This window comes from Narcine bancroftii, chromosome 1 (assembly GCF_036971445.1).
Source record: "Narcine bancroftii isolate sNarBan1 chromosome 1, sNarBan1.hap1, whole genome shotgun sequence".
Lineage (NCBI taxonomy): Eukaryota > Metazoa > Chordata > Chondrichthyes > Torpediniformes > Narcinidae > Narcine > Narcine bancroftii.
Window position 1 is genome coordinate 476,132,389 of NC_091469.1, and position 72,089 is coordinate 476,204,477.

The 72,089-nt window shown below is 43.2% G+C and overlaps 1 pseudogene; it reads left to right on the forward strand.

The window, feature by feature from the left end:
- The first annotated feature begins 39,087 nt into the window (after positions 1–39,087).
- Positions 39,088–39,230, forward strand: LOC138752053 (U1 spliceosomal RNA; annotated as a pseudogene).
- The last annotated feature ends 32,859 nt before the right edge of the window (positions 39,231–72,089 follow it).

The following is a 72,089-nucleotide window of genomic DNA, read 5'->3' on the forward strand; positions in this document are numbered from 1 at the left end:
GAAGACTGCGGGGAATTCTTGCTTCATATCCTCGTATGACTGAATTGAATTGACACAAGCTCCAATATGAAGTATTGCCAGGTCTTGCGCTGTGCTTCTACTCAGCAATGGTTCTCCCCACTCTTCTATGACCATAAACTCTGCTTCGATGTACTTATCTCCAGCTTCAACAGTTGCAGTAAAACATCCAATGGTCTGCAATGGCTTGGTTGCTGTGTATGGATACAGTTTCTTGGAACACTTCTTTGAGGTACAGATGATCTTTTTCCTTTTCAACTTCTCCCATAAATGTCGATCAATCACATTACTGTCACTGCCTGAGTCTACAATGACCTGCACTGTCACTCCACCAATGATCACTGGGACCTTCTCATGATGTACTTCATTCAACGTAAATTGGTAACAACTCTGTTCCTCCTGGGTATCATCATTGTCACCGTCTATCTGGCGAATGGTATCTTTCTTTCCAGGATACTTTCCTTTCCCCCAAGCTTTGCCTTTGGAAGTTGTACTCTTCCTCTTCTGGTCTGCATTGGACTTGCTTTTGCACTTCTTTGCAAAGTGGTCCTTACCTCCACACTTTCTGCAAACTTTGCCTTTGGCCGGACAATATGGGTCTTTTCCAAAGTGACCTCGGTTTCCACATCGATAACACTCCACGTCCTGTGTCGACGTATATCTTGGCTGGTTATGGCGATGTGAGAGCCTCTTAATTTGCTGGCTTGAGTTGTCTTTCAGGGTCATGGTATGAAATTGCCCTTCAACAGCCTCTAATGCAGCAGAAATGGTTAAAGCATCGGTGAGTTCCAACTCACTCCCTCTTTCCAGTAGACGTCTTCTGAGTTTATCTGATCTGCAGTGCTGTACGACTTGATCCAATAATTGGTTGTCCAAATCAGCTGGCATGTAATTGCATCCAACAGCTAGCTGGCGTAGTCTCGTCACGTACTGAGCAATTGTCTGGCCATCTTCTTGTCTCGTTCTCTGAAACAAATGACGTTGAAATCTAGCATTCGGTGTCACTACATAGTGTGCATTTAATGCATCTACCGCTGTCCGGTACTCATCCTTTCTTCCAGTATTCAAAAGTGTTTTAAATGTTTCCCGAACTGAGGGTCCTGCAGTGAAAAGAAGTAACGCCCTTCTCTGCGCTTTTTGTTCAACTGTACCGGTATCTAGAAATAGGCCACGACTGTCGGCGTAGGATTCAAATTCTTCCAGCCATGCCTTCCACTTCACACTTACAGTGCTTGCATCACCCGTTGGGTCAAAATGAGCAATTCCACTATGTGTTAGAAAGTCACCGTTTGCACCAGCCATGAGGAAATATTCCAGCCCCAAAAGTACTGAGTGAAAGAGAAAATTCTTATCACCTTGAAGTTGTCTGTAATCTTCTGTAATCTTGTTTAGTCTTTAATTTTCTTCAAGCTTCTTTCATCCTCGTCGCCAATGTCACATTTGTGGCCCGAAATGTGAAGTTAATAAAACATTAAACACAAGTTTATCAGGTAAACTTCTTCGAGTCTTTATTCTCCCGTTTGCTTTGTTCTCCTGCTTGTGTTCTTATCTCTCTCTCATACCACGTGACTTCCGGTACATCTCATACATATTTATTATCATGACACCAGCGTCCACTGCCAACCCTGACAAAGCAAAGCAGGCACCCGCCACTCTGAGTAAAATATGTACCACTGACATCTCCCCTAAAACTTTTTCCATTCACTTTAAACAGATGTCCTCTGGTCTTTGTTATTATCACCCCAGTAAAAATGTGCTGGCTGTCCACCCTATCTAAATTCCTAATAATATTATGTAACGCTATTAAGTCACTATGAAGGTAAAAGCCCTAGCTCTATCAATGTTGCTTCATATGACTTGTGATGCACCATCAATAACTCCAAAAGAATGAAGTTATCTAAAGCTGATAGACATTTATTCACAATAGAATGGAGTAACGTCCATGATGGTCGACTGTCCTGAAATGGGCAGGGGGCTGTGGAATAGTCTCCTTCATTCAGGAGTCTGTGGGAGGGGCCACAGGTACAATCAGCCAATGGGCGTGCCCAGACAGATAAATATACAAACACTGGGTTTACCATAACTTGTTTTCCAATCCAGGCAACATCCTGGTAAATCTCTGCTCTCTCTCCAAAGGATTCTTCTGGTAATGAGGTGACCAGAGTTGAGCGTAATATTCCAAGTGTTCTCTAAGCTGCAACGTTCCGGCTCTTGAACTCCGTTCCCCTGACTAATGAAGGTCAGCATATTATATGCCTTCTTCGTCACCCAGTCAATTTGGGCAACCTTGAGAGATATATGGACCAGTTCCTTCACACTTGAATAAGTAACTCGCTGTTACTCACACATACAAAACCTAACACAATCCTTTAGACTTGTTGCCTTATTTCATATCACTTATCAAACAGCTTTTAATCTTCCCAACAAAAGGGAAGGGTTAGCACTGCTCTTCACTGCATCTTCAAGGTAATCCGAAGGGCAGCCTGACCAATTATTGACTGTCCTTGTTTGCAATGGTGAGCAGAAATGAACCATTGAGACAGTTTTGAAATAGAAAAGATAAATGCAGTCATTGGTTTGCACACACCAAAGGCTGATGAAATAATAAATAAATTGCACCAGAGTGCTTTTGCAAATGCTTTCTTTCAGAAGTGATATTAATCCCAACTTCAGCTGTCCAGAGAAGTCGTGGCTCTTTTTGAAGGACAATTCTCTTACTTTCCGAGCCAATGTTTATCTCTCAGCCAGTAACTAAAGCAGTTGTTCAAGTTCCATATAGCCATTTACAGCACAGAAACAGGCCAGTTTGGCCATACTAGTCTGTGCTGAACATCTTCTCCCACCTCGACCCACTAGCCTACGTTTGGCCCATAACCCTCCACACCTCTCCCGTTCATATACCTATTCAACCTATCCTTGAATATTAACATCAATCTCGCTTCTAATACCACTGCCAGAAGTTCATTCCACATCCCCACCACCCTCTGCGTGAAGAAATTCCCCCTTATGTTTCCCTTAAACTTTTCCCCTTTTACTCTCAATCCATGCCCTCTTGTTTGAATCTTCCCCAACTCTCAGTGGAAAAAGCCTATCCACATTGACTCTATCCGTCCCCCTTATAATTTTGAATACCTCTATCAAATCACCCCTCAACCTTCTACACTCCAGGGAATAAAGCTGCAGTCTGCTCAACCTTTTCCTGTAACTCAAACCCTGAAATCCTGGCAACATTCTTGTAAACCTCCTCTGCACTCACTCTATACTGTTTTTATCCTTCCTGTAATTCGGCCACCAAAACTGCACACAGTATTCCAAATTTGGCCTCACCAATGCCTTATATAATTTCAACTTAACATCCAAACTCCTGTGTTCTATGCTCTGATTTATGAAAGCCAACATACTAAAAGCCTTCTTCACCACCCTATCCACATGTGATTCAACTTTCAGGGAAAAATGCACCGTGACTCCTAAATCCTTTGTTCCACTGCACTCAACTGTCTACCATTTAACGTGTATGACCTGTTTTGATTAGTCCTACCAAAATGTAGCACCTCACATTTATCAGTATTAAACTCCATCTGCCATCTTTCAGCCCACTCTTCTAACTGTCCAATATCACCCTGTAAGCTTCGATAATCTTTCTCACGGTCCACAACACCACCAACCTTTGTATCATCTGTAAATTTACTAATCCATTTCCTTCATTATGATCTGACAGTGTTTCTCTGGATCACAGTGCAAACACATACACACTCAATGCACAGCACATGATAATCACATACACTGTATAAATAAAGAAGCGACCCAATAGCATTTTCCTCCTCAAACTCCTTAGCAAATGCAGACTTTTGCTGCGCCATCCTGACTAATGAGGAGGTATGAATCCAGGATAGGTCATCCTTTATATGCATCCCAATTTCTACCCCTTTCACTGATTACTATCAGTGAGAACTTGTTATGTAGAAATTGGCTTCCTCATGTACACGACAACACTTCAAAAATCAGTGCTGTGGTTCCCACTTGTGTTACCTGGGATATTTGAGCTCACACAAATTGTGGTATCAATGCAAGTCCATAAGACATAAGAGATTAAAATAGCCTATTCACCCATCAAATCAACCTAACCATTTATTCATGAGCTGATCCATTTTCCCTCTCAGCCCTACTGCCTGGCATTCTCCCCATAACCTTTGATGCCCTGGCTAATCAAGAACCTTTCACTCTCTACCTTAAATACACCCAATGATCTGTGGCGACAAATTCCACAGATTTACCACAGTCTGGTTGAAGAAATTCCTCCACATCTCTGTTCTAAGTGGATGCTCTTCATCATGAGGTTGTGCCTTCTTGTCCTTGACTCTCCCACCATGGGAAACAACCTTAATACCTCGACTCTGTCCATGTCTTTCAACATTTGAAATGTTTCAATGAGAAATCTTTCAGAAATTTGTGTCTTTAATATAATCATTGGAAATAAAAGCCATCCATTTAAGATTGGCTCTAGGTACAGTTTATGGCTGGGCTTTCGGGTCACTGGCTCACAGGATGAGAGCCCTGGGTTCGCTCCTTATCTCCACTGCTGTCTGTGTGGCGTTTGCAAATTGGTTCATCACAACTTTATGCTCCATGTTTATTTGCCACATTTTCCCTTGTACTGTGTGAAGGTTTGCAATACAGAAAAGTGCTGGAGAAACTCAGCAGGTCATACTACATCCATAGGAACTAAAGAGAAACCAAAGTTTCAGGCCTGGGCCCTTCATCAAGTATAAGAGAAAACAGACAGGCAACTGAATAACAAGGTGAGAGAGGAAGAGAGAAGAGGAGGAGGAAGAGGTAAGGGGAGGAGCACAGGTTAACAGATATGAGTGGGATGGTAGAAGAGGAAACTGCTGGGAAGTGATGGGAGAGTGGGCTGAGGGTAGCCTTCTGAAAGAAGGAAGGGAAGGGGTGGGGAGCTGGAGGAATGGAAATAGAGGGATAAGGAAAGAGAGAGACTGGGGAAGAGTTTAATGGAAATTGGAGGTCAATGTTAATGCAGTCTGGTTGGAGAGTGCCAAGAAGGAACATAAGGTGTTGTTCCTCCATTTTGAGGGTGGCCTTGTGTTGGCAGTTCAATGCCATTGAGAGGTAAATCAGCGTGGCAATGGTGTGTGGAACCACTGCAAGGTTCCTCCACTCTGCAGAATGAAGGACTCTTTTGTAAGCAGGCTATTAGGTTAGCTCTAACGTTAAATTAACCATGTAAAGAGCACAATTAACAGAGTTTAGCATTGTAATAAAAAAAGATCAATTAGCACCAGGAATGGGGAACATGACAACACTGTTGTGTAGTGCAGTGAATGAAAATAACATTGCAGAAGGAAAAGTGAAATGCCGTTTCAACCTAATGGAACCAGTGTGTGGGCACAGCGGCACGATTAGCATAGCGGTTAGCGCAACACTGTTACAGCGCCAGCAACTGGGGTTCAAATCCTACACTGTCTGTAAGGAGTCGGTACATTCTCCCCATATCTGCGTGGGTTTCCACCAGGTGCTCCAGTTTTCTGCCACCCTTCAAAAATGAATGGACTCTGTAGGGCAAGTGGATGTAATTGGGCGACATGGGCTCGTGGGTTGGAAGGGCCTGTTACTGTGTTGCATGTCTACATTTTTTTTAAACTACTGCAGCAGTCGCTAGGGTTTGCAGTTTAAGGGAATCAAACAATGAGTTTCTATCCAGACTGAACACATTCAAAACTGATGCTGAAAGAAATCTTTAAATTTCAATCCATATATCAACCCAAATGAGTTTTGAAATCTTAATCTGGAAGCTGGCTCCAGATACAGATCATTCTCTGAGTGAAATTATTGCTCCTCAGGACCTGTTAAATCTCTCCCCCTCTCGCCTTAAATCCTGCATGAGAAAAAAGATTGTGAACGTCGATGACCTTATAAATCTCTGTAAGGTGACCACTCAGGGCAGAAAGACCCTGCCTTATTTTATTTAGAGATACAGTACAGTTATAGTCTCTTCCAGCCCACGAGCACTTGCTGTCCAAATATCCCAATTAACCTAAAACCCCCGTATGTGAGAGGAAACTAGAACACCTGAATGAAACCCACAAAGATATGGGGAAAATGTACAAATTCCTTACCGACAGCACCGGATCCAGATTCTCCTTTTAACATAAGTCCTTCAGACCAGGCAACATGCTAGTGAATCTCCTCTGCATTCCTTCCAATCTGTTGATATTCTTCCTGTAGCTGGGCAACCATTTCTGAGTTTAATCTCCTGAGTGGTAGAAGATTTCGGGAGAGCTGAGTGTCGGGAGCCTTGGTATAAATTTATAGAGTGCAGGAGCTAGGACTCAGCGCGTGATGGGAGATTTCTGGAGAGGTGAGTTGACCCAGTAGCTAATAGAAAGAAGGGTTACTGCAGTCAGGAAGGATGAGCTGGTCTTTGGCCACCAGCTGATGTCAACAGACAGAGGGAATGTACTGAGGGCAGGGATGAAATCCAAAGAGTCAGCCTGGTAACTATCCAAAATTATCCTCAGTTAGAGGAAACAAAAAGGAGAAAAAGAGAGGGGTGGGGAGAGAGAGAGAGAGAGAGAGAGAGAGAGAGAGAGAGAGAGAGAGAGAGAGAGAGAGAGAGAGAGAGAGAGAGAGAGAGAGGAGAGAGAGAGAGGGAGAGAGAGAGGCCCCGAATCTGTACTTGGGTCACCTTGATTCCAAGCTGCACATTCCATTGCTTTTCTATCTTGCTTGTCAAGCCATACCCTAAATAATGCAATAATATGTATGTGGGTGAACTAAAGATTGTGTAGATTCAATATCGTCTTACAGATAGTGGGAGACATGATTGAGATATGCAAAATTATGATGGGCATAGACAGTGTAAATGCAAGTAGGCTTTTTTCCACAGAGGCTAGGTGAAATACAAACCAGAGGACGTGGGTTAAGGGTGAAAGGGGAGAAGTTTAGTGGGGACAAGAGGGGGAACTTCTTCACACAGAGAGTGGTGGAACGAGCTGCCAGTTGAAGTGGTGAATGCGGGCTCAATTTTAACATTTAAGGAAAATGTTGACAGGTATCTGGAGGGATATGGAGTGGGTGAAGGTCAGTTAGGCTCGGCAGAATAAGAGTTTGGCACAGACTAGATGGGCTGAAGGGCCTGTTTTCTATGCTGTAAGCTCTATGGATCTCTGGTTCAAATGCTTCTAGCATTAAACATATTTGTCTTAAAATGGCATTTTTAATTGTATTGAATAAATTAATTCAGATGGATGGAAAAATGTCTCGTTCATCAATTTAAAAACTAACAACTTAACGTGGCCATGCATTCATGCTCACTCAATGGCTACAGCATTAAAGAGAGTTTATAACTTCTTCTCTAGTCTATCTGTTAGACCCTTGGCAAAAGTACTTAATGAACAAGCACTTTGATTAAAGAACTATTAATCCGCCTCAGTATTAACTTTGGTGCTTCTATATCCTTCCAGCAGAACTTTTCAGCATTTGCTGCAGTGTCTGACCAATGCTTTGGATGAGTTGAAACATCTAAACCTTTCTACTTTTCAAAGTATTTCCTCAAGAACTGGTGCCCATTTGTCTTTTTGCAGTTTTGGCTGAGTCTATTTGCAGTGCTGACATTAAGAGATATTACATGAATCAATCCACTCCCCCGCAGATCCAGAACTGATTCATGAAGTAGGTGCTTGATGGTCACCATGCACAAAGTGGGCCGACGGGTCTGTTTCTGTCCTGGTTGACTCTACAATGGATTTCATTTTAATTTAGAGATTCAGCACTCTTACAGGCCCTTCTGTCCCACGTGTTTGTGCCGACCAAATACACCCATGTGACCAATTAACTTAACAGCCCTTGTATGTCTTTGGTATATGAGAGGAAACCGGAGCACCCAGAGGAAACCCACATAGGTCACGGGAAGAACACACTAACTCATTACAGACAGCAGAGAATTCGAGCCCAGGTTGCTGGGGCAATAACAGCATTGCGCCAACCTCCTTGTTGATGTAAGGTTCTGATGAAGGTTCATGCAATAACATGTTTCTGAGCAACCTTGAACTCTGAAAAGTACAAGACTTGGCGAGGCTCCAACTTTCAGGAAGCTCTGCACCATCCACTGGATGGTGCCTCATCCACCTCATACGTGCATTCCCTCTGCCACCAGCACATGGTGCCTGAAGCATGTCCCACCTGCAATGCAGTGCAGTAACTCACCTTGCACCTGAAAGCATCCATCAAACCCATGACTTCTCCATTCAAGAAAGACAAAGGCAGCAGAAAATTGAGAACACCACCATCCCTCACATTCCTCCCCGCACCGGACATCATCCTATCTTGCAAACCAAGTTCCTCTGCAGAAGGAAACGACCAATCACCCATCTTGGGAAACTAACTGAGAACAGTAAGGACAGCAAGCAACCTTGTATGCCAGGGGATATCAAAACGTGGATGATGATAACAAATCATGGGGCAAGTCTCGAGCGCTGAAAGCTGAGCAAGTCCTTCAGGAGTGTAGATAGCATAAGGTGGAGAAGTCCCCAGGGTCTAATGAGGTATATCCTGGACTGCTGTGGGTGACAACCAAGGAGGCATTTAACAAGGACCCCCATGATAGACTCAATTAGAAAGTCCTGTGGCATGGGATCCTTGGAAACTTGGCTGTGTGGATAGAATATTGGCTTGCATGTGAAAAGCAAAGAGTATGAATGTATTCTACCTGGAGGTCAGTGACTAGTGGATTTTTAGAAAGATCTGTTCTGGGACCCCTGCTCTTGGTGATTTTTTATAAATTACCTAGATGAAGAGGTGGAAGGATGGGTCAATAATTTTGCAGATAATATGAATGTTGGAAGAGTTGTGGATGGTGCTGAAGGTTGTCGTAGGCTACAAAAGGATAAAGACAGGATGCAGAGTTGGGTGGAAAAGTGGCAGATGGAGTTCAATTTGGATAAGTGTAAGTTGATGCATTTTGGAAGGACAGACCAGAAGGCTGAGTACAGGGTTAATGGTCAGGTACTTAAAAGTGTGGATGAATAAGGGGTCCTTGGGGTTCAAATCCATCCATCTCTCAAGGTTATCGCACAGCTTGATAGGATGGTTAAAAAGGCCTATGCAATGTTGGGGTTCATTGATGTGGGATTGAATTCAAGAGTCAAGAGGTCATGTTGCAAACCTACAAATCTCTGTTGAGGCCACACTTAAAAGAGTATAGTGTTCAGTAATGGTCACCCCATTACAGGGAAGATGTTGAAGCTAATGGACAGAGTGCAGAGGAGATTTATCAGGATGTCACCTGGATTGGAAAATAAGTCTTAAGAGGCAAGGTTAGCAGAGCTGGGACTTTTTTCTTTGGAGCATGGAAGGATGAGAGGAGACTTAATAGAGATCTTCAAGACTATGAGAGGCAAGGATAGGATGAAAAGCTGGCATCTTTTACCCAGGGCAGGAATAGCAAACACCAGAGGAAATCTGTTCAAGTGAAGGGAGGGAAGTTTAGGGGAGACATCAGGGATAAATATTTGCAAAGAGAGTTTTGTGTGTGCCTAGAATGCCTTGCCAGGGACAGTGGTCGAGGCTAAAACATGGGCATTTAAGAGACTCTTCGGCACATAAGTGGAAGAAAAATAGAGTATTATAAGGTGTGGAGGGTTTAGTATTTTTTTAAGGAATATATAGGTGAGGACAACAGACCATCCCCCCTGCCCCGCCCCCCCCCCCCAACCACCATCCTGTTGAGAATGGCTATTCTAGACATTATCAATTTGAATATAAATGTAGGATACCTGAATAGTAAGTTTGCAAATGACACAAAATTGATGGTACGTTGACAGTGTTCATAATTGTAGGTGACAGAATGATTTGATAAGTTGTAAGGTAGATGGATGCCATCTGAAATGGATGAGGTGATGGATTTTGGGGGAGAAGAGTCCAATAGGCATAGGAGATAGACCAACTCGAAAGATGGAGAGCTTTAAGTTCTTGGAAGCAAAGATCTTTCCCTGCCATCAAAAAATAGAACATTACAGCAAAAAAAGCAGACACCTTGGCCCTTCTAGTCTGGGCCGAACTACTATTCCCACTGACCTGAACCAGGACCATATCTATCCCTTTATGCCCCTCCCATCAATGTTCTTCTTCAATCTGTTTATTGAGGTATATTGACCATATGTACAAGGAGAATTACATTACGTTCATGTATTTACAAGTGCATAAGAAAAAAAAAAATTATATATATGAACCATATATTTCTTCTCATAAAACTGAAAGATAAAAGAGAGAGAGAAAATTAGCTAGAGGGAAATTTGCAATAAAAATAAATCTAAAAAAAACGAGGGACTGGGCCATCCATTCTGAGAGTAAAGTAGGTAAACAAAGCATTTCCTGGTTAAAACCAAATTTACCGGGAGGAACTAGGAGAGAATCCAGTATGAAATTATGATTCTTAAACTATATGGAAATATTGAATAAACGGTTGCCAAACTTCTACAAATTTAATGCATCAAATGTCCAACTCCTAATTTTCTCCAAACTTAAACATGACATGACAGCAGAGAGGCAGTTAGGATCCTTCCATTTCAGTAATATGGCTTTTCTAGCCAATAACATTGAAAAGGCAATTATTCACTGTGCGGAGGCAGGCCCAGTCTCTGCTGGTGTGATTCCAAAAATAGCTGTTAATAGACTTGGTTATAATTCTAATCCTAGAACTTCCATCAATTGTCTTAAATGTCAAAATTGAGTCCACATTCACCAATTCACACTCCCACCACTCTCTTTTGAGGAAGTTCCCCTAATGTTGCCTTTAAACTTATCCCCTTTCACCCTTAACCCATGTCCTCTAGTTCTTGTCTCAACTAATCTCAGTGGAAAAAGCTTATTATGAATGAATATCTCCAAAGACCTGACCTGATGTGGAATTAAAGAAGGGGCATAGGCGTCTCCACTTTCTGAGAAGACTAAGGAAGTCCCTCATCAACTTCACCATTAAAAGTATGCTTGCCGGATGCATTCAAGTGTGCTACAGGAGTTGTCTGCTCAACAAAGGAAGATTGGAAAAGGTAGTGAAAGTACCTCAGAACAGTACACAAACTTCCTTCCCTTCTGTGGATTCCATCTACATCTCCCACCGCCTTGGACAACAGGTTCTCAGTCAATCTCATTCCTGCAGCCTCAGACTCCTGAATGAACCCCAAAACAGGGCTCTCATGCTGCTCTTGCTTGGTACAAAGTGGACCATTGGCTCATGCCTTGATGAAGGCTCAAGCCCAAAATGTTGGTTATGTATCTTTATCTTTGCTCTATAAAGTGCGCTGTTTGACCTGCTGAGTTTCCCTGGCATTGTGTTTTTTACTTCATTCACGGTCTGCAAACTTTTGTGTTTTATTCCTGTCTACTGCAAAACTGTGAAATCTCTTCAAGGGATGCCAACCCTGAAGAAGTTTCCAAGGGGAGTTCTGTGAGACTCTCTCTCACATTGAACCATAGAACATTACATTGTTTTGTTGAGAAAGTGTCAGGTTTGGTGTGTTCAAAGAGAGACGAGTCTGGACACAAGGGAACATACACGCATAATTTATATGGGAACATGGGAAATAATTGTAACAGGAAACAAACAGAGGAGAACATTGAACAGTATACAATTATTAATTCATACAGGCAATCCAGACATCCGAATTCCATAAGCAGGGGTTATAAAGACCCTTCCAGACTCCTAAATAAGAGGAGATGGACCTGGTACCATCATACCCTCTGGAGTATATTCATGATCTCGGACCCCGATTAGTTGAGAGCAGTTGCTCTACTGCCAGTATTGATCTATAATAATTTGAGCTATAGCAATGCCATGGCTCAGCTTCAATTTAGTGTGCACCTTACCTGCGACCCTTCCAAGTGCTGTCTACAGTAGCGACCTGGCATGAAACAGTGTCCAGGGCTATCATCACCTCTGTGCTGGGGCTAAATACAGGACTCTGAGCAATAAGAATGCTAGATTATTTGAACCAGCAAGGTGTGCATTGATCAGTGGCTGGAGCCCAATTTTAACCGACACTCCATCTACAAACTGTAACTTTGTTTGCAACCCGTAACTTTAGGTGAAACAAAACATACACTTCATAGTGATAGGTGATGTGACCTCCGAATGAGTTCCAGACAGGGAGGCCACATGACCACCAGCAATAGGCAGGGAGGTCACGCCTCCTCCTCCACACACAACAGTTGGTAATGTATCTTTATCTTTGCTATATGATGTATCATCAATAATCTCAAAAGGCTGATATTGTGAAACTATAAGGCTTTTATTAGCTAAAGACAAGCTAAAGACCAATCAAAGCAAAAAGAAACAGGAACTTGCAAGGGGTCAAGAGTAGGATCAGTTTTTGGAGGTGTATCCAGCAGGTAGCAGTCAATCGTGGCACAACAGTGTTTACCATATTCACCCCTCCTTTAGAAGAAGAGCCCTGCGGGGTGAGAAAAAAAAGTGAAGCAACTATACATATTATACATTTTACAGGTTAAGTCTATATGGGGGTTTTCTCTGCTACAGAGAGCAATGTAGCAATAGTTGGGGTATCACCAAAGCATCTAGAGCAGCTTATGAGTTTGGCCTGTTGACAGTTTGTCAAGGGGTAGGGACAGGTGGGGTGGTGGGGGAGTGTGGAGCTGGTACATTGTTGGCGACAACAGTGGCCAGGGGTAGGGAGTGGTCAACCACAGGTTCCGGGATCCCAAAGGTTGAAGTAGGAGGGGATGTCTGTTGAAAGTTCATGGTGGTCGAGGAGGCCCCCTGAAGGATCAAGGTCCCAGATTGAGACTGTGCCTTTGCGCCCATCAGGGAAAGCAACATTCGCAAACTGGGGGTTTGCATGGAGAAGCCAGTCCACCTTGACCAGTGGGACAGTCTTAGATTGTCTGACGTGCTTCCATACCAGGATGGATACAGATTTCCTAGGGAAAACAAACACCTGTTCATGAGGAGTGCTGTTGGTGGCCATCCATAAAAGTGACCGGATGGAGTGGAGTGCATCTGGGAGGACCCTGTGATCTCAGTGCCAGGAGGACAGTCTTCTATACTATGGTTTCCCCTTTTCCATTTTCCTGTTACCCCTAGCATTGTAGCTGGTGGTCCTACTCGTGGAGATGCCTCTGGCCAGAAGATACTGTGACACAGTATATAGAGTATACAGTATTTTTTTGTTATGTTTTTGGGAGATAAATTGGGAAGGGCTTGTTTGAGTAGGTCATATACAAACACTTTAAAGCAGATCTTATTTGAAATACTGGAGCTCTGCTAATGCTAGTCATATTGAGGCCTCAGACCTTTTGCAAGAGCTTTGAAGAGTGCTCAGGAGACTTCACCAATCGATTGTTGTTTACAAAAGGCAACAGATGAAAGAGCATGTCAGAGCCACTGCTGTCTGGAAGAGAGCATCTGAATGAAAATCAGATGGTCATGAGGTTTTGCGAGCAGAGAGGGTCAAACAGGCTTTTTCTTTGTTACAGCCAGCAGACAGCAGCTGGGACTAGAGCAGGACAAACTGGCAAGCTTATGGAAAGCCCACTTGTAAGATGGCCTGGTCAAAGCCCTAGTAGTTCATGCAAGAGAAGAGGGCAGGCTAATGTTTCACTTGGAATAAGAGAAACAAAAATGAACTCTGTGGTGACCTGAAAGAAAGAGGTTATCATCTGGAGAACCCTGAAGGGGCAAATTTCATCAGCAAGACACTGAAGTGGCTGATTAAAAAGGAAGAATAAATCTCTCTCTGAAAACCGACAAGAAACTTCCTGAGCAGTAACCATTTATCTTTCAAGCACCAAAGCCTGGTGAACTTTATAAATGTTAAATTCTGTGCACAGTATAAGAGTTGCCTGCAACCGGTGAACTTGGAGGAATGAGAAGTGAGATTGGACTGTGAACCAAAGAACTTTTCTGAACTTACACACACATTACAGACACGTGCACTTAGAATTAGAAGGGAGTTCAGTTAGGTTAAGTAAGTTAATGATAAGTTAAAGTTTGATTCCGTTTTCATGTTTAAAGATAATTAAAAGCAACTTCTGTTTAAGTCACCATTTATCTTGGTGACTATCTATTGCTGCTGGGTTTTAGGGTCCTCTGGGCTCATAACGGTACTGCCACAACTCATTAATCATAAATAATATCTCTTGGTCACTGTGGATGAAGCCAGGGCACCCAAAGAGCATAAGGATATCTGGAGGGCCTTGATAACTGTGGCCAAGGTCAAGTCTGGGCAAGGTATGGTGAAGGGGAAATGGGAGTATTCATCAATAATGGTAAGGAAGTAGACATTCCCGTTGGAGGAGGGGAGGGAACCCTTGAAATCAATGCTGAGGTGCTTGAAAGGGTGGGTAGCCATAATCAGATGCACTTTGTCTGGCTGTTAGAATCAGGATTTTCGTTCGGCACATACCTGACAGTTTTTAGTCATTGTCCAGACTATGGTAAATTCCGATATTTGATAAAATGGAAAAGCCGAGTAAATCCTGGGTGTCAAAGGTCATTGTGGAGAGCTTGCAGTCTGTCCATTTGAACAGTAGCACAAGTTCCTTGGGAAAGAGCATCTGGGGCTTGTTAACTTTGCAGTGCCTGTAGAGAATGTACAGTTGTAAGTGGACAGATCGATTGTCCACCTGAGGATCTTATCATTGTTGATGTTGCCCCTTTGCTTATTATTAAATATGAATGCTATCGCTCACTGATCTATTGGGAGGGTGAACTGTTTCCTGGTGAGATAGTGCCTCCAATGGCATAGCACGTCCTTCTCGATGGAGAGGTGGCAAATTTCAGGGCCTTGGAGGGTTCATGAGAAGGCCAAGGATCTGCCCGCTTGATTGAGCAGCCAAGGCAAAGTCAGATGCATTGCTCTCCACTTAGAAAGGTGTGGACTCGACAATGGCATGCATGGTTGCCTTAGTAATGTCATCTTTGACACTCTTCAAGGATGCTTGGATTTCTGTGGACAGGGGAAACGTGGTAGCTTTGACGAATGGGAGAATCATGTCTGCATATTTGGGGACCCATTAAGCATAGTATGAGAAGAACCCAAGGCATCTCTTCAGAGCTTTGAGGATTTGTTGGAGGGGCAGCTTCATCAGCGGGTGTATGTGGTTCAGGTCGGGTCCAATGATGCGTTCTCAACCATGCAGCCAAGTAAAGCTTGCCATGCCATCCAGAACACACATTTATCCTCATTATAAGTGAGGTTCATGCATTTTGCTGCCTGGGGGAACTTGCAGAGGTTTACATCATAATCCTGCAGGTTGTGGGTACAGATTGTAACATTATCTAGATATGGGAAGGTGGCCTGTAGACCATAGCAGTCCACTATGTGGTTCATCTCCTGCTGGAAGATGGAGACTCCATTTGTGATGTGGAAAGGGACCCAAAGGAAGTGGTAGAGGTGGCCATGTCAGTCCTAAGGGTGGATCAGGGGCTGGTGATACGCCAACTTCAAGTCAATCATGGAGAATACCCAATATTGTGAAATCTGGTTGATCATATCAGATATGCAGGGAAGGGGGCAAGCATTGAGCAGCATATACCAGGTGATAGTCTGGCTGTAGTCTATGACTATCCTATTCATATCCCCACCATGACCACCTGGGCCCTTCAAGGGCTATAACTGTCCTCAATAATTCCCTTACCCACTGCCAAAAAATTTTCAAGGTAACGTAGCCAAATTTTGAACGTGTTCGGGGCATCCGGCAGCTGGGGATTGATGTCGAGATTCTCAGGTTTCAGGTACTGTTCCATGCTTTTTTTGAAAAATGTATTTAATAAAATTGATGTACATCAATAACCACAAAAGGCTAATATTGTGAAACTATCAGGCTTTTATTAATTAAGGACAGGAACTACCTTCAACTTCATTGAAGCAAAGAGAAAGGGAACGTGCAAAAAGCTATCGATAGGATCAGTCTCAGGAGGCGTGTCCAGCCGGCAGCAGCCAATCATGGCACAACAGTGGTTTACCACTCTATATTAAGCACACTGTTCGACTTGCTGAGTTTCCCCAACATTGTGTTTTTTCACTTCATTCAAGATCTGTAGACTTTCGTGTCTTACTCCTGTCTACTGCAAAACTGAAATCTCTTCAAGGGATGTCTACCCTAAAGAAATTCTCCTTTGCTTTCCAAAGGGAGGTCTGTGGGAATCTCTCTCACATCGAACCATAGAACATTACAGCACAGAAACAGGCCCCTTTGGCCCTTCTAATCTGTACTGAACCATTTTTTTGCCTAGTCCGACTCACCAGCATCCAGTCCATAGCCGTCCATACCCTTCCCATTTATATACCTGTCCAAATTCTTCTTAACTGTTAAAATTGAGCCAGCTGGCAGCTCATTGCACATTCCCACAACTCACCGCATTAAGACGTTCCCCCTCATGTTTCCCCCTAAACTTTTTCCATTTCACCCTTAACCCATGTCCTCTGGTTTGTATCTCACCTACCCTCAGTGGAAAAAGCCTATCTACATTTACTCTGTCTATCCCCCCCCCCCATAATTTTAAATTAAATCTCCCCTCATTCTTCTACGCTCCAGGGAATAAAGTCCTAACCTATTTAACCTTTCACAGTAACTCAGCTCCTGAATTTGGGCCAATATCCCAGTAAATTGATATCCTTCCTGTAGTTTAAACTATATTTATTTTATAAAAATGTTTTAGTAAATTATAGAATTAAAATATTCTATCTGTATTCTTAGTAAGTTAACTGTGGGTTGGCACAGGTCACAGCACATTTATAGAGAATCATTGTTTTCTGCGAAGAGTGCTCATTCTCGGAGTGACAGACAAAGATAATGGATTTCAAGTTGGTCTTAATTATTCAAGAGCTGCTGAAAGAAGCCATCTACTTTTAATCAAAACCACTTAAGCCTCTTGAACAGAGATTAGGTCAGAGGTCGTTATGTATATGGAATGGATTTGAAAAAGGAACCAAATTTTGGTAGAAATAAAACTGATGGTCATGTGGTTTCCAAGAATAGGGATTTGCCTTGGTGATGATGTAATGGTCACATGACTTGAAAGAATTCATTACCAAATTCAGACATTTTGAGTTGTTTTTAGGAAGAGTTCAGTTTGGAGAGTATAGAAGTCAAAACCCCTATGACATATGGGTTGAAACGTTATAAAAAAACAAGATTGATTTACAGTAACTAGAATTGGTGTTTTGTTGTGTGTTACTCCTGGGGGGAAGGAACACAGAATCAGTGGCTTTTGACATAAGGAAGACCATTTCGCTGTCTCTTTGGAAAAGAGGACAGATTTCTACTGGGTCTATTTTTGTATGGCCACCTTGTTTAACTTTGACTGGTTTGTGACTTCATCATGGAAGAAAATAATCACATTTATTTAACCCTTGTCTGGGTTTGTGAATTCATTGTGGAAGAAAATAATCATATTGTGAGTAATGAAGCCTGAAGATATAATGTTTAAAAGCGCTTTATAATTATATTTGAATTGAGAATTTAAGATCTTCATGCAAGACTTAAATGATGCTGAAATTTTAAAGATTGACTTTTCAATGTGGGACTTTAATTATTCACACACACACACACACACACACACACACACACACACACACACACACACACACACACACACACACACACACACAGTGGGGTTAAGTTTAGAGTTAAGTAAGTTTAGAGAAAAGTAAGAAATGTTATGTATTTAATAATTTAATTTTAAAAAATATTATTTTGAATTTGCCATTGTCTGGTGGATTTTCCATTGCTGTTCATGTGTTCATGCTAAAAAAAAGTGCCTTTAGTCCCAAAAATAACTGAAAAGGTTGTTAGTTTGTAACATAATAAATACTTTGATTTATGAAGGCCAATATGCCAAAAGCTCTCTTGACAACCCTATCCACCTGTGACGCCACTTTCAGGGAATTCTGTATCTGTATTCTCTGATCCCTCTGTTCTGCCGCACTCCTCAGTGCCCTACCATTTACTGTGTGTGCCTTTTCTTGGCTAGTCCTTCCAAAATGCAACACCCCATACTTGTCTGCATTAGATTCTATCTGCCATTTTTCAGCCTATTTTTCCAGCTGTCCAGATCCCTCAGCAAGTTTTGAAAAAGTTCGTCGCTGTCTACAATCCCTTAGTGTCATCTCCAAACTTACTGATCCAATTTACACATTATCATCCAGATCATTGATATAGGTGACAAACAACAATGGTCCCAACGTTGATCCCTGAGGCACATCACTATTCACAGGCCTCCAGTCTGAGAAGCAACCATCCACCACGACTCTCTGGCTTCTCCTGTCCAGTCATTGTCAAATCCAATTCACTACTTCACCATGAATACTGAACCTTCACTGGTGCCCATCTGTAATCCCTGATACTCTCAAGCTTTCTGACCATGTACTCACCCAGGCCCACTTCCACAGCCACATTTACTTCTTTGCTACTTGCCTCTGCCACCATCTTGTGCCTTGTGGCTTCCAGCTCCAGTACCATGACTCCCAGTATACCCTCCACAAGGATCTCATGCATTTGGCTCATACCTTGATGAAGGGCTCAAGCCTGAAATGCTGGTTATATATCTTTATCTTTGCTACATAAAGTCTGCTGTTTGACCTGCTGAGTTTCTCCAGCATTGTGGTATCTACAGTCTTTTGCATTTTACTCTTGGTGTAAATTGATTTTCGTTTTTATTCTGTAAATTGTGCTCTATGCAAGGCTGGATGACTGTTAGAGATAACCTGTTAGTCTGTTCACAGAAGAACCTTTCTCACTCTACCATTTACTTTATGACAAATAAATGTATCATGAATATACTTTGGCAAATGTAGTTATTACCACTTCTCTTTAAATTGCCTTTATGTGAGAGAATTCTCGCTGATAGGGCCTTAAACCCATAGATATTACAACACAGAAAACAGGTCTTCTAGTTTGTGCTGAACTATTATTCTGCCCAGTCCCACTGACCTACACCTAGTCCATAGTCCTCCATACCCCTCCCATCCATGCACCTGTCCAAGTTCTTAGATGATAAAATTGAGCCCACATTCAACACTTCAGATGGCCACTTGTTCCACACCCCCCACCACTCACTGTCTGAAGAAGTGCCTTCTACACTCTTTCCCTTTCACTCTTTCCCTTTCACTCTTACCCCATGCCCTCTGGTTTGTATCTCACCTACCCTCAGTGGAAAAAGCCTACTTGCATTTACTCTATACCCCTTATAATTTGTAAACCTCTACCAAACCTCCCCTCATTCTTCTACACGCCTGGGTTTACTAATAGATGGCGGCACCGACGGAGCTGCTTAATGGCAGCACTGCTACTGGTGCAGACCCACAGACAGAGCAGAGAGTGGAGGCACAGTGCTCCTGCGGGGTCCAACCGCACATTCCGATTGCCGCCATTTCCAATCTGAAAAGGAGAAGCAGAGGAGATGACCAATGGGACGGTGACAATGGCAGCAGACCCATGAGGGGCTCTGAGGCTGAAAGCCCACACCTATGGAGGGTTACTGGTGACTTGAGGCGAGGAGCCCACACAGGCTGTAGGCCACTGGAGACTCGCACCAGGCTGCAGAATGCTGGCTCAAAACTGGCTGAAGGGGTATCGGGTATAGGGATCAGGATGCGAGAGGGTGCCAAGGACATTGAAGGGTTCCTGATTGTGTTGGACGTTCAGATCTGGAGCTCAGGTTGCTGATGGTTTGGGCTAGACTGTGTCTGCGGGGTCTGTGGAAGTACTGGAGGTGAATCCACAGACAGTCAATGACTCTGGCGGGGACTCTTTTTTTTGCCTCTCTTTCTCTGACTGCAAGAGGCATTTCAGGCAATTTCTGCCAAATGGCGACTCTGTCTGCCTTACAGCAATTTTGTGTAATATGACATTGTTTTTATTACATGACAGTAAATTGAATCTCGAATCCAAAGTCCTAGCCTGTTTAACCTTTACCTGTAGTCCAAGCAACATGCTAGTAAATCTTTTCTGCAGTCTTTCAATCTTATTGATATATTTCCTGTAGTTAGGTGACCAAAACTAGACACAACGCCCCATATGTGACTTCATTAATGTCTTATACATTGCATTCAGAATCTTTCCATGTTTTGGAACCAGCCACAAAATAAAGAAGAAAGTTAAAATTTAAAAAAAAAATTAAATATATATATATATAAGGGGGAGACGGCGGCCCCGGCCTCGGTCGAGTGGGGCAGGCGGAGGCCCCGATCCGGGCAGAGAGTGGGAGGCGGCGGCCCCAGTCCAGGCACAGGGTGAGCTGCGGCGGCCTCGGCCCCGGTCCGGGCAGTATGGACCGACCTAGGAGGGGAGGCAGGCCCCTCCAGCCCAGGTAAGAAACCTGCATAGGAGAAGGCCACTCCGACATAAAACCTACGACCCAAGGACCTCGCTGCCACGTCCCAGCTTGCTCGGCCACGGCACACGAACCATGGGTGTAAAGGGTGGGGCCAGTACTGCGCGCACTGCACTCCACCTAAAAGCTCCTTTGCGCAGGCCCGAGGACAAGTCCATGTCCTCCCCCTCCACGTCCTCCCCCTCCACGTCCTCCCCCTCCACGTCCTCCCCCTCAAAAGATGCTCACAAACTCAAGCTAGCATGCTGGAACATCAGAACCATGCTAGACAAGGCTGACAGCCACCGACCTGAATGTCGGTCTGCCCTCATTGCACATGAACTCCTCCACATTGATCACTGCCAGTGGGCTGATAACGCCTCAAACCGTGCATCTTGGCGCCTCACAGTTTGGCGGGCAGCAACCTCCTTTGAAGAAGACCGCAGAGCCCACCTCACTGACAAAAGGCAAAGGAGGAAAAACCCAACACCCAACCCCAACCAACCAATTTTCCCCTGCAACCGCTGCAACCGTGTCTGCCTGTCCCGCATCGGACTTGTCAGCCACAAACGAGCCTGCAGCTGACGTGGACTTTTTACCCCCTCCATAAATCTTCGTCCACGAAGCCAAGCCAAAGAAAGAAGATATATATATTTATGTGTGTGTAACAGATTCAATGAAGTCAAAAGGCAAGTTAGCATCTCGAGTGCACCTTTGACATGGAAAGGATTGAAGAGGTGTAATTTGAAGAGAATTCAAGTGAGTGGCATCAGACTAATAAAGTGGCAGCCTGCTCCTTACAAACAGATGGCTGTATGTACTCTATGAGTATTAACTTGTCACTCAGTCCTGCCGGCTGGAAGGATGCAGTCAGAAGTGTGAATACATTATTTACACAGAAGCTGTTTACACAAGACAGTCGGTTTCCTGTTAATTGCGAGGAGGTTGTTTCTGGTTTTGTAGCCAAACCCTGTTAAGCTTCTGATGTCAGTGTGCAATGATATATTGTTAACCCCAACCAAGTCACATTTTAACCATATAACCATTTACAGCACAGAAACAGGCCAGTTCGGCCCCCTACTAGTCTGTACCGAACAATTTCTCCCACCTCGTCCCAATGACCCGCATTCGGCCCGTAACCCTCCACGCCTCTCCCGTCCATATACCTATCCAACCTCTCCTTGAGAATTAACATCGATCTTGCTTCTACCACCACTGTCAGGAGTTCATTCCACACCACCACCACCCTCTGCATGAAGAAATTCTCCCTCACGTTTCTCCTAAACATTTCCCCTTTTACTCTCAATCCATGCCCTCTTGTTTGAATCTCCCCCACTCTCAATAGAAAAAGCTTGTCCACATTGACTCTATCTGTCCCCCTTATAACTTTGAATACCTCTATCAAATCATCTACACTCCAGGGAATAAAGTCCCAGCCTGCTCAACGTTTCCCTCTAACTCAAACCCTGAAACCCCGGCAACATTCTTGTAAACCTCCTCTGCACTCTCTCTATTCTCTTTAAAAGCAACTGTGATCAGCATATAGGGAAGTAGAGATGGAACAGCACAGGAACAGACCCTTTGGCCCACAATTTCTGCACTGAACATGATGCCCCAATTGAATTAAAAGCCCTGTTGCTTCACCATGATATGCAACACTCTATTCCCTGCATATTCATATCTTTCTCAAAGCCTGTTAAACACTACCATAAAATGCATTGCTGGAGGTGGTGGTGGAGGCTGGAACATTAAGGGCACTTAAGAGTCTATTAGACAGGCACATGCTAGAAAGAAAAATAGAGGGTAACGAGGTAGGAAGTGTCTTGTTGGAGGAATGTAAGTCAGCATAACACTGGCAGCCAAAAGACCTTTTTACAAACAAATACAACCTTTATTAACAAAGGAGCAGCAATGGAAAATTCACCAGATAATGGTAAATTCAAAATAATAGTTTTATTAAATCATTAATAGCATAACATTTCTTACTTATCTTTAAACTTAACTCTAAATTTAACCCCGCTATCTGCAAATGTAAATCTGTCTGTGTATTAAAGTCTCAAACCATTATAGTTTAAAAATGATTCAGAAAAAGTCACTTTTAAAAGTCCAGTTTCAAATATCTTGAGGGCTCTGATAGCTCAGGGTTAGACCACTGGCGTTGTTAACAAGGTGAGTTTGTTCCTCGCTGGAGCCTCATTTCTGTGAGGGGTGCTGGACCAAGTGGCACTCTCTGTCTTCCATATGGTAGACAAAGTTAAAAAATTTCATGCGTGTCCGTCCCATTCTAAATGTAGTATGCGTCACAATAATGGAACCTTCACCTTTAAAGATGCAGTTCAGAAGTAATTATGAAGCACTTTTAAACATTATATTTTCAGATCTCTTTCAACTCTCTTGATGAGCTTTCTTTCAAACAGGAGTGACCATTTTCTAAGCACAAATGCTTTTACTTATTTAAAAGCCTCTTACGTTGTATCTCCTGTGAATGGGATAATACAAGTCTTGTCTTTCCAGGGAGTCAAGTTTTCTTCTTCTTCAGAGTCTCGGAGTTTAGTTCTACGATGAGGCTGCACGCTTTATTTTCAAAAGAGCAGTCAGAAAGTGGTTTCCTTTTGATATCTACTTTTTTTCTGTATTCCCCTTTTATTAGGAGTAACACATAACAGCTCCTATTCTAGTTACTGTCATTCAACCCTGTCTTTCACAAGGTTCCTACTCCTGTGTGTGTCACACAGAATCTTGATTTCTGTAAACTGATCCAAATACGTCTGAATTTGATAATATATTTCTCCAAACCATGTGATATTTACATAATCAATGAGGTCAATCTCAATTTTTGGAAATTATATAACCATGTACTGGAATCCTTAACAGCTTTAGTTTCATTTCTCCAAAACTTCTTGCCTTTTCCAAAACCACTTCATATCCATAACAACCTCTGACCTCATCTTTTTTCAAGAGGCTTAATTCCTTTTAAGAAACACACCAGGTACTTGAGTTTCAATTAAGAACATTTCTGTTCCATTATAGCTCTTCCTTCCAGATGCATCGACTCTGAGAATGAACTCCCTTTTTCTGATTACAATAGTTTCTGTAAATGATCTGTGTGTGACCCTGTACTATTCCACAATTCCATCACTAGAATTAAATTTAACTCTATAACTTACTTTACTAAGACTTTTTATATGAAATATAGCTTAACATTAACCTAACTATTAATATTACAACAGATCCATTGCACCCTGTATTATTCTATATATCTGTTTCCACACTACCTCTGACAGGCCGTTCCAGTGACCCACTATTTTCTGTGTAATAATACTTGTCCTACACATCTTCTTTAAACCCCTCCCACCCCCTTTGCTTTAAATGCATGCCCTCTCATCTCACATGTGATACTTTTTACTGTAAGAATAAGATTCTGACTGTCTATGCCTTTTATAATTTTATAAACCTTTATCAGGTCATCCTTCAGCCTCTGATGCTCCAGAGAATACAATCAACATCTTTCTACCCTCTCCCCATAACTCATACCCTCTAATCCAGGCAGCATCCTGGTAAATCTCTTTCCAAAGCCTCCACATCCTTCCGGGTAATATGGTGACCAGAATTGCACGCAGCGTTCCAAGGGCAGCATATCCAGATTTATAAAACTACCTCAAGACTTCCTTACTCTTAGGCTTGAAATCCCGCCCAATGAATACAAGCATACCATATGCTTTCTTTACCACCCGATCGATTGTGTGGCTGGATTCAATGAGCAATGGACCCCCAGATCCATCAATGCTTTTTCAAATGGAGTCCAGACATTTACTGCTTGGTTTTCCCTTACATTTGACCTCCAAAACACCTCACACTTGTTTGGATTAAAGTCCATCTGCCAGTTATTTATGATACCTGCAACTGAAGTTCCTTATTTTTCAGGTAAAACACTGCACACAATCATTAGATGAGGCCGGGTCTGTGGAAGGTTTAGTCTGTGGAAGGTTATCTTCCAAGTTTGCAGCCCTCTAATAGAACAGAAAACCTATGAGATGAAACAGATTTGAAAACACATTCAGAAAGAGGCAAAATGAGAGTGGTGAAAACCTATGATAGGATATAAGTCTCAAGGGTTGAATAAGGAACAAAATCAGAAATTGATGGGAATATTCAGCAGGTCCAGTGTAGCTAAGAGCTGCAGTTTTCAGTCTGAGAGTAGCTACTTTACAAAAAAAGAGCTTCTTAGTAAATACTCCAGTGCTGTATATTTAGTTCTGACATATTTCAAAAAACATTTTAAAACTGAACATTTCTTTTTGCAAGAAATTTAATTCTCTTACTTTAATTAAACTGTGGTGTTTGCTTGTAGAGAGAGAGATTTAGAACGACTGTGTGTGTGTGTGTGTGTGTGTGTGTGTGTGTGTGTGTGTGTGTGTGTGTGTGTGTGTGTGTGTGTGTGTAAGAGAGAGAAAACGAGAGAGACACACAGAAAGACTATGCATGTGTGTGAGAGAGAGAGAGAGAGACACTCACACACAGTAAGTCTGTGAGAGACAGAGGGAGAGAGAGAGACACTTTGCTAAAGACTGTGAGAGACAGAGGGAGAGAGAGACACTTTGCTAATAACTGACATTCAGCATACCATTTTGAGTTTGCTTACATTTCTGAGCCAAAATATTCACTTTGCATCCTGATTATTGCTAAGTGGTTTGAATTCAGTGTAAAGATCACATGGGACATTGCATAATAATACATCTGTGGCACAAGTTTAGTTTGGCAGTGTTTTTTGCTAACAATATTCTATTAATATTAGGTACATGACAAAAAGAGATACTAATATATTCCCTGAAATCAAAACTTCAGGTCTCTAGAATTATACAACATGTCTCAAAAATGCCCACTATGCAGTTTTCTTTTTCAAATAGCCATGGAGTCAAAAATCTATCTTCTGTATATTGTTCTAGGTTCTGTTTTACATTGAATATGCAATGTTTATCCCATCATTTCATGATGGCAAACCAAAATCAGAAAAGTCCAAAATAAAAACAAATAGTGCTGGATGAACTCCAGCAATGGGTCAGGCAGCCTCTGTGGAAGGCCAATGGGTAGGGCCAGAACCCTTCATGAGGAATAGCTTGAAAAGGCCAGAAGCCTAAATAAAGGGGGCAGAGGGGAGGGCTAGGGAGGAGCATGGGATTCAAGAGGGAGGGGGGGAAGAAATGACAAAAAACGTATGAAGTTCGGATATGATAGGAGGAAGAGGCGGAGGGCTGAGAAAGATGCACTCTGATAGGAGGACAGAAGGTCACAGAATGAAGGGAAGGGGTGGGAAGCAAGAGGAAGGAAGGAGAGAGCAATGGACAGATTGAGAAGGAAAAGAGAAGAAACAATGGATCCAGAGAGATGAATGAAAGAAGGGGTGGGGCATTAAGAAAACAAGAGGGATGTTACTGGAATCCAAGGTTGACGTGTCTGCTTGGAGACTGACAGGTTGCAATATAAAATATTGATCCTCCAATCTACATTTTGCCTCATCCTAGCAGCACATGAGGCCATGGATAGACAGGTCAGTATGGGAATGGGAAGTGGAATTAAAGTGGTTGGTATCTAGGGTGATCTTGGCTGCCCCAGATGATGGAGCGAAGGTGCTTGATGAAACGACCTACCGATCTGCGTCCTGTCTCCCCGACGTCGTGGTGGCCGCACCTGATCACTGTGCTATTCTTGCCATGAGGGCTCTACCACTGGTGCGTTTTCTGTTTACTTTATTTTAGTTAATGTTGACATTTTGCTACATTCAAGCCTTCTGTCCTCTCTCTTCCATATTCATCAGTGTACACATCAATCCCATCTTCCCTCATATTAACATAAGAATTAGGAGTAAAAGGGGACCATTTTAGCCATTAAAATTCATTCTGTCATTTTCAAGTTCCTGCTGGCTTCCTCTTCGAAGCAAGCAGAGAACATGTTTAACTCATCAGCGAGTGTTGAACTGCTGCATTCTGTCCTACTGGGTTGCCTTCTACTCTATGATATCATGCATTCCTTCCCCTAGTCTTCTCTTGGGACCTGAGTTTGGCATGGTGCTATACATTGGGTTTCTTGGTGGCATTAGAGAGATCATACTTGGATTTCTTGTGGACGCCAGATCACCTGACTTGAATCCCACTGACTTGGGCTTCAGCAGCAAGTCGACTTCCCGGTTCATCAGTGGATTCCGATTTGGGAATACCTTGATCTTCTTCTTGGTCAGGCAGTCAGAAGACTGAAGGAGGTTGTTCACTGAATCCTTGAAGAATCTACAGCTCAAAGCATTGATGTAGGATGCCAAATCTGTCCTCAGACCATCAATGACCCCAATGGTGCCACCCTCCTCAGCGTCTGTTTGTATGTGATTAGCAACAGCACAGCTGCTTGATCTGACTTGCCAAAATGCAGGAGTAGGATGGAAGGCTAGGCCTCACTTATGGTCATCTATATCAAACATCTGGATGATAATGAAGGTTACATTTGCTGCCCCCTTTTCCCCCAATCCACAGGGACCATGACTGAATCTGTAGAATGCCAGAAGGTGGTAACCTGAGTAATCACTGACCCTTTCGCCACTGGTCCAGCCTGCCCACCAATAGAACACAGCCCACCTCCATCACTCTCTATGCTGGTGAGTTCCACATTATCATCACTCATCTCAGTCCCTTCACCAGACTTCTTGGTGACAAGATGTTATCTTTTGATCTTTTCCCCTTCTATCAAAGTCTATCAGGTCCTGTCTATCAAGGTCTTGGTGAATGACAGGGCTGTTTCAGAAAAGCATATGGACACGATCCTGATCCTAGCAACAGATGACAGGCTCTCCAGTGTCAAACTTGCTCCACCATTCAATACGATCCTGGCAGATCAGACCATTGCTCTCAACTTCACCCAATTGCCCAATGCCCGTAACCCTATCACTCTTTGCCTTTGCAAACAATTGCACCATGCCTGCTCCAGCACCGTGCCAATAGGCTATAAAATGGCAATTCAATCCAATGACTTGTAAAGCTGAAGCTCATTTCGATTACTACTTGAATGCATGACCAAAATAACGGTCATGCCAATTTAATTCATCTCAGAGCTTTCAAAGCAGTGAAAGCCAAGCATGTCATTCAATTCCACTGACTATTACACCAGCCTGATCGCCTTTGAACGAGGTTCATTGTTAATCAGTGACTTTTGGAAATACGAAGTCCTGATCTGTTACTAGAGACTTCTGGTTGGAAAGGAAACCAGGTATTTCATAACAGACTCACTCCATCTGTGCTCAGAATTCTGCTGCACAATCCATTACTGTATAAAAATTCCCTTAAACAATCATCTCAAATTGCACCTCTCGCAATACAGGAACATTAGAACAAATTATTTGACCCCTTGGGCATACTGAGTCATTGAACCAGAAGGTGATTGCTCTGCCTTCCAACTCCGCTGTATGTTCTTTACTCCCAGTCCCCTGATACTAACTGAACAAAACTGTCACCTTATCCTTGAAAGCTCTAAGTGATCAACGACCTTTAGAAGGAGAGTTATAGAGTTGCACAGCATGGAAACAGGCCCTTCGGCCCAACTTACCCACACCATCCAAAATGTCTCACCCACCTCCCCTGTTCCCGTGCAAGTATGATGTTGCTCTTGGTGACAAACGGGAGACAGCAGACGCCAGAATCTGGACCAAAAAGTAAACAATCTGTTGAAGGAACTCAGTAGGAGAGAAGAAAAAAAAACATAGAAACATAGAAGATAGGAGCAGGAGTAGGTCATTCGACCCTTCGAGCCTGCTCCGCCATTCAACGAGATCTGGCTGATCTTAAGGTTCAGTACCCCATCCCCGCCTTCTCTCCGTAACCTTTAATACCCTTATACTGAAGAAATAGATCTAATTCCCTCTTAAATAGATTTAATGAACCTGCCTCTACTGCCCTCTGTGGCAATGAATTCCACAGATTCACCACCCTCTGGGTCAAGAAATTCCTCCTCATCTCAGTCCTAAATGGTTTGCCTATTATCCTCAAACCATGGCCCCGGGTTCTGGATTTTCCCGTCATTGGAAACATCCCATCTGCATCCATTCTGTCCAGTCCTGCCAGAATTTTATACGTCTCTATGAGATCCCCTCTCAATCTTCTAAACTCCAGCGAGTACAATCCCAATTTGCGCAATCTTTCCTCATAAGTCATTCCTGCCATTCCAGGTATCAGCCTGGTGAATCGCCTCTGCACTCCCTCCACTGCAAGAACATCCTTCCTTAGATAAGGTGACCAAAACTGCACACAATGCTCAAGGTGGGGTCTCACCAAGGCCCTGTACAGCTGCAGTAAGGTATCCTTGTTCCTATACACAAACCCTCTTGATGTGAAGGCCAACATACCATTTGTCTTTTTAACCGCCTGCTGTACCTGCATGCTCGCCTTCAGAGACTGGTGTACAAGCACCCCTAGGTCTCTCTGCACTTCCCCATCTCTTAATCTATTGCCATTCAAAGAGTAATCTGCCCTCCGGTTTGTATTACCAAAGTGGATAACCTCACATTTATCCACATTGTAGTGCATTTGCCATGTATCTGCCCAGTCCCTCAATTTATCCAAATCACACTGGAGCTTCCTGACCCCCTCTTCCATGCACACAACCCCTCCTAGCTTAGTGTCATCTGCAAATTTGGAGATATTACATCCAATCCCCTCATCCAGATCATTAATGTAAATTGTGAACAGTTGGGGTCCCAGTACAGATCCCTGTGGCACCCCACTGGTCACCGCCTGCCACTCAGAAAACGAGCCATTTATCTCAACTCTCTGTCTTCTACCTGCCAGCCAATTCTCAATCCACATCAATACTTTGCCCCCAATCCCATGAGCCTTGATTTTGGAAGCCAGTCGTTTATGCGGGACCTTATCGAAGGCCTTTTGGAAGTCCAGGTACACCACATCCTCTGGCTCTCTCCCATCTATTTTACCTGTCACCATCTCAAAGAATTCCAATAGATTTGTCAGGCACGATTTACCTTTTGTAAATCCATGTTGACTCCGTCCGAACCCTTATCTTCTAGTCATATGCTCTGCTATTACATCCTTAATAATGGATTCCATCATTTTGCCCACTACTGATGTAAGGCTCACCGGCCTATAATTCCCCGCTTTTTCTCTACCCCCCTTTTTATATAGTGAGGTAACATTAGCTACCCTCCAATCCATGGGTACTGATCCTGAGTCTATCGAGTTCTGGAAAATAATTCTTAAAGCATCTGCTGTCTGAATGGCCACTTCCTTAAGTACCCTAGGATATAGATTATCAGGCCCTTGGGATTTATCTGCCTTCAATCCCATCAATTTTCCCAAGACGTTGTCCTTAGAGATACTGATTTCTTTTAGTTCCTCCCTTGCATTAGTCTCTATGTTTCCCAACATTCTTGGGAGGTTATTTGTATCCTCTCTTGTAAAAACAGAACTAAAGTAAGAATTTAATTGGTCTGCCATTTCCTTATTCCCCATTATATATATTCCCCTGATTCCGAAATGGTCAATATTTTGGGTGAAAATGTTGATTATTCTTTTAGAACCAGAGAACACTACAGCACAGAAACAGGCTCTTTGGCTCACTCTCTCACCTCTCCCTGCGTGATGAAGTTCCCCCTAATCCGCCCCAAAGCCTCCCTTTCAACATTTCCCCTTTCACCTTAAGCCATGTCCTCTATATCATGTCTCACCCAACAGTGGAAAAAGCCTGCTTATATTTATTTTATCCCTACCCCTTATAATTTTATATATGTCTATCAAATATCCCGTCATTCTCAGCTGCTCCAAGGAATAAAGATCTAACTTGTTTAACCACTCCCTGTAGCTCAGTTCCTCAGGACCCATCAACTTCCTTGTAAATCTTATCTACACTCTTTCAATCTTATTGATACCGTCTCCTGCATACAATACTTTAAATATGGCCTCACCAAATCACCATAACATCCAATTCCTGTTCTCAATATTTTGATTTATGAAGGCCAACCTTCCCAAAGCTCTCTTTATAATCCTATCTACCTTGGTGCCACTTCCAGGGGATTATGTATCTGTATTCCTAGATTTCTTTGTTCTACTGAACTCCTCTGTGCCCTACCATTTACTATGTATGTCCTATCTTGGTTAGTCCTTCTGAAGTGCCATACCTCACACTTGTCTGCATTAAATTCCAAGAGCTATTTTGCAGACATTTTTTCATCAGGCCCAGATCCCAAAGCAAGCTTTGAAAGCCTTCTTTGCTGTCCACAACACTGCCAATCTACGTGTCATCTGTAAACTTACTGAGATAATTTACCACATAAAGATGACAAACATTAATGGACCTGGCTCCAATCCCTGAGGCACACTACTCATCTCAGGCCTCCAGTTAACTAGACAATCCTCTTCTACCACTCTTTGGCTCCTCCTGCAAAGCCAATGTCTAATCCAATTTACTAGCTCCTCCTGAATACTGAGCAACTGAACCTTCCTGACTAACCTCCCATGCAGGACCTTGTCAAAGGCCTTACTGAAGTCTATGTAGACGTTATCCATGACCTTTCCTTCATCAACTTTCCTGGTAATATCCTTGAAAAACTTTACAAGACTGGTTAAACACGATCCACCACTCAGTTTGACTATCCCCTAATCAGTCCCCATCTATCAAAATAATTGTATATCTGATCTCTTACAACACCTTTCAATAACTTTTCTCCTTTTGAAATCAAGCTCACCGGCTTGTAATTTGCCTGATTATTCTTCCTTTATGAAACCACGGAATACTATTCACAACCCTCCAATCCACTGGGTATCTCACCTGTGGCTAATGACATTTTAAATATGCTGTATCTACCAAGGATCCTGCAATTTCTATACCACTCTCCCTCAAAGACTGAGGGAATATCTTGTTAGGCTCTGGTGATCTATCCACCCTTATTTGCCTGCTATTGATGCTGCACGACCTGCTGAGTTCCTCCAACAGCTTGTTTTTTTGATCCTGCCTGTGCGCTGTTTTAAATGAACTTGCTCATTATCACACTATCTGCTGCAGCTGTGTTTTATTTGCCCTACCTGATGAACTTAAGTACTGTTGGACTTAACTGAATAGCACACAAATCAAACTCTTTTCTCTACATTTTAGTAGGTTAGAGATGCAGCATATTAACAGAGCCTGCACTGCCCATGTGACCAATTAACCTTCTTACACCGTGTCTTTGGACCATGGAAGGAAGCCAGACCACCCGATGGAAACCCACGCAGACATGGGAAGAACACACAAACTTCTCACAGAGAGCAGCAGATTCGAGCCACAGTTGCTGGCGCTGTAATAGCATTGCGTTAACCACTGCGTTAACCGAGCCACCCTGATATCTTGGTACACGTGACAATAATCGTACATGAGGGTTCCCAGAAAGTGGGCCACTGCCACAATGGAACCATGGGTGTGAGAAGATCAGAAAGTGCAACTCAGGACATTAAGAATCAACTGATTCCTGTCCACTGATGAGATTTCTAACTCTGCTATGGCAAAACTAATAATCTCAGCAGCCCAAGTAACTGCGCAAGTGGACATCTGTTTTTGAAACCCCAAATGCTCGGAGTATTCAGGATCAATGAAAAGATGCTTGAATAAATTCAAATAATCTGTTCTGTAATGCAAACATTATTGGAATATCACTAGGAATATACACACACTGGGAATATTACTCTGGGATTATCCAGACACTGGAAATAACCCTAGACTGGTAATACACCCTCACTGGGAATCACACACTCTGGGAACTTCCACACACTTGAATATACACCCAATGGGAATATCCAGAGCCGGGGAATACCCACACACTGGGAAAATCCACACTTGGGAATACACATACTCTGAGAGTATTCACGCTTGGAATTTCCACTCAGTGGGAGTATCGAGTCCAAGAATCATTCAGTCTTCAGGGTACAGTGAGTGCAGACAGCAGATGGATGGCAATGAGGTGTGCTGAGCTGAGCTGGAACAGTGAGAGAATTCAACTCGAATTCCTTGAGGAGCTACTGCCTAGATGGAACCGAGGGAACATTATTTCAGCAGTAAATGTCAATTTTTGGTGAAAATTCTGAAGAGCACTTCGTGCAGCTTTGTGTTTGATATCACCAAATCAGGTAGGGTGATTAGCGGTGAACTGTTGCCACACAAGCTGCGGACTGCAGGTGACTCGAGGTCAAAGGACTTGGACCAGGCTGCGGGCCCATGAGAACCAGGTATTGGAACCAGGATTCGAATGGATATGCTGGGCGCAAGGAGGGCCTGAGTGCTGATCATAATCATGTCGGAGGTTTGGATTTGGGTTTGGGTTGCCGAAAATTTGAACTGAACTGGAGTCTTGGTACAGCTGCAGAGGTTGCGGGAGCACTGGAGGCGAATCCATGGACACTCAATGACGCCGAGGCGACTCACTTTAGCTTCTCTTTCTCTGACTGTAAGGGTGCCAGGCAATGTTAATGCTAAGGGTGACACTTTGTCAGCCTTATGGCAGACTAAAGGTGATTTTGTGTAGTATTACATTTCAGTTTTATTACACCACAATAAATAGTAACTGATCTAATCTGATCTGACCTGATTATATACACAAACAAAGGACCACAATTTCTGACCGTGGGTACCATGATGAAGATGAATTATCCCGCTCATCCAGATACACCTGGAAAATCATACTTGCGGGGAGGAGAAAAAAACTGCTGGAGGAACTCAAAAGTCAGGCACCATCTGTGGAAGCAAAGGGGTGGTCAGCATTTCAGGTCAAGATCCAGCAACATGACATTCCGCCACATGTAATTGTGTTCCATCATTAATTAGATCTTTTTTCTTCCCCCCCACCACCCCATTCCCTCCTACCACCACACCCTCTCCCCACTCCAAATTATCTGTTAAAGAATGTCCTTCATTTGAAGGAAAGTTAGCAAAACATTACAGCTCAATACAGGCTCTTCGGCCCTTGATTTTATGCCGACCTATGGAAGCCTACCTCATACCCATAACCCTCTATTTTTCTTGCATCCTTGTGCCTAATAGTCTTTTGGATGTCCCTGTTGTACCAGCCTCTACCACCACGTCCACCGATGCATTCCAGGTACCCACCACTCTGTGTAAAAATACTTACTTCTGACATCTCCCCTGAACTTAAACAGATTTGTTACTGTGGCCCTGGGACAATGGTGCATGCTGTCCACCCAACCGAAGTCCCTCGAAATCCTACCTGCCTCTATTTCGTCCATTAAGGAACATTAATCTTCATGAGACAACATACTGTTGGAGACTCTTGCCTGATTCCACAGTTCACCAGCAATGGTTCAAGTTATGATTACTTTGATCCCAGGACTGACATTCAAATAGAAATGACTATTTAACTAATCCTGATATTTTCTTTATATATTAATACAGAATCAATTAACTTCCTTTCTTCATAAAAACACACACACATATACCCACACATACACAAACCCACTCATACCCACCCACACCCACCCACACACACCCACCTACACACACACCCACACACCCACCTATACACACCCACTCATACCCACCCACACCCACCCACACACACCCACCTACACACACACCCACACACCCACCTATACACACCCACTCATACCCACACACACACACACACACACACACATCTGCGTCATCTTGTTTGCAAGAAGGGTGAACTAATCAAACTGGGTGTCAATATAATTCAAAAAAGGTTTCCATATTTTAACAAATGTGTCATATTTCTTCCTTATATTTTTAGCAATCTTCTCTAGGGCAATGTAACTCTGCATTTCCATATTCTATTGTGAGATGGTTAACTGGGAGTTGGACTTCCATGAAACTGCCATACACATCCTGGCTCTAGTTGAGGCGACCTTCACAGAAGAAATTTGGGGTTTTGATAACTTGAAACTCATGTTGCCAATATCTCCTAAAAGATACACTTCTGGATCTTGTGGAAAATCTACTTTCATAATTCACCCAAATTCACCCAAAAAGGCCTTACCTTTTTAATAGCTTCTCACATAGCTTTTGACTATGGGTAATAAGATCCTGGACACCTGGTACCAGAAGGAGGTCAGATATATCGAAGATTGTTATATACAGTTTATGATATTTGAACTATAAAGAATGTTCTACTAGAACATTCTTCTGCTATTATTATGAGTCCAAAGGACCATCACACTATCTACAACTAAAATCTTTCTTTAAAGGAAAATTAGAACCAGATATGATTTTACCTAGATGCAACAACATGAAGATTCTAATTCAACAGAGGAATGAATTTAAATTTATATTTGGAAAGTATTACATATTCCAAAGTGAGAGTCTGAAAATGAATTTACATAGATCTAGGGAGAGATGGGAGTCAGACTTAGATACAAAAATGAACGAAGAATGGTAGCAAGACCTATGTACGTCTGGAATCACTAATACTTTCCTGTTCTCTGGCTCTCCATCCCATGGGATGATGACGGTTCCTTTCAGTCAGTTTGTGGGGTTTGATATGAGGATACTCCACTCCTCAGAAAGGAACAGCGTGTGTGTGAATGGAAATAGGTGAGAATGGGTTTGTACAGGTGCACACCCATCCTCTCAACATCCCCTCCCAGATCCAGTGGCATGGCGTGGAACAAGGTGGCTGGGGGAGGTTCTGTTGCAGTGAATGGTCAGACCAAGCTTCGATGTAAGGAATACCCTTTCCACGCTTCAAGGTACGATTTTCTAGATGGCCGTTGACCCTATAAGAGGGTTCATCCGCCCTTTGAAAGGTCTCGTCTTTCATCCTGCCACCCTCCGGCCTGGTGGGGGAGCCGGTTTAGTCGCCGACCACTTGATCCTGCGACAGGTAGCCCTGGGTTACATGGTACCAGTAGCACTCAAGCGATTGACCTGACATTCATTAATACCAGATATAAATGGGTGCAATATAATTTACATCAATCCTACTTCACTCCACAACAATTACATAAATTGAGATTTAATTTCTTGGCTCTAATATTCAAAGTTTGATGTAAGGGAATTTATTACTGTAAACACACTCAGCAAATCAAAAGAAATAGATACAGACGATGTTCTGGTAAAATTGCTCCCAAGATATTTTTTACTCAGTTGAATAAAGCAGCAAACAGTTTAGTGCATTAATTTTCAGAAGCCAACGTGAAAGTCAGTATTTTCACCGACAGTTGGCCTGCTTAGTTGGAAGAATTATTGTCTTAATAATGTGTCTTATTACATATATCCCATGTCTTTCTGATACAGCTGAAGAGCAGATAGCTGAATCTTTAAGATGGGCTGTGCCATTGCCCAACAAACACGGAAGAACATAAGAAATAGGAGCAGGAGTCGGCCATCTGTCCCGTCGAGCCTGTTCCGCCATTCAATGAGATCATGGCTGATCTGATGACAGGCTAATCTCCACCTACCTGCCTTTTCCCCATATCCCTTAATTCCCTTACTATGTAAAAAAATATATCTAACCTTGTCTTAAATATATTCACTGAGATTGCTGCCACTATTTCAGTGTGCAGTGGAATTCCATTGATCCATCAACCTCTGGCAAAAGCTATTCCTCCTCATCCCCTCCCTAAATCAACTATCCCCTGAATCTAGAGGGTATATCCCCTACCAATGGAAGCAATTTATCTATCTCTATCTTATCTACAGCCCTTTTCACATAGAGAAGCCACCTTATTGCCAAACTCACGACCTATGTAAAAGGGACATCTGAAAGATAGATTCAGCTTTTATGCTGCTAAATCCTTTTACATCGCGATCTGGCTTCCAGGGCAAAAGGGGGCAGGACATGATTCACAGCAGCGCCGCCCCCTGCTGTGATGTGGAACATATGTGCCAGGAAATGAAATCACTCTGAACACATTAAAGTTGAGGGCTGTTCAGGTGCACTGACTGTCTCTCTGTTGGAGAGGGAGAGAAGGAACAAAGATGTTTTAACCACATTTTATGAAAAGAGATGTTTTACAATTTAAAAAAAATGAGAGCAGGAAGCAGTTTCTTTCTTTTGCAGCTTTGCCGGATTTGCACACACTCCCCCCAACATCGCTTCCCTGAACATCACTCCCGCCCAAGAACTACGCCACCCCAATCGATTAGACTGTCACCTCGCGCTTCTCTGAATAGCTTTGCAGTTTTTTTTGCACCGGGAATTAATTAAGCCCCTGGCTTTATCATTTTAAATAACATCTATAAAAGACTATGCTTATCAAATACACGTCAGAGCTCATGAACCTTTTGGTCGCTCACATTTCACTGCCCTCAAAATCATAATCTCACCCCCCATCCCCCATTCCTCCCCCCCCCCCCCCCCACCACCAGCGCTCAAACGTAAGGCAGTATCTTACAAAACGCGTTCGATATCAACACCATTGGGCACAGTTTAAAAGTTTAAACAAGTAAATTCACTTTATAATATTTTGCTTGGTGCATTTTCTGCCCTAGTTTCAGTTCAGTTAAACAATAAGTTTCTGCAAAATAAATGGAAACATTGAGAGTAAAAAGAAACTCAACAGGTCAGTGTACTTTATATAGCAAAGATAAAGATCCGAGTTTAATCATTTCAAGTTTGAGCCCTCCATCAAGGTATGAAGCCTGAAACATTGGTTATGTATCTTAATCTTTGCTATACAGTATAAAATACACTGACCTGAGTTTCTCCAACATTCTGTTTTCAATAAGTAATGGACAGACTTCAGGGTTCGTGTTCAGGGGAAGGAAAGTGGCATGTCGCCATCAGCCATTCCCATTCTGAGCCGGTTTCAGCGCTTGTCATTTTAGGCAGGAGGCCGTGCAATTTCGCTCCACCTCTAACACTAGGTGCCTAGGCAAGGGGAACCTGGAGGGAAATGAACTCTGTTACGAGCCCAAGGGACCTCAAAACCCAGCAGCAATAGATATTCACCAAGACAAATGGTTACTTAAACAAAAGTTGCTTTTAATTATCTTTAAACATGAAAACAGAATCAAACTTTAACTTAACTCTATTTTTAACTTAACCTAACTTCTAATTCTAAGCACACGTGTATGTGATGTGTGTGTAAATTTAGAAAAGTTCTTTGGTTCACAGTCCAATCTCACTTTTCATTCTTCCAAATTCACTGGTTGCAGGCAATTCTTATACTGTGCACAGAATTTAACATGTATAAAGTTCATCAGGCTTTGGTGCTGAAAGGTAAATGGTTACCACTCAGGAAGGTTCTTGTAGGTTTTGTAGAGAGAGATGTACTGTTCCAAGATTTCCACATATAAGGTACCACCATCAGTCACCTCAGCGTCTTGCTGATGAAACTTTCCCCATCAGGGTTCTCCAGATGATAACCTCTTTCTTTCAGGTTATCACAGATTTCCTTTCTGTTTCCTTTATTCCAAGTGAAACACCAGACAAATAGCACTTCCAGCCGTCCACCACTCTAGAGCATCTCTTTCAGTTCCAACAAGCTTCCTGTTTCTGTTTCAGCCGGCTTCTCTGTCCCACCCACACTGACTGAGACAACTTGTTTTACTCCTTCTCTGACTGACTCCCTGTGCTTGTACAAAACACCTGAACTTCTCCATCAAACAATAGGAATCAGCCTTCTGGTTCATCTGTTGTTTTTAGGTAAAGAGGAACTCATCTGTGATCTCTGAGCACTCTTGTCAAAAGCCTTGCAAAAAGGTATCAGGAGACAGTATGTCCTCTTGCTGTTGCTTTAAAGACAATAGTCCATTCATTCAACAATTAACACCTACTTGTGATGTCTCCATAGGCACTCTTCACAATTTCTGTAAAGTCACTGTGGATATGAATTCTCAAATAAGACCTGTTTTAAAGTGTGTGCATGTAGCCTCCTCTAACTTTTCCCAATTTATCTCCCAAAAATATTTCTATATATTCTGTTACAACATGCGGATCCACCTCTTTTGCATTCACGCAGGTAAGTGAAGTATAGGAAATTCAGAGATAATCTGCCTGGAAGGCTCCATGTAAAAGGATTTATGTTTTTCATAATCTTATATGTTGCTATAAGATCCTTTCTCATTCTAAATTCAAACAGTCCCATATGACTCAATCTCTCCTCATAGGCTAATTTTAGATTTTAAATTTTAAATTTTAAAATGTAGACATACAGCACAGTAACAGGCCATTTTGGCCCATGAGCCTGAGCTGCCCAATTTACACCCAATTATCCTACACCCCCCAATATGTTTCAAATAGTGGGAGTCCCCAGGGAAAATCCATGCAGAAACTGGAAGAATGTACAAACTCCCTACAGACAGCATGAGATTCGAACCTCGGTACTGATTACTGGCGCTGTAAAGGCGTTGTGCTAACCGCCCCCATCTCTGGAATCAGCCTGGCAAACCTCCTTTGAGCCCTTTACAAGCCCAAAATGTCAACTGCCTTTTACTTTCTAAGGATGGTGTAACCAGCTGAGTTTCTCCAGCACTTCTGTGTTATGCACTGGACCCCAGCATCAGCAAACTTCCTTCTTTAACTGACAGTTCCAAAGTGAGCTTGATAGGGTATCAGTGGAATATGTCATCGGTAGATGGATGGTTGTTTACAAAAACACACTGGAAGATCAATGTGAAATGCCAAGACTTGACCACAAACTCCAGAGAATTAATTCTAGTTTCCAGAAGTTAAAGGAAACGGGGAAACGCAGGCGGAAACTTTCAGCTTGTAATATAAAAGCTTAATGCTTACCTGGCAGGGGAGAATCGGTGGTCAGGGTAGCTGATCTCCCAAGACGAGGTTATCCCATTACACTTCAGCCCCAAATGTGGGATAATCGGCTGCAAAATTTGTGGTAGTGGGGGATTGCTTTCACACTCTCCCCTGTAAAAAAAAAGCTTAGATATTGCAAGTCTCTATCTCTGACACCAGCTAGAGTTTTGGAAGTCAAATTATGGATGTGCATCGATGCTTATGTTAACTTTTGTTAGGTTACACTTGGAGTATCATGTGCAATTCTGGTCACCCTGCTATGTGGAGGATTTGGAAGTGGTCATGAAGTGATTTCCCATATTTCTGCTTGGATTAGAGGGACTGAGCAAAAAGGAAAGTCAGAAAGGATGGATATAGGCCCTTCAGCATAACTTTCCCACCCATATTTATCCCAAATCCTCTCAAACCAGCCTATGCAGTTATCCATTCAATATAATTTTTTTTTAAATATTGCAAGATTATCTGCCTCAATCACCTCCTCCGGTGCCCAGCACACATCCTCCGTGTAAAAAATGTTACTCCTCAGGTTCCTGTTAAATCTCTCCTCCCTCATCTTAGACCCTTAGACCCATGTCCTTTGTTTACCCGTTCTCCCACACTGGGCAAATCCTTTGTGTGTTCACCAGATCTACTCCACTCATGATTTTAAATGTAATGATACAACAAGGTAGAAACCTTGTTTTGGTTGCACGATTGGCGTAGTGGTTAGCGCAATGCAATGGCAGCACCAGTAATTGGGACTGGGTTCGACTCCCAATCCTGACTGTAAGGTACTGGTACATTCTCCCCGTGACTGCATGGATTTTCCCCAGGGTGCTCCAGTTCCAGCCCAATTACACTCAATCAAGATATCAACTCGTATATTTTGGGAGGGTGGGAGGAAATCAGAGCAACTGGAGGAAACCCCACACAGTTCAAAAACCCAGGTGCAGGCAACATCCTCATAAACCTTCTCTGCGCCCTCTCCATGGCATCCACTTCCTTCCTGTGATGAGGTGTCCAGAACTGAACACAATTATCCAAATGCGGACTGACCAAGGTCTTATATAGCGAAAACATTACCTCATGGCTCTTGAACTCAATTCTACGGTTATGAAGGCCAATACACCGTATGCCTTCTTATCAACACTATCAACTTGTGCAACAGGTCCTATGGACATGGACTCCAACATCACTCAGTTCGTCCTCCCATTGACATTGCACTTAACCGACTGAAATGAACCATTTCACACTTTTCTGGGTTAAATTCCATCTCAACTCAGCTCTGCATCCTATCCACGTCCCCATTGTAACCTCTGGAAAGCCTCTAAACTATCCTCAATACCATCCACTTTCATGTCATCTGCAAACTTACTAACCTATCCTTCTACTTTCTCATTATAAAAATCACAAAGAGGAGGGGACCCAGAACAGACCCCTGCAGAACGCCATTGGTCATCGACCTCCATGCAAAATACGAACAACCTGAAACCATCCTCTGTCTTCTCTGGGTCAGTCAAATCTGCATCCACAAATCAAAGCCTTGTTGGATTCTATGCACCCTAACTTTCTGAATGAGCCCTGCATGGGGAAACCACATCAAATGCTTTACTGAAATCCATACACACACCACACTCACCACTCTACCTTCATCAATGTACTTTGCTACTTCCTCAAAGAATTCAATCAGACTCATGAGTCACAACCATCCGCTGATGAAGCCATGTTAACTGTCCCCAATCACGCCATGTACATTTCCAACTAAATCATTGATATGGTGACAAACAGCAATGAGCCGACTACTGTACTCTTGGACACACCAATGGTCACAGGGAGGTTGGACAACTTAAGTTGTCTTCTCTGGAGCATCAGAAGCTGAGGTGTGATCTGATCAGTATACAAAATTATGGGAGACATAGATTGGGTAGACCAGTGGTTCTCAACATTTTGCTTTCCACTCACATACCCTAAGTATTCCCTGTGCCATCGGTGCTCTATGATTAGCAAGGGGTTGCTTAAAGTGGTATGTGGGTGGAAAGAAAAAGTTTGAAAACCACTGTTTTAATCGTCCTTAATTGACTCGTTATGTGCATGGTTTCAGAACTCCAAAGGAAATGGGCCAATGACAATTTCTCTCAAGCAAAATATTTCAGTAACAATTGGGCCTAGAGCAGTGATTCTTAACTCTTCCTTCCCACCTAAAGCAATCCCTTACTAATCACAGAGCACCGATGGGAGAGGGATTACTTAAAGTGGTATGTGGTTGAGAACTACTAGGGTTGACAGTTAGAATCCTTCCCCTGGTTAAAAATGTCACACACACATTTAAGGTGGGGGGTGGGGGCAGGGTGGAGGAGGGGGTGGTTAGAAATTTAAAGAAAGGCAGGTAATTTTTTTATACTGAGAGTGTTTTTTTATTTTAACAAACATTCAAAGATTTCAAGAAATCACATTAATACAATATTACAGTATTTCAGTGGCACGATTTTCAAGTTCAAATTATAATCTGGTCATCACTATCCAGAATGCACTCACACCCTTCTGGTGCCCACTTGTCCTAGAAATCCCCCAGTGTACTCATAGAAATCCCCCAGTGTACTCCTTCTCCAGGGACACATGGACACGTACATAACTCCAGAAGATGGGTTAGAAGTCAGCCTGGGCTAAACCCCCCCCTCGACTGTCCGCTTCCTAGACCCAGCTTAGCCAAGCCCAGGAGCAAACAGATCAGGAGATTCCCCTGAGCGACCCACTACCCCATCCCTCCCTCCCCTCCTCACCAGGTGACCGAAGATGAGGAATGTGGGACTGAAATGTAGCCAGAACAGGAGGAGCAGTCCCTTCAGGTATGCAAATTGAGGCTGCAACTCCTCACACTGTATATTCATGGTGCTCGGTCTGCAGAAGTTGCTCTAAGTTGTAATTTGTCTTAATTTGCTTGCATAACATTAAGCTCCTAAAACAAAAGACATACTCCGTTTTCATGCCCAGTATATATTTTCATGCTTGCAATTAATTTGGGCATCATGAACAGCACAGATATTATGAGCTGAAGGTCTGATCCTGCACTGTACTGTTCTACATTTCAAGTCTACACTCAGAATGCTCAGAATGTTAGGGATTTTACAGTATGGCCCTTGACTCACAGATAATTAAAGGAATGTGGTCAAAAGCAATTAATGTTGGAGTCATTAATTTCCAATCCCTCTCAGCCTCAAGTGATTGATAATGAATTTTTTTTCCCTTGTTATGTTTTTAAATATTACATTAAAAAAGCAGTGCCTTTTCCCAGGGCAGCTGTTAACATTCCTCTGAGAACAAGGGCAAAAAAAAAGGGAGAGATTTTGCCGACAAAAGCAAAACCGGATCCAAAGTGGTTCGAGGTAATTAGCAGGAGAAAAAGTGAGAAGATTAGAAACAATGCAAATAGGGAAACATGTTAGAAAAATCAAAGAAATTACGTTTAACACAGACACAAGAGAGTGCTGGAATCTGGAATAAAAAACCAAGCACTGGAGGAATCCAGTGGGTCAAGCAAAGTTCTGGGTCAAGACCTGAAGTCCAGATCTCGCTTGACTCCCAATGCCTTGGAAATGCGGGCCAACATAATAAAAGACTCATCCCACCCCAGCCACACTCTCACACCCCACCAGATTCAAGGATTGTTTCCTTCTCTTTGCTATCGGACAACTTAACTCTGTTCAAACTGCAGTCTTCCTCTCTGTAATGTGTTTTGGGATAGCCAGCAAAAATGCATTTTCCCTGTACCTGGAACTTTTTTTATTTTTTAAATGTTAGACATACAGCAACGTATGGCCCATTTTGGCCCACGAGCCTGACTGCTTCATTTACACCCAATTAACCTACACCCCTGTACCCCATGCAGACACGGTCAGAACGCACAAACTCCTTACTTGAACCTCCCAGTCTCGTTCGCTGGCACTGCCACTAACCGCAATGCCAAACGTGTTGCCCACGTGAAAGTGACCATAAACTTGAGCTCCTGATGCAGAGTTTCGACTCTAAGTGTCTCACTGCTCCCTTTGGACAGAAGGTACAGAAGCCTGAACAGTTTCTAGGTTCAAGAACCGTTTCTTTCCAATAGCTATCAGGCTTTTGAACCTCCTCTTGTTATATTAATCACGGGCTGCTTCAATACCACTAAACGACTGTCTGCTCTGTTGGAATATTCACTAGCTGAATGTTTATGATTTATTATCTATTTATTTTAAATTCAATCGAGTATTATAATTTTTACTTGTTTGTGTGGCAGCAAGTGTGAATGTTAGTGTACAATGTATATGTCAATTTGAAAAAAACAATCAAGCTCTTTCCTGCCCCAGATTTTGCCCCACTGAGTTCCTCCAGCAAACTGTTAAAATTAAAAATGGTGGCAGAAATTTGACATTTATGAAAATGATATGCAAGCAGTAATGTTTCCTGTGAATCTTGTTTTTTTTAAATTCAGAATGTGGAAATAAATTGGAGGAGTCTCATGACCAGGGAGGTTGGGAGGGTAATCCTTGAGGCAGAGATCGATAAATATTTGAAAGGTACTTGAATCGAGGGTGATGGGGAACTGGTGGTGAAGAGGAGTTGAGACCAGCAGAGATCAGCCAAGATGATACTAAATGACGGAGCATGCCACTGGCTTCCTCCTGCTTCTGTTTTCCTGCGTCCTCGTGTGGCAGTGGCCAATACCAGAGGACGTCTGTTTAAGTTGAGTGGAGGGAAATTTAGGGTAGACATCAAAGGGTAGGCTTATTACCTGGAGAGTGGTGGGTACCTGGAATGCATTGCCAGGGCTGGTGGTGGAGGCTGGCATGAAGGGGACATGGATGCAAGAAAAATAGGGGGTTTTGGACAGTGAGAGAGGGAAGAGTTATGTTGTAGGTTGATATAGGTCAGCACAACATCATGGGCCGAAGGGCCTGTATGTGTTGTGATGTTCTATATTCTTGAAATTGGGTTGCTGGAGCTGAGAAGAACAACTCCAATAGACTGTCACTGTGCTGCCCTAAATGATGCTAGAGATAGGAACTCCAGAACTTCAGGTGAGGACAGTTGTTGGTGATGTGATGGAAATCAGAGCTGAGTAAGATCCCACAGAGCGGCAAAGTTAGCATTGTGCTTAGCGCGGTGTTATTACAGCAACTGCAGCCCGGTTTCTAATCCGTTGGTGGCTGTAAGGATTTTGTACACTCTCCCCTGGTCTGCATGGGTTTCCTTCGTGCGCTCCGGTTTCCTCCCACCCTGCAAAATGTATGGGGTTGCAGGTTAATTTGGGTGTAAATGGCCACAATCGACTTCTACTGTGTTGTAAATAACAGAGATCACAGAGGAGTAAAGGACCAGTATGGATAAAAGATCCCAAAACGACCCATTTCTCGTCATGGATCCTGCCTGACCTGCTGAGATTCTCCAGTTTCTCTTGGTTCTCTTACTTTACTGGCTGTTGCCTGGTTCACTGTCTGAAGTGGTTTCCTACTGAACACTGAGATCACTTGATCTCCAGAACGATGATGGCCAATCTCTTGGAGTACGGCATTCTGGCAAAATCTTCTCGCCATTTTCTCCCAGTCCAGATTTCTCCCTGCTACGTGTCTCCCAGACAACATAACCCTAACTCTCCCTGGACAATGGATAGGAATGCGATACTTCCCCTCACTCCACCCTACCCCTGAGTGATTTGCCTTTACTGCTGGCAAGAGAAGAGCATTCTGGCCAGTGGGCAAAGAGGTTGAGTGAGATTGCAAGGAACCCCAGAGACAAGACTGCTCACTTATCCTCAAACCTGACTTGGATGAACTAATTAAACAGAAGTGTCCTTTTCCATTGCTGGTGGCTGCACATAATTGCCACTTTCAGGTGGCCACAATACCCGACTGTAAAGCAGCCTATTGTACTCCTATGTGGCTGTCGGGTGGCCACCTGAAAGTGGAGAACCCGGCCAGGAGATTTACCTACCTAACCCTTCTCCTGTAGGTATAATATCCTGCTGCATGAATCCCCCGTTGCAGCTCAGGTAAAGCTGCTAGCAGCTTTCAGGTGACTAGCAGCAGGCAGGCTGTTGACAGTCAGCTGACGACCTGCCAACAGCCACCCTCCCCGCTGGTGACAGCTACCCTCCCCACTGCCGACAGTTACCCTCCCCGCTGCCGACACCTACCCTCCCTGCTGCCAAAACCTAGCCTCCCCGCTGCGGACACCTCCCCTTCCTGCTGCAGACTGGGAAGAGCGTAGGGAAACATTTCAAACAATATAATACTCACACCAGCTGTCTCAAAACATTGACTCATTTAATTATTTTGACAGACGTCAAGAATAATACCACGCCATATTCGTCGATGTATTTGGCTCAATCTAATTCAACACGCCATGTTTACTTTGGAATGCTTATTGATAGGCTGCAAGCAAACTTTCCGAATTGCTCTTTTATCTACAGAGCAGCAGTCCAATTATTGTAAAGGGATGTTTCACTCTGTTCTTCAGCTCCTCCCTGAATTTCCTCAGAGAGAGTGTTCGTGCAGGTACAGAGAAACTGCAACGTGTACCCAATTTGCTGCAGAATAAATGTCCGAGTATTTAGGTATCTGTCAGTGTAAAAATAATTTTGAGCTTGCCATGTCACGTTATATACAACAAAGGGGATCCACAATAAAATAAAATTGGTTGAGAGACCAAACATATTGACCGTCTCTTGTTATCCACCTCTCAGTCCTTCTTGTTGGTGCAGTTGTACCGAAGTGCCCGATGCACATTATTCACGGCCATAATATAATTAACTGTCAAAGCGTTGAACATAGGAACATAGGAAGTAGGTACAGGAGTAGGCCAAAAATGGCCCATCGAGCCTGCTCCGCCATTCAATACGATCATGGCTGATCTAATTTATGACCTAACTCCACCTACCTGCCTTCTCCCCATATCCCCTAATTCCTCTATCATGTAAAAATTGATCTAACCGAATTTTAAATATGTTTAATGAGGCAGCCTCAACCACTTCCCTGGTTAGAGAATTCCAAACATTCACTACTCTCTGGGAAAAACTATTTTTCCTCATCTCTGTCCTAAATCTACTCCCCCGAATCTTGAGACTGTGTCCTCTCGCTTTAGTTTCCCCGACCAGCTCAAAAAACCTTCCTACATCTATCCTATCCATACCCTTCATAATCCTCTATGTTTCTATAAGATCTCCTCTCATTCTTCTGAACTCCAACGAATACAATCCTAGACGATTTAATCTTTCATCATAAGTCAACCCCTTCATCCCAGGGATCAACCTAGTAAACCTCCTCTGGACCGTCTCCAAAGCCAGTATATCCTTCCTCAAATATGGAGACCAGAACTGGACACAGTACTCCAGGTGCGGTCTCACCAGTACCTTATACAGTTGCAACATTACCTCCCTACTCCTGAATTCAATTCCTCTAGCGATGAAGGCCAACATTCCATTTGCCTTCTTAATAACCTGCTGCACCTGCAACCTAACTTTTTGCGATTCATGCACAAGCCCTCCCAAGTCCCTCTGCACAACAGCATGCTGTAGTTTTTCACCCTTTAAATAAAATTCAGCTCTTTTATTTTTCTTGCCAAAGTGGATAACCTCAGACTTACTAACATTGTACTCCATCTGCCAGACCTTGGCCCACTCATCCAGCTTAACAACACAATAAAACCAATTGGCAATAAAGGCGTAAGGATCACGTAAAACAACTGGTACGCTTTCCAATACGATGAAGTGAAGTATTCATTTTTGATTGTGCAGCCCCATGACACGTCCTCAATGATGACCAATGGTAAAGTAAAAGGGAACACACCGTGCACAGCTCCTGCTCACCACAATCACCATGGCAGCAGTTGCTATTCACTTGTCGCAACATCGTTCCCGCAGCAGCCGATTACGTATTCTGATAAAGTGATCGTCCATGAAAGCAGAGGTGAGCCAAACGGAGCAGTCCGTGGCCGTAACCCTCTGGACTAATATTGTTGCACATGCTGGCGTTAGTCGCTGTGAAGAGGCATACCTGAAATGGGAGCACGGATCAGAGGAACGTTGATGTATCATATAAGGTCACTCTACTAATGCAGGTCAGACTTACAATAATAGAGATCTCTAAAAGTTTAAAGGCTAGCAAATTTTCAGCATTATCAATAAATTTAAAAATGGGAGTGTAAAAGCTTTCTTTCAAACCACAACATCAAGTAAAAATTAATGCAACATTCCAGACACTTAAAACTGTCAGATGGCTGCCCCTGCCCAGACTCGGGAGCTGGCCTTTGCTCTGCAGCCCCTCTCCCCGTTTCAGACCTTTCAGGTGGCAGAACACCTCCTTCAGCGCTGCCACCTGAACATCCCTTCGCAGACACCCGCAGGCTGCTCCGGAGCTGCATTCTCCAGGCGATTCCACCTGAAAGCGGCTAATGTTTCTGACAAACAACTTGAACGGTGCAAGTAATCAATCACATGGTTCAGACAAAGATGGTTATCTGCCCCTTGAAAATGCTGGCATGCACCATTGCTCTAACTGGATTACAACTGATTGGATATTTTGTCCTGTTGTGCTCTTTGATCTAACTGTACCTACAATGAGGAATGGCTCCTTCCCTTGGAGCTGAGGGGAGGAGGGGGAGTAGTAACTACAATACTCACCCACTCTGCCGGGAGGTATGAAAGAATGCAGCCAGTCTGTTGGGAGCAGAAAACTCAGGGGGATGGGAGGAGTGGGTCAGATGATCAGGAACATATTTGAGCATTTCTCCAGAGCCTGGGAACGTCAAGGCCTGGTGTTTGAAGCATTTTTTTCTGATGCTCTATAGCAAATCAGTGCTCTGTAGTGAAAGCATTAAATCAGTTGTTGATACATGTGATAAATAACAATCAAGTTCAATTCAGTGCATTTTTATCTCTGCCTCGAGTATGGAAATGAGTTCAAAAAGGTCAGTTAATGCTTCGGGTCTGCTTGCCCCAGTCAAAGTAGGAAGAAATTACACAGTGTGAAGGAATTATGCTATTATTAATCTTTAGTTATAAAATTTCTCATTATAGTAAAGTTATTTTGTGGGTTAGACAGGGACAGAGAGAATCCATTTTGAGAGTTGCCATGTCCCCTATATCTAGGTGTAACCAGCTTATACCATTTTTAAGCAGAAGCTGTGTAAAATGCCATAAAACTGAAGTGATTGTCCATTGAAACTAATGACAATGACGTTTACTCAGAGATACACCCATGTACATAAGAAAGCCATCTGTGGGTTAGCTAAGCAGACAGCCTGGAAGCATTTTCTCATAAACTTTTGAAAGAGAGGAACTTCAAACAAAATCAGCATTGATGCCATTTCATGTAATTAAAGACAGTTCAAGGAGACATCTTTAATATTGTACTGGCTTCATCTGAAGCCAGAGAGATGCTGTAACCTCAGTGAACAAGGCCCTAATGTGGTCTTCTCCTCATCATGGGAAATACACAAAATCAGTGGCAAAGAAGAAAAGCCACTTCACTGTCTCTTTGCCAAAAGAGGGCACTTGTACTGCATATATTTGTAATAGAGACTTCATTTTGTCCTTGCTGTTGGTTTATTAAATCTTTGTGCGAAACACAGATTCTGAAACCTCCATGCAAGAGAGGAGATTTGTGGAAAATTATTCATGTGATGAAAGATTCCTCTGAAAACAAAACTACAAAGATTTGTGAGTTTGAGAACTTTTAAAGACTAAAAGTTTCAAAACAAAAGTTTTCTGAGTCTGAACTTTAAAATCATCTCTTCAGAATTATGCCTGAACTCTAATGGTTTTGGTTCATTCCCCCCCCCCCCCACCCTCACACACACACACACACACACACACACACACACACACACACACACACACACACACACACACACACACTTGTGCATAGTGGGGTTAAGTTTAGAGTTAAAAAGGATTTTATATTATTAATAATTATTAAGAAGTATTTTTGTCTTGAAGATACCATTGTCTTGCTGAATTTCTATTGCTGCTGGTCTATGTTGTAACACACAGGACCAGTTCAAAATCGCTTTGAATTGTATTCTTGACCGTGTGGGAGGGGAATCAAAATCTTCTGGAGAAAAATGGAATGTGCAATTTGCTCAGTAACAAGTAGGGCAGGCAATTATTTCTGGATCCAGCCGTCAGATATGAAAATTCAGTAAGCCACATCAAAAGTGTAAGATGTGTAACTGACTTTGTTCAGTAAGGCAAGTGCACAGAAGCTTTTCACACTCAATTAGAAAACTCCCCTAGTGAGAGAAATGAAGACAAAAAAAAGATTGCACACATGCATCGATTACCTGAACTTTACATGTTGATCATGATCTGTTGAAAAGAGGTGATCTTGCATGATCAATTAACTGTGCTGCATTTATGTTGCATTGGTACACACATTATTAAACCCATTGGTGGACATATCCACTTATCTTCTGAACACAAATGAAGTCTGTTCTGATGCCTTCAAAGAGCTAAGGAAGTATGAGATTCTGTAAATATGTTCTACTTTCCAAATAATTATTGCCAAGGCTTCAGTGCTTACGAAGTTAGGCCTCATGAGTGAAGCTTTTCCAGAATTTCAGGCTGGATGGATCCATTGAAAAACATTGTTATTCACCCAGGAGAATGAAGCGAGAACTGAAGAAATCTTAAGCAGAGTGTAGAGAATGTTCAGAAAGAGAAAATGCATCTTGCAGATGAAGCATGCATAAGCAATGAGGAATTTTGTTTACAATTCAGAGGGGCTTATGGACAAAAATGCTAATAGTCCTCTATTCTCTAATTCAATTCGATTTTACCTGATCCAGAGAGAAGAGATTTTCTCCTCCCCACACCCATCTCAATATGTCTGCCCATGACCTCATGCATTCTCAAACCAAGGCCACCCATAAGTTGGAGGACCAACAGTTAATATTTCATCTGGGCACTCTCCGACCAGATGGTATTAGCATCGAATCCTCTGGTTTCTTCCAGCCCACCCCGATTTTCCTCTCTTCCCTATCCCTCTATTTCTTTTCCTCCAGCTGTCCATCACTTCCCTCTCCAGTTACAGAGTCATATCCCCCTCTCACTCTTTGCTGATGTGCCCTCCCTCCCTTATCCATCTGGGACCCCTGCTCGTTATGATTTTCACAAATAATCTGGAAGAAGAGGCAGAAGGATGGGTCAGTAAGTTTGCAGATGACACAAAGGCTGAAGGATGTTGTGGATGGATCTGAAAATTGTTGAAGGTTACAAGAGGATAAGATGGGTGGAAAAGTGGCAGATGGAGTTCAATCTGGATAAATGTGAGGTGATGTATTTTGGGAGGACAAACCAGAACGCTGAGTACAGGGTTAATGGTCGGTTACTTAAGAGTGCAAATGAACAGAGGGACCTTGGGGTCTAAATCCATTAATCTTTAAAGGTCACCGCGCAGATTAATAGGATAGTTAAGAAGGCCTATGGGATGCTGGACTTCTTTAATAGGGGGATTATGTTCAGGAGAAGAGAAGTCATGTGGCAACTCTACAAATCTCTGGTGAGACCACTCTTAGAGTATTGTGTTCACTTCTGGTCACCTCATTATAGGAAGGATATGGAGAGGGTGCAGAGGAGATTTACCAAGATGTTACACAGATTAGAAAACAAGTCTTATGAGACAAGGTTAGCAGAGCTGGGACTTTACTCTTTGGAGAGTAGAAGGATGAGAGGAGACTTAATAGAGGTCTACAAGATTATGAGAGGCATAGTTAGGGTGGAGATCTGGCACCTGTTTTCCAGGGCATGAACAGCAAACACCAGAGGGCATATGTACAAAGTGAAGGGGGGGCGGAGTTTAGGGGAGACATCAGGGGTGTTTTTTATGCAGAGAGTTGCAGATGCCTGGAATCCCTTGCCAGGGATAGTGGTGGAGGCTGGAACATTAGGGACATTTAAGAAACTCTTAGGCACATGGATATAAGAAAAATAGAGGGTTACAGGATAGGGAGGGTTGACTACTTTTTTAAGGAATGTATGGGTTGGCACAATATCGAGGGCCAAAGGGCCTGTAGTATGCTGTAGTATTCTGTGTTCCACCTATAACCTCTTGCCAGTGGGCCTGTTCCTCCCCCTGCCCCAACGCCTTCACCATTTTATTCAGGCCGAGAAACATTGTTTATGTATCCTTATCTTTGGTATATAAAGTACGCAGTTTGACCTGCTGAGTTTGTCCAGCTTTGTGCTTTTGCTTCCACCTGTCCAGCCTGGCTCCAAGATCCAACCAAAATGTCAGCCAATTTTGGAGTTGACGTTGCCAATTGGCCCCCTGACTCATGCACTTCTGGAGCATTGAGTGATGTAGACAGCCCCTCGCAGTTCTCTGAGGAAATTCTTGGTGTCAAAGAAGGAGGCAGTGAATGACAGACTAGATCTTGTTATGGAGCTGCTTTGACAGTTTGTGCTATGGGTCCTTTTGAGTGCTTGGCCAAAAAAAGTCAAAAAAAGAAAGGTGAGAGATGGGAGGAAGGAAGCAAGCAAGCGAGGGGAGTCACAGTGGTACAGCTAGCAGAAATATGCCTTATAGTGCTAGAGACCCAGGTTCAATCTGACCTCAGGTGATGACCACTTGGGGCTTGCACCATCTTCCATTGATCACGTGGGAGCATTTCCTCTGGGTGCTCCTGTTTCATCCATATCCCTAATACATGTAAGGTTGATTGCCTCCAACGTGTAGGTATGTGGTAAAGTCTATTGGGACTCGATGAGAATGTGGGGAGAATTTTAAAAAGGGACAAATTTGCATAAAATAGCTGGTTGAGGTTTGACACAGACTCGATGGGTAGAAAGTCCTGTATCTGTGCCATATGTGCCATCCATTATTGATGAACACATCCATATTGGAGGAGAAACCATCTCAGCAGCACCCAGTCTTTTTAACACCTCCCAGTGTGTAGCTCCCACATATCGATTTTGTTTACCTATCACCACCAGTTAAAAACCATTTCCTTCACAAGAAGACTCATTGTAATGCAGGGATGCAAATGCTGCAGGGACCGAAATATTTATTTTCAGGCTCCACAATATAAAATTCTGAGCATGTATCCAGTGCCATGAAAAGTTTTATTCTCATGGTTCTGTTTCTGCATCAGGAAAGGACAGTAACAATAATCTCAGTTGTAACTTTGGTGAGTAAACCATCCTAATCCATCCGAATGTATCCACACTGTCTCCATGTTACAGCAGAAACCTGTCTTAATAATACAATTTTAGAAGATAACTCAGAAATGTAAAAACAGCCCAGAACGTTCTTGTGCTTTCTTTACACAGCAGTGAGACTAACTGGCATACCAAATCCATTGTTAAAGAGTCACACAGCATGGAGATGGGACTTTTAGCCTGTCTAGTCCATGTAACCATTTGGATTAATTCTATATTTAACAAAGAGCGTAATTTACACCCTATCAAAGTTATTAGAACCATAGAACCTTTACCTTTACCTTCATTAGGTGAAATCTGGTTGCCAGAAATCCAGAAGACCCAAGAAGACTTCTTGAAAACTCTCAAACTTTTTAATTGTAGTGGGCTTTTTTGTGTGCATACTTACATACATAAGCACCACAGAAGTCGCAGAAAAAAAAATCAAATAAATACTTATTTTATATGAAAAAATTGTTTCATTAATAAACTATCAAAATTTACCTGTTCATCTTTTCTTTATTCTCCTTAAATTTGAATTTAAAATGTACTGCCCGAGAATTCCGAAAATCCGAAGCGACCCAATCCCTGTGCAGTCCGGATTTTAGGATTTTTGCTGTATCTCCTTCTTCTGGAAGAAATCAGGACACCAGTGATACAATTCCTGCTCTTCATTGAAACAGAACCATGGGATTACTTGAGACAGCCAATAGGGCTACGCTTGTATCTCATCTAAAGAACAGAAGTTCTAAGCATGCAGCACAACCATGGTTACTCAAAGAATCACACAGTGTGGAAACAGGTTCCTCGGCCCAACTTGTCCATGCCGACTAAAATATCCTACCCACACTAGACTCACCTGCCTGTGTTTGGTCCATATCTCTCTGAACCCATCATATCCATTTATCCGCCCAATTGTTTCTTAAGCCTGCCTCAGCCACCTCCTCCAGCAGCGCATTCCATACACCCACCATCCCTCAGGTTCCTGTTCAATCTCATTCTCCTCACCTTAAACCTACGCCCATTGCTTAGTGATACCCTCATTCTGAGCAAAAGACTTTCTGTGAATCTATTCTTCTCGCGCATTAGTAGGACTTGGTTCCTGGGGGGCTTTGACCTACTCATTTTGGAGTCAGAGTTTCGAGTGTCCACCAACAGAACTTGTTTTTTTTTTAATTTTCTATTTTTCACACTATGAACCATATTGACCAAAATACACACAGACAGTTCCCTCTTGAATATGCACAGTGTCATTTTCTCCCCTTTTTCCCCCCCTCCCTTCCCTCCCTCTCTCACCCCCCCCCCCTCCCCACTCACTCAACGTTCAAACGATATGATACAACCAACAGAACTTGTTAAGGTACTGGCTTCTGATTTATTCCATCGGAACTTTATTTCAATAAAATTAGAAGCAGAGGAGTGGAAATAAACTGTGCACAGGGAGCAGAGGGATATGAACATAGAATTCCTCAGTTTCAGATAATGGGCACCCCTTCTCTTTTTTCATCTTTCCTTCTGATCCACAATTGTCCTCTCAGACACACCCTACTTTTCACCTCCCCAAGCCCAATTCACTTCCATACTGTCCAGTTTTGAAATTGAATTGTTTATTGTGACGTGTGCCAAGATCCAGTGAAATCCAGCCAAGTCAATCCTCAATGACCCATTCAAATTCATCATAGTTTTGCAACACAGAAGCAGGCCCTTCTTCCCAGCTTGTTCATGCTGTACAAGCTAATCCCATTTGCTTGCTTTTGGCCAATCTCCCTCTAAACATTCCATGTCCATATAGCTGTCTATGTGTATTTTAAACTTTACAACTGTACTCGCCTTTAATATGTCCTCTGGCAACTCATTCCATACACCCACCACCCTCTGTATGAAGAAAATACACCCCGCAGGTCACTTTTAAAACTTTCCTCCCCTCACCTTAAATCTATAGCCTCTTGTTTTAGATTCCTTTCCTTGGACAAATGGTTGTGACTGTTTACCTCATCATGGGCCCTCATGAATTTGTAAACCTCTATTGGGTTTCCTCCCACCACCCCCACCTTTTATCCATGGAGAACACTTCCTGTCTATCCAGTCCTCTTTCTAATCTGACCAACCACTCCTGTTAGCGTTCCCGTGAATTGTTTCGTATTTTTAGACATTCAGCATGGTAAAAGGCCCTTCTGGTCCACAATCCTATCAACCCAAATACACAAATTAACCTACAAACCCCATACATTTTTGAAGGGTGGGACGAAGCCAGAGCACCCAGAGGAAATCCATACAGACATGGGGAGAGCATTCAAACTCCTTACAAACAGTGCTGGATTTGAACCCTGGTCATTGGTGCTGTAATAGCATTGCACTAACTGCTACCCCCCCTTAATTATGCCCTTCTCTGCACCCTTTCCAGCTAAATGATATATTTTGCACATCTGAAACTACAAGATAAGGGAAAAAAAAAACATGTACGTATCCTTTAAGAGTGGAAATCTGTCACCTTTACCCAGCCCATGAGGATATAGGAGCAGAAGTGAGCCATTTGACCTGTCAAGTCCACTCTGCCATTCCATCATGAGCTGATCCACTTTCCCACTCCCCTGCCTTAAATATACCCAATGACCAGGCCTCCAAAAATTCCAGAGGTTCATTGCTCTCTGGCTAAAGAAATTCCTCTGCATCTCTGAAGTTCTATCCTTCTTGTCCTTGGCTCCTCTACTACCATGGGAAGCAACTTTGCCACATCTAATCTGTCCAGGCCTTTCAACACTCAAAATGCTTCTATGAGGTCCCCGCTTCATTCTTCTGAACTCATACACTCCAAGAACTGTTAAAACGTTCCTCATATGCCTCATCCCAGGAATCATTCTTGTGAATCTTGTCTGAACCCTCTCCAATGCCAGCACATCCTTTCTTAAATAAGGAGCCCAAAACTGTACTCTGTACTCCAAGTGAAGCCTCATCAACATCACATCCTTTCTCTTATATCCTATTCCTTCAGCTATGAATGCCAACTTTGCACTTTGCTTCAGCAGTTCAAAGTTGCCATTGCCAGCAACACCCATTTCATGTTATACAAAAAAGGAACTAATTCCTCACTTCTCCACTTTCAATAAACCTATGGAAAAGTTGAATGACTACAAATGCATAGAATTGGATTGAACTATTTTAATGCTAAATAGGCAGATTTTCAGTCACTGGCAAACATCACGGAATTGGGTTCTTCTCAGTTTGGGAAGTCATCAACATGGTTAAACTTTTCTCATTAGAACACGGCCTGCAGATTTCACTACCACTGCCACTTGCGAAGTAGGGCAGCAGTAATATCATGAACCATTGGAATAATCTCCTTAAGGTGGTGTCTGGGAGGGCATTGATGGTGTAAAGGGATTCTGAAGCATGATTGTGGTCAGCTCTGAGCTTGAGGAACTTGTTGGAACTTGGAAAAGTATGTACCTGATGAGTGAATATGTTAAGGAAGGCATCAGCTCACAAAGGCCTCTCAGTACTACAACATGAAATAATATAGAAGTAAAAGACGCGAGTGTGCAGACACTGGTTGAAGTAAAAACCCAATGCTGAAGAAACACAGCAGATCAAACAGGGTACTTTATATAGCAAATATAAAGACACATAACCAATGTTTCAGGCTTGAGCTCTTCATCAAGGTATGAGATAATAGAGCACAGGAACAGGCCCTATGCTGAACATCATGTCAAAATCAGGCTAAAACTGCTGCTTTCCCCTAATGGATATCCCTTCATCCCCTTCTAACTAAAAGCCACTTAAATACCAAGTGACATGTAGTGTAGCAGTTAGCAGGGCGCTATTACAGCCCCCAATGACATGAATTGATTCCAGCCCTGTCTGTAAGTATTTTGTACATTCTACACATGGCCTACTTGGGTTTCCCCTAGGTCCTCCAGTTTCCTACCACCCTCCAAAATGTACATGGTCTGTAAGTGGTATGGGTTTTAATAGCCGGAATCAATTTTACTTGCGTGGTAATTAAATTTTCAAAAAAACTTAAATTAGGGAAAAAAAATATTTCTTCTTGCTCTTGGCAGCCTGGTCCATGCATTCACCATTCTCCCTGCCTATTTCCCTTCAACTTCCTACCCCTCACGTTAAACACATGTCCTCTAGTGGGTGTTGCTTTTACCCCGGGGAATAGATTCTGACTATCCACCCTTAGATCTCCAATAAACCTTCTATTCTCCAGAGAAGACAACTTTTGTCCAATCTCTCCCCAGAAGTCATACCCTCTGCACCACATAACATTCTGGTTAATCTCTTCTCACCCTCTTTAAAACCTCCACACTCTTCCAGTAATGGGGCAACTAGAATTCAGCCATGTATACCAAGTGCATCCTAACCAGTTTTATATTGCGGTAATCTCATTTCCTTACTATTATACTCAATTTATATTATCTTACACTAGTATTAATACATACAAACTATGTCATGGTGCCTTTCAATTGTTATACACTAAACCCAGCAGCAGTGGGGTTTCACCAAGATAATGGTATTTTCAAAACAATAATTTTTATTATTAATTATTAATAACACAACACTTCTTACTTAACTCTAAATTTAACTCTAACAACCCCACTTATGTGCAAATATATGGTGTGTGTGTGAGTGTGTGCATGTGTGCATGTGCACGTGTGTATGTATGTACACGAGTATGTGCGTATGTGTGCATGTGTGTGTGTGCGTGTATGCATGTGTGTGTACATGTGTGTGTGTGCGTGTGTGTGTGCGTGTGTGTGTGCATGTGTGTGTGTGTGTGCATGTGTGTGTGTGTGTGTGTGTGTGTGTGTGTGTGTGTGTGTGTGTGTGTGTGTGTGTGTGTGTGTGTGTGTAAACCCAAACCATTACAATTTAAGCTTGATTGTGAAGAGATGATTTCTTTGTGCTGAAACCCAAAGTCTTTACTGCTGTTCAAAAACAATTACGGAGTAAATGTGAGGCATCAGACTTCTTTCAAACTCACAAATTTCCTGTAGAGTTGTTTTCGGAGAATTGTTTCTTTATACGAGTGATTTTCCTCTCTTGCATGGAGGCTTCAAGACTTGTGATCTCTGCACGATGGCTTCACAAACCCAGGCAAGGGTTAAATGAAGTGCCCATGTAGAAATGGACACAGCAAGACTGCCCTCTTTCTCTTAACGACACAGTCAGAAGCCATTAATTCTGTATTTTCCTTTTACCAGGAGTAACATAGAACAGTATCCCTCTGGTTACTGCATCTTTAATCGTATCTTACTTACAAGATGGCCAACTTCTTCTAGTTTCAAATGACTCTGGTTCAGTAATATGTTTCTCTGAAATGTCTCATCACATGATATCATTGCTGTTTCTCTTTGAAATTACTTCAAAGTCGCTTCAAATTTAAATGACTCTGATCTGTCTTCACAAGTCATGAAGCAAAGGGCCTGCTTATTTGAACAGTTGCCTCTGAGAAAACATCCCATTGTCTTTAGTTTCAGTGGAGAGCAATCATAAAACTTTTATGACTGTGTGTACAGCTTTCAACTGAACAATTAGAGGCTTCTTACAGCTGCCACTGATGGAGCCTCAGCGTAGCTTCCAACATGATGTAATATGTCTTTGTATATCTGTAAGTGTGCCCCTGAATCCAACTCACAAAATAACTTCACGAAGATAATATATTTTATCGCTAAAAATTAATAACACATTTCCATCACTTCAACACAAGACAATATCCATGAGGAAATACTTTAAATTTAGATAAGTTAAATGGCATTCAGCTTGATGAATGGTGATTGAAGTGTGAGTTAATAATGAAAGTTGTAAGTTGATCTGATTTCTATTGGTGATCCATGGGTACCTTGACAATACACAAAATATGATGCTGAGATATCATTAGTTTAAGATTAAATAATGACCAGAAGTATCCAGAGCAATTTCTCAATCGACAGGATTTCAATAAAAACTGCACCAAAATAATTGAAATAAAAAACGTTGTTAGACATAAAATCAAGGTGCAAGTATATTTTGCCCATTCCATTTTCCAGGCGAGATCATTGCTAACATTGATGAGATGTGCATGAATCCAAAGTATCTTTTTCTGTCAACATAATAACCTTTAGTGAATCTATTGGAATTTTCCCTTTCAGAATATTTTTCTAAGCTCTTTCATACGAGAACGACTCAATAAGTTTTCACTCCTCCATAAGTGTCATCAGTGATTGAAAAACAAATTTAAAAGGGTGTAACAAATTCAATATTCCTTTATTGCTATTCAATAAAACAGTTCAATATTACATGGAATTTGCTTTTGCCTGCAGCAGACAGATTCGCCATCGGCAGAAACTGCCTAAAACACCTCTTACAGTCAAAGAGAAGCAAGAGAGAGTTCCCTCAGAGTTACTGAATGCCCGTGGATTTGCCTCCAGCATTATCACAGCCCCCACAGCCACACAGAATCCAGTGCAAACCATGAGCAGCTTGAGATCCAGATCAGAACCTCCGACGTGATCAGGAAACCTTCAGCACCCTCGGCACCCTCTCGCATCCTATTTCCAACACATGGCACCCCTTCAGCCAGTCTCCAGCCGCCTGCTGTGAATGCCTCGAGTGCAGTCACCAGCAGTTCGCAGCCTGTGTGTTCTTCAGTGGCAGAAGCCCCTCACTGTTCCTTCACTGTCCGATGGGTTAGCTCCTCCTCAAACAGGAGGGCATCTCCCGGTTTTCTAGTGCCCTGTGCCAATCCTCTTCTTTCCCGGAATCCACAAAAGAGAAATCAAACAAGATGGATAACACATAAAGATCACTACTCTTGGATTTCATTGAGTTTCTTTTTAACATTTCACCTCATGCCAAACCTGCTGGGACATTTACTGGATTGGAACTGTCCACTTAATCTCACTGTGATGCACAGATGTCTCGCACTAAAGAAAATCCATTGTAATCCCTTTTATGACTGAGTCCATTATCTAAAATGACTAACCTGGGTCATGGGAAAATAATAAGTTTTCATTCTGCTGGAAGAAGCTATTTGTCTCTGATTCAACCTTGATCATTTCTGTGTCTTTTTTATTTGCTAACTTGTGGTGCGCTGTTAGCCAGAATCAGACACACACAAAGATAAAGACTATACAACAGGCTTTAATCCACAAAGACTTCCACAGAGACAGGCTGGCTGTGGCTGCAACAACTCTGAGTGAGGCCTTGGGAGGCCGGCGCAGGCTTATATCCCGGAGGGTGATTGAGACCCGACTGGGTGGGGCTTGATCCCTTCAGGCCGATGACTGACAGCCGGCCAGGTGTTCTCCTGACCCCTTACACTCCTGCAGGTACAGAGATTGCCCCCTGCAGTAGGCTGATGGTACACTCGTGCAGGTACAGACAGTGCCCCCTGCAGTCGGCCTGTGGGACACTCCTGCAGGTACAGAGGTTGCCCCCTGCAGTACGCCGGTGGTACACTCCTCCAGGTACAGAGGTTGCCCCCTGCAGTAGGCCGGTGGTACACTCCTGCAGGTAGAGTGGTTGCCGCCTGCAGTAGGCCGGTTGTACACTCCTGCAGGTACAGAGGTTGCCCCTTGCAGTAGGCCGGTGGTACACTCCTGCAGGTACAGAGGTTGCCCCTTGCTGTAGGTTGGTGGTACACTACTGCAGGTACAGAAGTTGCCCCCTGCAGTAGGCCGGTGGTACACTACGGCAGGTACAGAGGTTGCCCCCTGCAGTAGGCCGGTGGTACACTCCTGCAGGTACAGTGGTTTCCCCCTGCAGTAGGTTGGTGGTACACTCCTGCAGGTACAGAGGTAGCCCCCTGCAGTAGTCCGGTGGTACACTACTGCAGGTACAGCGGTTGCCCCCTGCAGTAGGCCGGTGGTACACTCCCGCAGGTACAGAGGTTGCCCCTTCCAGTAGGCCGGTGGTACGCTCCTGCAGGTACAGAGGTTGCCCCTTCCAGTAGGTCGGTCGTACACTCCTGCAGGTACAGAGGTTGCCCCCTGCAGTAGTCCGGTGGTACACTCCTGCAGGTACAGAGGTTGCCCCCTGCAGTAGGCCGGTGGTACACTCCTGCAGGTACAGATGTTGCCCCCTGCAGTAGGCCAGTGGTACACTCCTGCAGGTACAGAGATTGCCCCTTCCAGTAAGCCGGTGGTACACTCCTGCAGGTACAGAGGTTGCCCCCTGCAGTAGGCCGGTGGTACACTCCTGCAGGTACAGAGGTTGCCCCCTGCAGAGGCCGGTGGTACACTCCTGCAGGTACAGAGGTTGCCCCTTCCAGTAGGCCGGTGGTACACTCCTGCAGGTACAGAGGTTGCCCCTTCCAGTAGGCCGGTGGTGTACCAGCACATCACTGCAAACAAAGCAATCATAATCTCAAGCTACATTTCTGCTCAAAACTAAATGGAATCTTGTGAGAGGAATCTGGAGCTTTTTTGTGAAGGCAATGATCACTGATTTAGTTTTGATATATCTTCTGTTTGGAAGCATTCTTTAATGAAGAAATAGGACGAGAAGTATTATGCTCTATCACTCTGACAAATTATTAAAATGAAACATCACAGGTTATTTCTTAAAAGAAGAAAAAATAATATGCATGCCATGGAACTGTTAGCATTATGTTTTAAAACAATTCATCACAGAAACCATCCTTTGTCCAATTGCTGAGCAATTTTTCTGCCTAGTCCCACTGGCCTGCACCTAGTCCCTACTCCTCCCATCCATGCACCGGTCCAATTTTTTATTAAATATTAAAATAGAGCCCACCTCTTCAGCTGGCAGCTCGTACGCAGGTAGGCGGTGACTTGTATTTACAGAGAAAAATACATACAAATTCATCAGACTATGCCTCCAACCCCCACCCCAGAAAGATACATTAATGTCACTTTGGAGACTCCTCCCTCATTTCAGCTTATGCATCATTCAGAATGGACATCTTTCTTCTTTCATCCGTAATGTTGCCACTTTAAAAAGTCCATTGCCTAGTGATGTGGTATCAGCGACCAGCGCTCCTTCCCCTGAGAATAACATCTCATTAATGTCCTGACTATAACCAATGCCATCTAGCTTTAATTGGTGCAAATCCATGGGGAAGCGTAGGGCACAAACCACAATTTGACCATGATCACATCTGACAGCCGTGATTGAGTTGGCAGCTTCTCTCACCTGCCAGGTTAGACCACCGCCAGTTCATATCTTCTTCCAGAGTAGAGAGCAAAAATACAACTTGATGCTCCACTGCTCTGCCAGGGATGCTTTGTTCAGAATGAGATTTTACACCAAGACACTGCCTGCTGTCAAATGTCCTTCAGAGTGTTTTGAAGAAGTACCTGGAGTTTATCACCATCACCTTCCAATAGTCAGCCCTCAATGAATGTCCTTGAGAGGCTGAAAACAGGCTCATAGAGAGATGGGTGCCAGCAGAGCAGGAAGAGGTTCTTCAGTCACCATGACCATTTGAATCATGAGGTTGATCTAGAACAATGCACCAATGTGCTGGAGGATCATGCAGCAATCATGGAAAGCGTTAAGCAGTCGACATTTCCGGCCTGTGCCCTTCACAGGGATCTTACCTATAAGCTCACTGCATGCTTAGTGCTGCACAGATTACAATCCAGCGCTATTCGTACATTCTCCCCATATCTGCGTGGGTTTCCTCCGGGTCCTCAGGTTTTGTCCCACCCCTCAAAACGTATGGGGTGTAGGTCAATTGGGTGTATTTGGACAGCACGGGCTTGTGGGCCAGAAGGGCCTGTTACTCTGCTGTATGTCTAACTTGATTCCACCTGCATTGAATTCGCCCATCGTTATTGAATGAAGATCTCCCGGGACCAATGCCTGAAGAGGGCGCACAAAATCAGTGAACCGGTGCGGACTCGAAAGGCCAACATGGCCTGTTTCCGCTCCGTAAATGGTTATATGGTTATAAAAATAATAATTTTAATAAAATCTTATGCACACTGGTCCCATTTACCTGCAGAGGGACTGTAAACATCCATGGTCAAGTGATTCAAGTGCCTGCCCAGATGATTTTCAAGGAGTCTTCACCTCCACCACCTCCTCAGGAAGTGTATTCCAGACTTCACACTGTGTGCGTTAAAATAAAAAATCTCCCTCTGGTCGCCCCCAAAAGCACCCACCTCTCATTGTAAACCTAAGGCCCCCTTGATTTGGACATGGAGAAAAGATCCCTACTATCATCATGTGCTCCCTGGGTTAAACATCCAATACTATGAACATACAATCGAGCACCTAGGAGAGAGGAGGAATGGTCGGCTGCTGAGGGACTACAAGCATCTTAGCCAGGTGGGACAGTGTCATTTCTCCTTGCCTCCTTCTCTCCTCCCTTCCTCTCCAGCCCCCTGTCTTCACTTCCTACACTCACCTCGAACTCCAACTGGCCTGGGTCTGGCCCAGAAGAGCTGTGGATGTGAGCAGACTCCCTCACTCACTCACTGTGTCAGTGAAGCTGATAGGTGGCTACTCTTCCCTACGCCTGTCACACCTCTCGTCAAACAGTTGCCTCCACCATCCTGATAAACTTTTCACTAACCAACAGCTCTCGGGTTCCAAACTCTTCTCAGCACCTGAACTCGGCTGAAACCTATTGGACTTAAGGAAGAAAATCTGCAGATTCTGGGGTCAAGTGCATTGCACAAATATGCCAGAGAAAATGGAGCAGAGAACATTACAGCACAGTACAGTGCAGGCTGGAAGAACAGCTGGTCTTATAGAGTCCATAGGAGTTAAAGATATATTACTGACATATTGGGCCTCAACCCTTCTTCAAGGTACATAAACCATAGGACCATAGAACACGATAGCACAGAAAACAGGTCATTCGGCCTTTCTAGTCTGTGCCGAAACATCGTTCCGCAAGTCACACTAACCTACACCCATTCCATAACCCTCCCATCCATATATCTATCCAATTTATTCTTAAAACTCAAGAGTGAGCCCACATTTATCACATCAGATGGTAGCTCATTCCACTCTCTGAGTGAAAATATTTCACCTAAATCTTTCCCTTTTCACCCTAAAGCCATGTCCTCTAATATTTATCTCTTCTAATATAAATGGAGCCCGCTCGGATTTACTCTGTCTATACCCCTCATAGTTTTGTAAACCTCTATCCATCTCCCTTCATTTTTCTATGCTCCAAGGAATAAAGTCCTCACCTGTTTAATCTTTCCCTGTGACTCAACACCTGAAGACCCAACAACATCCTGGTAAATTTTCTCTGCACTCTTTCGGTCTTGCTGATATCCTTTCTGTAGTTTGGCAATCAGAACTGCACACAATACTCCAGATTTGGCCTCAGCAATGTCTTATACAACCTCATCATAAACAACCCAACTCCTATACTCAATACTTTGATTTATGAAGGCCAAGAGGCCAAAAGCTTTCTTTACAACCCTGTCTACTTGTGTCACCACTTTCAGGGATCCATGTATCTATATTCCCAGATCCTTTTGTTCCTCCGCACTCCTCAGTGCCCTATTTACTGTGTATGTCCTACCTTGATTTGTCTTTCCACCTCACACTTGCCTGCATTAAATTCCATCTCCCATTTTTCCAGTTGGTCCAGATCCCTCTACAAGCTTCAAAAGCCTTCCTCACTGTCCACAACACCTCCAATGCTGACTGGCTGCATCACAGTCTGGTGTATGGACACCAATACCCCCGAGCGTAAAGCCCTGCAAAAAGGACATCACAGGAAAAAAACCCTCCTCATGATCAAGAACGTCCTCAGGTAACCCAGCCATTGGAGAGCAGCAGCATTCGTCAAGGATCCATATTATTCAGCACATGCTCTGTTCTCGCTGCTGCCATCAGGAAGCAGTTGTAGGTGCTACAAGACTCACACCACCTGGTTCAGGAACAGCTGCTACCCCTCTACCATCGGACTCCTCAACAACAAACTCAATCAGGAACTAATATAAGGACTCTTACTTTGCACTTTATTGATTTTTTACCTCCCTGCATTGCACAGTCACTTTATTTACATTTTTTATTTGCTTACATGTGTACATTTTGTACAGTATTTATTTTTCACTACCAATAAGTGCAAGGCAGGTCAGTTTTCAGTTGGATTTAACCTCCAAATCTCTACTAAATTCAAATTTTTCATTAATGAAACCATTAGGACAGCTGCTTTCAATTTTTTTAAGTTTTTGGAGATTTATCCAATAACGGATCTAGTACACAATTAAAATCTCCCCCAACTAAAATGTTTTCCTTAGTTTGAATCAGTGTTAAAAAAAAGTTCAGACATAAATTGCTCATCGTCAATAGTGGGCAATCATACACATTTAACAATGACCACAGTTCCACAAACAGTCTACAATTAATCATTAAAATTTGACCAACTGTTTCCACCCAATGATTCAAGTTCAAACGATATTTTCTTGTGAATCAAGATCGCAACTCCCTGTGCTTTTGAATTCTTTCTTTGGCTTGGCTTCGCAGACGAAGATTTATGGAGGGGGTAAAAAGTCCACGTCAGCTGCAGGCTCGTTTGTGGCTGACCAGTCCGATGCGGGACAGGCAGACACGATTGCAGCGGTTGCAAGGGAAAATTGGTTGGTTGGGGTTGGATGTTGGGTTTTTCCTCCTTTGCCTTTTGTCAGTGAGGTGGGCTCTGCGGTCTTCTTCAAAGGAGGCTGCTGCCCGCCAAACTGTGAGGCGCCAAGATGCACGGTTTGTGGCGTTATCAGCCCACTGGCGGTGGTCAATGTGGCAGGCACCAAGAGATTTCTTTAGGCAGTCCTTGTACCTTTTCTTTGGTGCACCTCTGTCACGGTGGCCAGTGGAGAGCTCGCCATATAATACGATCTTGGGAAGGCGATGGTCCTCCATTCTGGAGACGTGACCCATCCAGCGCAGCTGGATCTTCAGCAGCGTGGACTCGATGCTGTCGACCTCTGCCATCTCGAGTACCTCGACGTTAGGGGTGTGAGCGCTCCAATGGATGTTGAGGATGGAGCGGAGACAACGCTGGTGGAAGCGTTCTAGGAGCCGTAGGTGGTGCCGGTAGAGGACCCATGATTCGGAGCCGAACAGGAGTGTGGGTATGACAACGGCTCTGTATACACTTATCTTTGTGAGATTTTTCAGTTGGTTGTTTTTCCAGACTCTTTTGTGTAGTCTTCCAAAGGCGCTATTTGCCTTGGCGAGTCTGTTGTCTATCTCATTGTCGATCCTTGCATCTGATGAAATGGTGCATTAATTAAAAGAGGATGAAATCACATGACCAACCCAATCTCTTTTCAATTTTAAATGTCCTTTTTTTCAGTTAAATGTGTTTCCTGCAAAAAAAAACTACATCCACTTTCATCTTTTGAATGTAAGCCAAAACACGTTTACGCTTAATCGCATTATTTAAACCCTGAACATTAAAGGTCGCAAAATTCAAATTAGACATTATTTTAACAACAAAAAAACTTTTTACAAATCAAAAAAAAACCCAATAAAGTAAAGCTCCCCTTGAACAATAAAAAAACCCTGAATTAATAAACTACAAAAAAAAGAATTAAACAAATACAAACAAAGAAAAATAAAGCCCAAAACTACAAAAGAGTAGTAATTCCCCAATTAACTGGGTGTGGAAAGAAAATAAAAACCCCCACAGATGGCAGATGACTTCCAAAAGTTCAGTGTCATCCACCCAACCCACCCCCCCCCCTGCCAAGTTGGACTTACAAACTCATAAGTCTGACTCATGGATATCTGCTGCATGGGATTTGGATGCGAGTGATATCTTATGGCTGACTGGCTGCACTTCAAAGGATTGGTGCTTTCCGTACTCCCGTTATCAAACAAACAGTCCGTTACATGCCCATTTACATGGACATCCATCATGGACATGGCAAGTTTGTATGTTCCCTCTTGTTTCAAGGTGATGGAAGCCAATATGGACTCACTGTCTGAGTCAAATGAGGGCCCGAGTTTCCAAGATGGCCTCTCTGCTGTTCCCTCACAGTACTGGAGGCCTGACCAGATGGTGCCAATCATGCAATTCAAGAAGGTGACCCCCGTGACTCACATGTGGCATCGCTGGTCCACAGAAGGGATGGCACTGATTACACTCTCTGGGGTGGTGGGTGTCCACTAGGTTTTGGGGATGGGTTAGACTGGCAGACTTTTGCATAATGTCCCCTATTCCTGCATGCGGTGCATTCCGCCTTCTTGGCAGGGCAGTGTTTTCTTGGGTGCCTGCCCTGACCGCAGAAGTTACATTTGAGGCAATCACTATCATGGCTGCCGAGGTCAGGTCACTAGAGGAAATTATAGTCAATAAAATTGATGCATCAATAATTTCCACAAAAGACTGAGGTTGAGAAACTGTTAGGCATTTATTGACCATAGGCTGGAGCACCAACCAACCTCATTGAATGATCATGACAGGAAGACTGGGGAGCATGCAAAGGGTAATGGATAGGATCAGTCTCCGGAGGCGTGTCCAGTAGCCAATCACAGTATAACAATGGTCTACCACAGTTGAGTTGTACTTGTACAATCGGATGGTAAATAAACTTGAGTTGATGGTTCAGGTCTTAAGTTCTGATTACCTGTTTCTCCTTCCTCAAATGTGGTCTGGCCTGCTGAGTATTCCCAGTAATTTTTTTCTGTTTTTATTTTGGCTTGTCAAACATTGGCTAGGTTAGGGGATCAAGATACCTGTGGAAGGAAGGTAAATGAAATAGACAAAAGTGCCAGAAAAACTCAGCAGGTCTTGCAGCATCCATAGGAAGTCAAAGTTAGCCAACATTTCAGGCCAAAGGTAATCAATGTTTCAGGCCTGAACCCGATGAATAATTGTTCCTCCCCTCTTCCCCCACCATTTAATTCAAGCTCCTCTTTATTGACCTTCTCTTCTTCTGTGCCCCTCTCTTACTCTATCTTTGTCTCCTTTCCTCCAACTCCCCATCCCCTCTTCCTCCTGTCAGAGTTCTCTTCTTAGCCCACTGCCCTCTCCCTCTATACTTCTCAGCTTCTTTTTCTTCTGCACTTTTACTGTGAGCTTGTGATCCTTCCTCTCCTCTCCTCTCATCTCCTCTCACTCCTCATTCCTCTCCTCTTCTCTGCTCTCTCCTCCCCTCTTCTATCTTCTCCTCTACTCTACTCCCCTCCTCTCATGTCTCCCTCCACTCCACTCCTCTCCTCCTCTCCTTTCCTCTTTTTCCCTCTCTTCCTCCTCTCCTCCGCTCTCCCATCCTCCTCTCTCGTCTCCTCTACACCTCTCCACTCCTCCTCCTCTTTCTCTTCCTCTCCTTTCCTTTTCCCTCATCCTCCAACCTACTTTTATATTCTGGTACCTGTTTTTCCCAATTCCTGACAAAAGGTTCAGGCCAGAATTATTGGTTATCTTTTACTTCCTGTGGTAGCTTTCTGTTCTGCTGAGTTTCTTCAGCACTTTTGTGCATTGCATTTGACCCCAGCATCTGCAAATTTACTTGCTTAATTGCAAATGAAATTGAGTAGAGATCAGCTTGGATCCAACTGAACAGATTTGCAGGCTGCATACCCTGTCCCTGCTCATATATTCCTGATGTAGGACTTCCCCCTGCATTGGCAGAGCTTTTCTCTCTTGCCAGCAGTTGTGTCTCAGTGAAGGATTTTCCGAAGTGTTGAACAGATGGCGTTGGTAATGAATCATGGTGAGTGATTCCTTAGATAATATCATGCCTGGCAGTGCAAGTTAAACAGAGGTGGCATCAGTAAGATACATTGCAGGACCTAATCAGGGCTGCCGGAGGGGAACTAAATTTTTGTGCAGTTAAAATTCAGGGAAGAACAATCATGAAAAATCAGAAAAATCAAATGCTTAAAATCTAACTGGAAATCCAGCAAATGAGGTGTGTAGGTAGGCAGCAAGGTTCAGCACGGGCAAGGTGGAATGAATGGTCTCCTTCCGCACTGTATAACTCTACAAATCTATGACTTTAAAAACTCGAGAGACTCAAAGGGTCAGGTAGCATCTGAGTAAGACTTTTGACCTGAAACATTGATTCTGTTTTCCTGTCTAGAAAAGCTGTGTTATCTGTTGAGTGCCTACAGCATTTTGAAGAGCTTCATGGTTGGTCACTCATCAAGAGGTATAGCAGTAGTTGATTTGACAGGGGAGATTATGAGTTCGAATCAAACCTTGATTGATGAGGAGCTTAAATTTATATGATTGAATCGAATCTCGAATCAAAGAAACCGTACATTTAATGGTGACTGTAACTACCTGTCCAAGTAAAAACACAATGCTGGAAAAACTCAGCAGGTGAAACTGCGTACTTTATATAGCAAAGATACATAACCAACGTTTTGGACTTGAGCCCTTATACAATAAAATACCATTTTTCGGAATTCAAGCAACCAGCAAAAAAAATCTTAGAAAATGAATAGGCGAAAAAAATGAAAGTTTAAAATTGCCCCCTCCCCACCCCAGCGTTTAGTTCGCCAATCAGGCATCACGCAATCTCAAGCAACCTGAATATTCACTTATCCTGCATCTACAGATCCCCATAGGTGCTGGATATCGGGGGATTTTAATGGAGTACTTTTACAGAGCTACTCATTTGGTCTCATGCACCGCCCAGCTGAGACCACCCGCAAATTAGAGGAAAACTTTATATTCCATCAGGGCACCCTCCAACTAGATGGCAGTCACATAGCTATCCCTCTTCCCCTGATCAATTCTCAGCTTTTCTGCACTGCCCTCCTATGCATGTCCACCTGTGGCCTCTTGACTGTTGGCCTGTGCTCCTCCCCCTCCCCTTCTTCCCTGCTCCATCCCACCTTTTTAGTTCAGGAGCCTGCCTGCTGCTTGGTCATACCTTAATGAAGGGCTCAGCCCAAAACATTGCTTGTGTATATTTGCCTCAGATGGATGCAGTGTGCCTAACTGAGTTCCTCCAGCATTTTTGTTCATTTTCTCCAGAGCCATGACGTAGTGTGTCCATTTTGGCAACAGCCTGACCTCAAAGTGCTTTGTGCCACAATGACTGTACTACCTCAGGATGGAACTAGGTGGCACATCTCCAGGGACATTCCAGATCCGGTAAGGTAGCAAATGGCAAAGCTTCTCTCCCAGAGGAAATCAATGCCTTCTATGCTCAATATGACGACAGTACCAATACACCCCCACGTCCCCTGATGATCCCATCCTATCTGGATCTGTCTTCAGGAGAGTGAATCTGAGGAAAACATCTGGTCCGATGATGTACCTAATTTAATGGAAGATTTAAATCGTGTTTTTTTACTTTTGCAGCCTTTGCTTCTGCAAGGCTGAGAACCTGCTTGTTTTTTAGAATCAGCAGACATAAGCTAAATTCCACCGAGGGGCCAGAGATGCAGTTATCTGACGAAATATGTACCAAGAACTTTTAATCTTCCTGCTTGTTTTGGTCACAGACTGTCAGAAGCCTATAGCCTTGATGCAAAATAAACCATTGTATTCAAAGTGATAAGCTGAAAATTACATTATTTGATAGAAGCCTAGCATGCTCGCTTATCTTTCTTTCTGTGCTGGGAATAGGTGCTTGGGTAAGCAGTTTTTGGGTAATATGAGCCATGGTCCCGCTGCTGAAGTTTGAGACTCTCCGAGAGGTGGCAACATCTCTCAGCAAGAAGAAGAACTTCTAGAATCCAGCCAACGTCCCGGTCAGGGGAGGTGGAGAAGCTGCTACCGGCGCCCCCACAACCTACTACAAGTGTGCAGTCGTTGCCTCGCTTCGGCAGTTGGGACCAGTCCAGGCGTTGATAAGTATAGTTGGGAAGGGCTTGCATATTGTAGTGTGAAATCAGCTTTTGAATTTGTAATAATCATTTGTATAATCTGAACTGCTCTTGATGTGTGTGTCTATTTTCTTTTGGTAGCTCAAACACTGTGACCAATCTAAAATGAACAAAATGAAAGGTATAAGTTTACCCAAGACACCTGGTCAGTATTAAAGATCTATGCTGACCAACTTTCCAAAGTATTCACGGATATCTTCACTATCTCACTCCAGCAGTGAGTAGTACCCACCCATTTCAAACAGGCGTCAATCACACCATTGCCCAAGAAGAGTGCAGTTACCTGCTTTAACGACTATTGATCAGTATCACTTACATCAACAGTGATGAGTGTTTTGAAAGGCTGGTGATGAAGGATATTAGCTCCTGAGTGGTGATATGGACCAATTCCAGTTCATCTATCGTAGAAACAGATCCACAGTGGTTGCCATCTCACTGGGTCTACACAAAGCCCTGAAACACCTAGGCAGCAAAGATGCACTTTAGGATGCACTTTATTGTCTACAGTTTGGCATTTAACACCATGATTCCCACAAAACTGATCAAGAATCTTCAAGACTTGGGACTTAATAGCTTACTGTGTAATTGAATGTGGATTTCTGCATCTCCAGATCCCAATCAGTGAAGATTGGTAAAAACTTCTCCTCCACAATCTCATTCAGTACCGGAAAACCACAGGGCTGTGTTCTTAGCCTTCTTCTCATTTTGTACCTATGACTGTGTAGCTCGGTGTGACAAATTTGCCAACAATACCACAGTAGAGGGTTGTATAAAGGAAGGGGATGAGTCAGCGTACAGGATGGAGATTGAAAACTTGGCTGAAAGGTTCACGAACAACATCCTTGCATTCAATATCACCAAAACCAAGGAGCTCATTGTTGACTTCAGGAAGGGAAAACCAGAGGTGTACAATCCAGTGATCATTGGGGGATCGAGGTGGAGAAGGTGAGCAAATTTAGGTTCTTGGGAGTCACTATCTCGGAGGATCTTTCCTTGACTCAACACACCAATGGCATCACGAAGAATGTACATCAGCACCTCTACTTCCTCAGGAGTTTGTGAAGGTTTGGTATGACACCAGAAACACTGGCAAATTTCTACAGAGGTGTGGTGAAAAATGTGCTGACCAGCTGCACCACAGTCTGGTATGGGGGGACACCAATACCCCTGAGGTTATAGCCCTCCAAAAGGTAGTGGACACAGCCCAGGACATCTCAGGTAAAACCCTCCCCACTCTTGAATACATCTACAGGGAACACTGCTGTCAGAGAGCAGCATCAATAATAAAGTCCCACACCACCCAGCTCAAGCTCTGTTCACGCGGCTGCGATAAGGTAAGAGGTTTAGCTGCCACTAGACTCGCATCAGCAGGTTCAAGAACAGCTGCTACCCCTCCACCTTCAGACCCAATGACAAACTCAATCAGAGACTCATTTAAGGAATCTTACTTGTGCACTTCATTGATTTTATTTTGTTCTCTCTGTATTGCACTCAGGTTGTTTACATTTGATATCTGTTTATAGTTCTTTTATATGTTTACACATTTATGCTGTGTACAATTTTTTTTGCCCTACCAATTAGTGGTAATTCTGCCGCGCCCGCAAAAAAAGAATCTCAGGGATGTATGTGATGTCATGTATGTACTCTGACAATCTGAGCAGGGCGGAATATCTGAGCCTGGAAGTTATTCAATTGACCAAGCCATACCCTTATTTCCTACCAACATGCATTCAAGAGCAAAAAAAATCATGGCCTTTGATTTTCCATGCACTTGACTTTTGCCAGGTTAATTATAATTATTGGTGTGACCTTCTGCCCACCGTTATTTTCATAGACTTCTCAAATCAACGATGGCAATAAGTGAGTGCAGATCATGTGCCTGGAATAGTACCCAGCATTAACTACGGTGAGAAGCCACACTGAATGGGACTAACTGCCAGCGATTTCAACCCAGTTGTTTCTAGTGTGTACTTTGATCTTGTCCAATGTCCTCAGCCTGGAAAAGAAAGTGTACATCAGCAACAACAGGAAGAAGAGTGAAGCAACACTTCATCTGTGAATCTGTG